The 71,469-nt window shown below is 40.8% G+C and overlaps 4 protein-coding genes, 1 long non-coding RNA gene and 1 pseudogene across 5 annotated transcripts; all 6 read left to right on the plus strand.

Moving 5' to 3' along the window:
- The first annotated feature begins 283 nt into the window (after window positions 1-283).
- On the plus strand, window positions 284-10,989 carry gtf3c5 (general transcription factor IIIC, polypeptide 5). The gene is made up of 11 exons (XM_063480847.1): window positions 284-598; window positions 2,441-2,639; window positions 3,372-3,567; window positions 3,675-3,858; window positions 4,190-4,294; window positions 6,478-6,592; window positions 6,757-6,837; window positions 7,052-7,140; window positions 8,585-8,667; window positions 9,131-9,273; window positions 10,359-10,989. The coding sequence occupies exons 1-11, from the start codon at window positions 395-397 to the stop codon at window positions 10,547-10,549; spliced, it is 1,590 nt and encodes a 529-aa protein (XP_063336917.1). The 5' UTR covers window positions 284-394; the 3' UTR covers window positions 10,550-10,989.
- Window positions 10,990-12,752: 1,763 nt separating this feature from the next.
- Window positions 12,753-15,942, plus strand: LOC134632195 (bile salt-activated lipase-like). Its single transcript, XM_063480848.1, has 11 exons — window positions 12,753-12,818; window positions 13,089-13,236; window positions 13,470-13,589; window positions 13,658-13,855; window positions 13,965-14,095; window positions 14,195-14,302; window positions 14,428-14,542; window positions 14,697-14,883; window positions 15,041-15,244; window positions 15,381-15,590; window positions 15,707-15,942. The coding sequence occupies exons 1-11, from the start codon at window positions 12,753-12,755 to the stop codon at window positions 15,888-15,890; spliced, it is 1,671 nt and encodes a 556-aa protein (XP_063336918.1). The 3' UTR covers window positions 15,891-15,942.
- A 2,695-nt stretch (window positions 15,943-18,637) lies between these two features.
- LOC134632196 (bile salt-activated lipase-like) lies at window positions 18,638-25,508 on the plus strand. The gene is made up of 11 exons (XM_063480849.1): window positions 18,638-18,703; window positions 18,949-19,096; window positions 19,339-19,458; window positions 19,547-19,744; window positions 19,856-19,986; window positions 20,384-20,491; window positions 20,609-20,723; window positions 22,941-23,127; window positions 23,251-23,454; window positions 24,993-25,202; window positions 25,325-25,508. Exons 1-11 carry the CDS (start codon window positions 18,638-18,640, stop codon window positions 25,506-25,508), a joined length of 1,671 nt encoding a protein of 556 aa, XP_063336919.1.
- A 1,955-nt stretch (window positions 25,509-27,463) lies between these two features.
- LOC134632197 (bile salt-activated lipase-like) lies at window positions 27,464-32,915 on the plus strand. Its single transcript, XM_063480850.1, has 11 exons — window positions 27,464-27,529; window positions 27,643-27,790; window positions 28,021-28,140; window positions 30,350-30,547; window positions 30,659-30,789; window positions 31,182-31,289; window positions 31,407-31,521; window positions 31,720-31,906; window positions 32,030-32,233; window positions 32,399-32,608; window positions 32,732-32,915. The coding sequence occupies exons 1-11, from the start codon at window positions 27,464-27,466 to the stop codon at window positions 32,913-32,915; spliced, it is 1,671 nt and encodes a 556-aa protein (XP_063336920.1).
- Window positions 32,916-41,408: 8,493 nt separating this feature from the next.
- LOC134630250 (uncharacterized) lies at window positions 41,409-42,614 on the plus strand. The gene is made up of 2 exons (XR_010094270.1): window positions 41,409-41,461; window positions 42,277-42,614. It is a non-coding gene; the product is annotated as an uncharacterized LOC134630250 (long non-coding RNA).
- A 3,299-nt stretch (window positions 42,615-45,913) lies between these two features.
- LOC134631746 (bile salt-activated lipase-like) overlaps window positions 45,914-71,469 on the plus strand; it is a 40,406-nt pseudogene continuing 14,850 nt past the window's right edge.

Consider the following 71,469-nt stretch of genomic DNA (forward strand, 5'->3'; position numbering starts at 1 on the left):
CAATAGGATTGTTAAGACTACCAGGAGGATAACTTGATGTTATTTATCCATACCCATTGTTGCAATTTATTACTGCCTTTTTACTGCTCTTTTTAAGCTTATTCTTTTTAAACTGTATTGTTTATTGCACTGTAGAGGCTGGTGAGAAACACTATTTCGTTTTTGCCTGGGTTACACCATACGAAATGACAATAAACGTCTTGAGTCCTGATTTTGAAAGGCTACCGGAACGTGATGTGTGCTGAAATGTTTCCGCCCGGAGTTATTTTGGACTTGAACACATGCTCGTACGGCTGTTGGTGCAGGAGTTAGATGTGTTTTCTTTCGTGTTCTTTTTGGCTAAAGTAGTTGGTTCATTACATTACTCTTAATTGTCGCCAGCTAAGGAGTCAGTATGGCGGATATGAGGGACGCGAAGCTGGATTTTACTCTCAAAGAGCTGACGTTTTCCCGTCCCGCCGAACACAAGGATGTCCCGGGCAGCTCGTCCACCGTGGAGCTCCAGGACAACAAGTTGGTGTGTGTGGAGTATCCGGGGGTCTTCAGCAGCGCGGACAGGATGCTGGCCACTCTGGGTGGTGAACAAAAAGTAACAAAAGTAAGCGGAACATAGCTGGGACACAGATCAGTCTCGGGCTTTTATTTTGAAAACCATTGTGTCGTTTATGTCGGCTAATGAACGTATAGAAAATATATTTTCAGTTTTTTAAACATTGTAACTTCAATACATCGCTTTATTGGATGTGTCGCTTTATTTACTTGGTGTTTTAAACTATATCAGTTACAGTCTTTCAGCATTTTGTAATTCAAGTGGTCTGTGAGGAAAACCGGGATCTTTTCAGGCTTTGGATCAGCGCTGTAAAACGCATTTTAGGGCTGGGGCCCCTATACAGTTCCAGTTTAAAGTCAAGCTGGCCACACCTCCCTATAATTTACTCTTTCTATATTAAATGTAAAGACGTAAACGTGTATCCTGAAAACCTCCACATTTTCACATGTAATGAACCATCTACACCTTGATAGTACAGGGTTGGACCCCCTTTTACCTTCATAACTGCCTTAATAGTTTGTGCCATACATTAAACACGCTGCTGGATATAGTCATACATACATTTTGGTCCATATTGGTATGATAGCATCACACTGTTGCAGATTTGTCAGCGTCACATTCATGATGCAAATCTCCTGTTGCACCACATGCAAAGCTGCTCTTTTGGATTGACATCTGCTTACTGTAGAGCCCATTTCAGTGCAGTGAAACCAATTTTAGATGATCTTTGAGCTTTGTGACATGGACCGTCACATCAGAATCTTGCCGGTGACAGTTTTCCAGTCATCTGTTGTTCAATTTCTGTGACACTGTGTGAACCGTAACCTCAATTTCCTGTTCTTAGATGATAGTAGTGGCACCAGGTGTGGTCTTCTGCTCCCATAGCTCATTTGCTTCAGAGTTTGATGCGTTTTGCATTCATTGATGCTCTTCTGCAAAACATTGTTGTAATGAGCGGTTGTTTGAATTACTGTTTGAGTTGCTGCCATGTGATTGGCTAAGTAGATGTTGCAATAATGAGCAGCTGAACACGTATCCAACAGAGTGACCAGTGAGTATATGTGTATGCATATAAAACATGTGCCTAAGTAAAAAAAAAAAGAAGCCTATTTTTCAACTCCACTAAAATTTGCCAGTCATCAGAAGGTATTATTCCCTGTTAAATGAGTTTGATGCCTTAATGACTGAACCATTAACAAAACAGATGAAGGGCAGCCTGAGATATTTTAAGAAGAAAAAAAGATCCATTGCAACAATGTGTCTGAGCTTTTCCTCATTCACTACATCTGCTGTCCTTACATGACCACCAGAACCTACGGATCACAGTGGAAAGGCAATAAACTGTAACACCAGTTGTTTTTTTCCATCTTTATGATTATAACCACAACATTTTAACATTTTTAACCTTCCAGATAAAAAAGCTGTCACCAAGGGAGGAAGGCCAGTCGTAAATCGTTACCCAAACAATTAGCACAAATTATTAGAATTATTTTGCCTTTTACCTTCTTTAGCTCCAATCCATTGAAGACTTTCTCATGAGTGCCCTCTCCTGCAACCTGGCTTAATTACAGCCAGGTGCACTGGCTCCCATAGGTTGAAATAGAGAAATTTGAATGCTGTGCTCCACTGAGATACACAAATAACAAGTTGGTATTTAAATTTCTTTGAAGTTTAAATATTTCATAGAACATATGAAACATACGTTCCTGCACTTGGTTGTAGCTTTGTGGGATTGGAGGGGAGAGCTGTTTTATTTAAAATGTATTGTCTATTTTTTTCTGTCTTTTTGCATGTTAAATTGTCTTTTTTTGTGGGTAATTAACAGATACTCAAATCTTTCTCACTTTTGTGGTTAATACCTGTACCCTTTATTTCCCATTAATCCCACAGACCTATTCCAACCCCAGCAAGCGTCTCGAGCTGCGTTACCGGCCCCAAGACCCTTTCTGTCACTCACTGTACGGAAACCGCGTCCCATCAGGCAACCTCCTCCTCAGAGTGCGACGGCGGGCACGAAAAAATGACCCCAAGGATGCTGAAATCCACATGGACATGCTCGGAGTCATTGGAACCACATACAAATTCACGGGTGTGTCTCTCAGTTATCCACCTGTAGCATAATAAAGTGTTAATTTTGTTAGCCTTTGGTCCTCTTTCAATGTTTGGTTTCACTTTTTTAAGAATCTCTAATATTTATTCGTTCCTCATACAGTTTATACGTAATTTAGTCATGATGATCTTACAGATGTGGCATCTTGATCATTTTAAAAGTGAGAATTTTAACAATCAAAGGAAATCCAGTTTGACTGATGCTGTACATGTTTACTACAGGGCCCTCCAGTGGCCAAATGGCAGACTTATTTATTTATTTATTTACTTTTTGTTTTAGACAACTTAGGAAGATTGCTTCAGACATCAAATCTTGTGCCAGCACATGAAACAAGGAGATGAAATATGAAGATTATCGGTGCATTTTATTGGTCGCAGAATTATTATTTTTTTCTTTCAATGAAATTCAGTAATGGGGGGTCACATCTGTGGGAATTATATTATATATTGTCTTGACACAGGGACCCTCCCATGATCTTACCAAACATCATATTAACTTGTTTTAGGCAGTGGTTTTCATATTTCTGGAATGCCACACTGCTGGAAACGCAAAATGTTCATGCCCTCAATCCCTTTGTCTTTGTCATAAAATCCAGCATGGCAGTACTTTCTGTCACAGGGTGGTTTGATCTCAGACAGAAGATGACAGCGTATCAGAAAAAGTACAAATAATGCCAGTGACAATGTTTGTTCTGATGTTTGCCGTTTGCAGGGCTGGCAGACTTCCAGTGCCTCGCTGTGCATTCAGAAGGTGGAAAACATACGTCTTTGTATGACAAAATCATCCTCCGCAAACCCGAGAGTCAAGAGTTCTTTGAGCAGCCCATGCCTTACTTTCTCCCCCCACCCATCTTCTCTCGCCTCGACAGTCCCGTGGATTATTTCTATCGGCCTGACGTCCATCTAAAGTTAGTAAACCACTGTAAACCCCCAAACAGCAATATTGGGAAGCCTGTATTGATCTTTAGTTTCAGGGTGATACCTATAATATTTCACCTCTTTTTTGTGTTTGTAGCCAAATGCCAGGTGACAGTAAGAACTTCATTGGTTTAAATCGCGCTGGCCGGCCCCACAACGCCATTTTTGTCAGCTTCACTGATCCCGTCGTGCCTGCAGAGTGCCTTGAGGCAGCTAAAGTGACCTGGAAGCGAATCTGCATGAATGAGTGTGACAAGAAGGCTGAGGAGCAGCTGAAAAAGGTGTGTCCAGCACTCAGCCACACTCTGATTGCAAGGGTCACTAGTTGATAAGCGCAGGAACTGAGGGGAGATTGCACAGCTGTATTTACATCTGCTCGGACACTTTGAAAACTCTGTCTTGTTGTGCTTTTTGGCTCACAATCTGCATCTACTGGTATTTTTGTTTGTTTTCCATCAGCTGATTTCAGTAGCGCAGCTGAACCAACAATAATCAGCAGTTTTCTCTCCAAAATAGCAAAATGTTACAAGGCTATCTTTTATATAATGTTATATAAATATTGCTTTCCATCATGTTTGGTTATTATCTAATCTCAAAATACTTTGCACCTAGATGTTTGAGAGCCGGCCCATCTGGTCACGGAACGCAGTCAAAGCCAACATCAACCTCCACCCTGATAAACTGAAGCTGCTGTTGCCTGTCTATGCCTACTACATGGTGAGGTTATCACCGATTTCACTCAGGTGTTTTGAAATATTGAAATTTTAATTAAAAAAATCAGCTGTACTTACTCAGTCTGCCCTAAAATCTTAGAAATGTCTGTGTTTGCTTCCACTTTAATCAAACACCAGTGATATTGTCATGAATAAGAATGCACACTTATACAACTGTGTAGTGAATGAAATACTTAAAAAAAACAAATATAACCTATTGATATTTAATTTACTGCATAGCAGTAAATTAGCAGGATGTGTGGCATCCTAGGTTATCTGTTCAACCTGAGCCTGTCACTGGGGAAAGTACCACAGCTGTGGAAGACCTCCTGTGTGGTACCGGTACCAAAGACCTCCCATCCCAAGGACCTCAGCAGCTACAGGCCGGTAGCCCTGACATCGCATCTGATGAAGACCCTCGAGAGGTTGGTTCTAAACCATCTGCGCCCCCTGGTGAGGTCTTCATTGGATCCGCTGCAGTTTGCTTACCAGCCTGGCATTGGGGTGGAGGACGCCATCATCTACCTCCTGCACCGAGCTCTGACTCACCTGGAGAAGCCTGGAAGCACTGTGAGGATCATGTTCTTTGATTTCTCCAGTGCTTTCAACACCATCCAGCCACGACTTCTGAGGGACAAGCTGGAGCTATCGGGAGTGGACCACCACATGTCCCAGTGGATACTGGACTACCTCACAGAACGTCCACAGTATGTGAGGTCACAGGGCTGTGTCTCTGACACGCTGGTCTGCAGTACGGGGGCCCCACAGGGAACTGTGTTGGCACCGTTCCTCTTCACCCTCTACACTGCAGACTTCTCCATCAACTCCCCACGCTGCCACCTACAGAAGTTCTCTGACGACTCTGCCATAGTCGGCCTCATCACAGGTGAGGACGACTCAGAGTACAGACAGTGGACTCTGGACTTTGTGGACTGGTGTCAGCAGAACCAGCTGCTGATCAACGCCGGGAAAACCAAGGAGTTGGTGGTGGACTTCCGGAGACGCAGACCCACTACACTGACACCGGTGAACATCCAGGGAGTGGACATTGAGATAGTGGACTCTTATAGGTACCTGGGTGTTCACCTGAATAATAAACTGGACTGGAGCCACAACACTGATGCTCTGTACAGGAAGGGTCAGAGCAGACTCTACCTGCTGAGGCGGCTGAGGTCATTTGGAGTCCAGGGAGCGCTTTTAAAGACCTTCTATGACTCTGTGGTGGCATCTGTCATTTTTTACAGTGTGGTATGTTGGAGCACCGGTTTATCGGCAGCTGAAAGGAAGAGGTTGGATAAACTCATCAGGAAGGCCAGCTCTGTTCTGGGATGCACCCTGGACCCAGTGCAGGTGGTGGGAGACAGAAGGACTCTGGCCAAAATAACATCTCTGATGGACAGAGTCTCCCACCCCATGCATGTAAATGTTGCTGAACTGCAGAGCTCCTTCAGTGACAGACTGCTGCATCCTAGATGCATGAAGGAGCGTTTCCGCAGGTCCTTCCTCCCTGCAGCTGTCAGACTGTACAATCAGAACTGCTCCCAACAAACATAGATGTTTACATCAGCACTGTAACTGCAATAAGTTAATTAACCGAGTTGCACTACAACCTGGTTTGCCCCTTATCTGTAGTTATTTTTATTTAATTTAATAACTGTACAATACTCTGTATATAGTAACCATTGTCCTTAATGTAAATATTTAAGAAAAATTGTGTATGTTTCTGTTCTGTGTCCTGTGTACTGTTTGTTTGTATATGTGTCTTTTTGCTGCTGTTACAACCAAATTTCCCCTTGTGGGACAATTAAAGGATTATTCTATTCTATTCTATTCTATTCTAGCAATAAGCAGAATTTATATTTGTAGGGTGAATCCGCTTTTAACCTTAGAGGTAATTTAGCTATAATAGTTTACTTTACATTTCCCTATTTAGCTAAAAGTTTAGCCATTGGTTTAAGGCTATGACTTATTTAATATGATATTGAATAAGTAATATCCATTTACTATACAACATTCAGTCAAGTCAAAGCCTAAAATGCCACAAGTCTTAAAAAATAAATGCTCAAAAGTAATAAAGGTTTACTAGATTACATGCTTTTGTTGATATTATTATGTCCATCTGTTGGACGAGAGACTCTGTCCTTTCCTGTAAAAAGAGATTAACATAGGTAGACTTTTTGTATGTAGGTGACGGGGCCGTGGAGAAGCCTGTGGGTGAAGCTCGGCTACGATCCCCGAAAGACCCCAGAGGCCAAAAAATATCAGATGCTGGATTTCAGGATCCGTTGCAGCTCCAAGCACGGTGAGAGCAGAATTTCTCCGTTTCTGTTGAAACGTTTTCTACATTTAACATCAGCGTTTGTGTTTCAAAAGGGCAAAAAACAAACTTGAGCAATTTAGTCATTTTGCAAAATCAGCTAGTTTGTTATGATGAGCATTTTTGCTTTCATTTGTTCCCATTTTTAGGCTACTTGCTATCCAACATACCAATAAAAGCCAAGAGAAGCTCCCTGAACTACAGTCTGCCAAACACATTAAACAAGTCGGGTAAGTGTTTTAGAGGTATGGAGGATAATGCACACAAGTATTATTTGTGAGCCTATCAGAGCCTCTGATTTGCACATATATTCACACAAAAGGGAGAGCAGTGAGTGCAGTGTATAAGTTGTCAAGACTTAAGTGCTTTAAAAGTAACCTTGTTACTAAGTTAGCAAATGAAGTCATTGCTCTATTCAGTGTTGTGCTGTCCTTTTTTCCCCAGCACCCCAGCCAGCTAGTGTGATGGATCTTCCCACTCAGGAGGGTCCCAGCAGCAGTCGAGATCCAGCTCGAGTCACATACCAGCTGAAGGTCAGTGACCATTATCAGAGCAAACATACTAAATGTTTTAAGCACACACACCTTCTATAGTTATAATATCAGGCTTAAAAAAATATTTTTGATAACACTTATACTTAGGCTTGATGAGTTACGCTGTTGGGGGACTTCCCATGATGTACTCAGTCCTTCTCCTTCATTCCCCTCATTTTACTCCTCGTGTTTTTATAAGCCTCTATTGATAGTCAGTAGGTTTTGTCTGCTCTCTCATAGGTTTTGTTTGGTGCTGCTTGTTGATTGTTTTTTATATACAATACAATACAACTTTATTTGTATAGCACATTTAAAACCAGCGGTACACCAAAGTGCTTTACAGTAATACAATAATTTATAGAAAGGAAACATTAGCAGGGAATAAATACACCAACAGGTTCGAGAGCACTAATTAGCCGCAGTGCAGTGAAAATATGTAAAAGAAAATACAAACACAACTCGACTAAGAGATTATTCAACAATAAAATAAAATAATATTGATTAAAATGACATAAAGAACATTTGCAGGATACAGACACTAACTAGGGAAGAATAGATTGAATAAATGGGTTTTCAACCGCGATTTAAAAGATTGAACTGATTCAGATGCACGAATAGCAGTAGGAAGATTATTCCAGAGTTTGGGTGCAGCTATGGCAAAAGCACAATCACCTCTGGTCTTCAACCGTGCCCTAGGTTGCACTAAGAGCAGTTGGCCTGTTGATCTCAGTGTTCTACTAGGAGTGTACAAGCGGAGAATTTCAACAAGATAACTGGGAGCAATGTTGTTTATAATTTTAAAGGTAAGGAATAGTATTTTAAAATCAATACGGTATTTGATGGGAAGCCAATACAGGTCAGCGAGGATAGGGGTGATAGAATCAAACCTGCCAGTTCCAGTTAAGAGGCGTGCTGCCGCATTTTGAACAAGCTGCAGTCTGCGGAGAAGGGTAGATTGAAGGCCAATATAGAGGGAGTTACAGTAGTCTAATCTAGAGGCGATAAAGGCATGGGAAACTGAAGCATTCATATGTCTGAAATGATCTGTATTCAAGTATTATATGCACATACAAAAAATAAATATATGTTCATATTTTCTTCTATTCTTCTAGAAGCATGCTTAAAAAAGAATGTATGATGGGATGAATTTCATGATTATATGGCCAGAGTTTACAGTATTGTGCAAAAGTCTTGAGTCTTAAGCCATGCCCTATTTCTTTACATTTTGCTTGAAATACATACAGCATTTAAAACTTTAGCCCAGTGCTGTATATTCTGTTTATTTAAGTCTTTTTTTTTTTTCATTTTGAACACATTGACATTTCTATAGCATGATAGTGAAAATGCCTGAAGCTACAAAGGCGTTTAATGACAGTTTAAATGCAAGCTGTCTTGCAAAAAAGTAATGGAGAAGCTGTCTGTGTCCTCTGTTTCATCTCCACAGGAATCATCCTACATTTTCAGAGAGGGCATGCTGCCTCCTCACAGACAAATGTTTTACCAGGTCTGTGATTTGGATGTGGAAAGGTAATACACAGTAATGTTCATAACGGTCATATCTACTCTCATCTGTCATAATTTTTCATCTAAATAAAGTTGATCAAACTGACGTCTGGGTTTTCTACAGGTCCTTTCACCTAACTCCTAAAAATGTTGTTATCTAAAGATTCTCAAAAAGTAGATTTAACTGCTTTTCAAATATATTTTTTGTATACTCCGATGTGCTCGCTGTTTCTGTTTTCGGTGGGATAAGAGAAGATAGCAAGATGTGCTAATGTTAATAGGGAGGAAAACATGAAAGTACGACTCTTGCTTTCTGTGAAATTATTTTTTATGAATACATAACAGGAGCAACAATGAATAAGATTTTATTAAATAATTTATAAATTATTTTAAAGTATCCAGTGTAGCATTTTAATTATCTGGTGGATTTATCAAATATGTCGCGGTTCCATTAGAATGACTAATGTAAGTGTTTGCCATTTTGCAGCATCCAAAAGGAGATCGAGCAGAACAACGGAAACGAGCAGCACTGTGACGAGCGTGACGGCTGGTGTGTCGTCGGCACCACAGACAAGCTGAGGGACATGATCTCAGCCATGATCAAGGCGGTGATCAGAGCACAGAAGCCAGGTAAGGAAAAAGTTGTGACTCTTATTACTGTGTAATAAGACTCTTATTACTGTGTTATAAGAGTACATTAGAGTACGTTAAGTTGACACAGTGTGCATCCAGAACTTGTTTTACTTTTACTCCAAATCATGCCCTACTTTTAGTTTAGTTTCTCACCTGATAGTTTTCTTTGCCCTTCTCTATTCATTAGCTGCAACGCTTTTTGCCCTCTAAGCAACGCTTTTTGCCCCTGATTGGCTGGTTACAGATGTTATACAGAGACTCCTAGTTTCAAGATAAGTCCTAAAGATCGATAGAAATCCTACTAACCTGATGTGTTAATATTTGTGACCTTTACAAAATAGTTAAATGGCTAAGAAAATTAGTCTAAAGGTCTGTACAGCTGTTTTGTGTGTATTTAAGACTGTCAGCTGGGTGCTTGACAGTTAACTTGGGACTAAATATGAATAAAATGTGAAGCTTTCCACCTTGCAAGGCCAGCAGCTACTCCAGTTACATAGTCTAGTTTTAAGTGAAAGAGTTTGAACAACAACTGGATGGACTGAACTTAAAATGTTCAGAGATTCACGTTAGTCAACCGGTAGTCCAACCAGTGGTCCAACTGAGATTTGATTACGCCCAGGCACCTTTGCTGGGCACCATTCTCTTTCTGTCACTACCCAATATCTGCAAAATGGCAACTATAAATCTTTAAAAAAAACATCCATGTCTCGAGAAAAATTGATTTTAGCAGCTCTTGTTATCCATTAACATTTTCTTTGATAGTAGGTCAACTTTTTAAGTTTTTGGTGCCATGATTGAAGTCAGAATTCCTGCAGAACCATTGATGCCCTGCGTTGTTCTAATAGAAAAATGCTAACATGCTACCTTAAAAATAGACCTGTTTGTTTGTGCACTAACATTTTGAAGCACTGATTATGGATTATCATGACAAACCAAAACTCATAGACAAAACTTAACAGTGACTATTTTCAGTATATAAAGTAATCGAGTCCTGAACAAGACCACCTGGCACCCACTTTTTACTTTTTATTTTTGGTTTTGGCTTTTTGTTCTTTTACCTGATTTTTCTGTTTCTCCTTCAGTGTTGCCAGAATTACCCAAAAGACGAAGACGTAAAGGCCAAAGCGTAAAAGATGTTTATGCAGAGGAGGAGGAAGATGAAGTAGGGGAGTATGAGAATAGGGAGGATGAAGAGGAGGATGAGGAAGATGAATTTCAGCCATCTGAAGGAAGTGAAAATGAGATGGAGACCGAAATTTTAGATTACATGTAACACAATAAAACCACGTGTTGACATAAATTTGACTGTTAATATGTTGCATCATCAGTTTCTTTAAAAATGTGACCGTGTAAATAAAGAAATTATGTTCTTTCGAAAGGTTTGTGTAACAGTTGTGTTCCCTTTGCTGTTAATGTAGAGAAACCGTTTGTGTTTGCGTTTAAATCGACATTTTTGTTAGTTACAGTATAACTGGAGTTCACCATGGACACAAATAAAGTTTCAGTTTTTCTGACCAAATAACATTCATAACCAACATTAAAAATCGCCAGATGCCATGTCCTGCTGTTGTGGTCTTCCTTCTTTAGGCGTATTAAATTTAAAAAAAAAAAATGATAGCAAAGTAACTAATAAACAGGTAATTACTTAAAATTTGCAACAAACGACTACAAATTGACATGATAGCATCATGCAGTTGCTGGTGAATTTTTGACTGTAAGGCCCGAAATTAAGAAATTGAGATTCAAACCAAACAACATTGTTCCAGTCTCCTGTTTTAAGTTTTGTTTTTTTTGTTTTTTTACTGAATAAGGCACTCAGAATGTACATGAATAAAATATTTAGAGTGTTCAATTTGAACTATGAACTGCAAAACACTGAACAACAACATGAACTTTGGTCCTGTACTTGTACTGTTTTTGTGGGTCTCTTTTTTTTTCTAAATATGTTCAGGCATTTTGGGTAAATGGAGGAGCTCCAAAAAGCAGTTTCTCTTAAGCTGTAGTCAAAGACACTGCTGACACTTCTGCTGGCAATTCAGATAAATGTGAGAAGGCTGACACTCCTATTTGTTACAGATCAGCAGAGAGAAGCAGCTCGCTGGGTGCGCAGTGCCAAGAAAAGAAGCTCAATTCAGTTCATTTTTGTCCCAGTGAAACTCCCAGTGTTTCTGACGAAGAGTAAGTGGGGCTCGTGTCTGGACACTCAGCCTGAGGAATGAGTGAAGAGTTTTAGGATAGGGCGAACATTTTGGAACCGCGCTCGCGGCTTTGAGCCATCCAAGCAAAGTGCCGTTTAGGACCTGGTCCTGATGACTTCATCTCCCGCTCCTAGAAATAAACTCTTTTAGCAGCAAATATCACAATCACGCTAATTCTTGTCCTGAAAGTGAAACTCTTACAAATACATATGCATGAGACCAGCCACCAAAATATCTCTGTTCACAACTTTCAGTCACAAAACTGACACTGTGCCTTTCTAGTAAATCCAGCAGCTTTCCAATGTCAAAAGCTGGTTTTGTGGTGCTGCTGCTGTCAGTTCATGTGGCCCTGAATGTTCCTTCTTTTTTAAAATTTTAACCTTTGAAATTAAGGAATATTTGGCTGTTCTTGTTTATACGACCAACACTGAAAAAAAAAGGGGGGGGGGGGGGAGGGGCTGAACACGTTATGGTGAAGTCACATGCATGTTTTGTAGTCTATCTTCTGTATAGTTTTCACCCTGTTAAGGAGATACTAGTATAAGGCTGTTCTGATTCTCAGCACACGCCTTGTCTTTTCCTTTGCAATTCTCCTGCCCACTTTTCCTTTCCAAGCCAAGTGGTTAGGGGTTAAAGGTTAAGGCAAGACACAGTCTGAGTATCAGATGATAAGTAAGGAAAAACATATATATTGTGTCATGGTATTCCTTTTTTTTCTAAAGTATTTAAACTAAATACAAGCCAGACACAATATTGGTGGTATCTGCACCTCCAGATATTCTTTAGATGTAGAGAAAACCTGCAAGTTAAATAGAAGAAGTGCAGAACATAAAATAAAAAGAGACTATTTTTCTTTTTTTTTTCCAAGAAAGATTTTAATAACACCAGTTAACTCCAGCTAATTTTCATGAGTATGTATCGGAATTAGTTTGTCTGCTGACTGAGAATAAAAGTATTTGTGCTCCTTGTTTATCATTTGTAATCTTATTGTATATTTATAAATAATTATAAATAGCTTACCTACTTACTAGAGCAGACATTAAAAGAGATGTCTCATGATAACTACCATTAACCATGTCAATTTTTTTTAGTCGGTTTTGGTTTTCTAGTTAAATGGGGGGAAGATGTAGTGTATACAAGGTGGTTAAATATTGGTTAAATATTATTCAACAGTGAGAACACCAGGGGCCACGGACTGCACGTTGGTCAGATGTTGTGCAATGTTGGTTCCTTTATAAAAGTCTGGCTGACAATCAGGGAAATTCTGACAGCTTGATCATGATGCTGAAGCTGGGGATTTTGTTTGCCGTTGCTGTTTTTCTGGAGACGGCCTCTGCGGCCTCTGTAAGTATCACATAAAATGTATTTTTCATGTTTACAGACTTTCTTTTGGATATCTCTACAGGTTTCACTGTGCAGAATATGTTTCAAGTTCAGTTGTGCACTGATAATTCAGCTGTGACTGCGTGATTACAAAATGTGTAATGTTTGTTACACTAAGTGTTCAAATTGAAATATATTGTGCTCAATTTAATCAGTGTGGTAAAAAACCCAAACATCCATCTTTTTTTATGGCTCACATATTTAGTCCATTTATTGCCTTAATCTCTGTAGCTTGGTGTGGTGCAAACTGAGGGAGGGATGGTTGAGGGTGAAACAATTAGTCTTGGATTATCCCGTTCCATGGACATCTTCAAGGGAATTCCCTTTGCTGACATTCCTGGAAGGTTTGAGAAACCAAAGCGTCACCCTGGTTGGGGAGGTGGGTGGACAGCATTTTTCACTAGATTTTACCTCTTTAGCAATTATGTTTGAAACTTGAAGCTTTTTCTGCTCATTTCCTTTTAAATATGTTTCATCTTTTGCTTGCAAAGTGAAATAAGCATTCGCTAAGGCCAGCTCTGTGTGAAAAAATATGTAATAATAACATACCTGATGCTTCATGCTAATATTAAATGATAACACACTGCTCTTTTAATGTGTGTTTATGGTCAGGTGTTCTAAAGGCCACACAGTACAGAGACGAGTGCCTTCAGCTGAACTTTTTCCAGAATAGCTACGTAGGCAGTGAGGACTGTCTGTACCTTAACATTTGGGTTCCTCATGGCAGCTCAGGTAAAGACAGAAGCCAAAAATATTTATATATTAAATTAGACCAGTGCTAACTGTGTTCATCGCTCTAGTATCTGCCGGTCTCCCTGTCATGGTTTGGATCTACGGAGGAGGCTTCATGATTGGAGGCTCAATGGGGCCTTACTACCTGGATAACTACATGTACTATGGGAAGGAGATAGCAGACAGAGGGAATGTTATTGTAGTGACACTTGGGTACCGTGTGGGACCTATGGGCTTCATGAGCACGGGAGATTCTGATTTACCTGGTAGGTACACACATCTTATAGAGCCTGGTACATGCTGGACTGCCAATACAGAAATACTTCCATTTAAATAGTGATTCTTTCCACAAACTTGATTATATTTAATCCTCAGGAAACTACGGTTTGTGGGATCAGCAGGCCGCCATCGCCTGGGTGCACAGAAACATCCGCTCATTTGGAGGTGACCCTGACAATATCACCGTCTTTGGAGAATCTGCAGGTGGAGTTAGTGTTAGCTTCCAGGTGAGAGTATTTGCTCTTCTTCTGACCATCTATCCATAGATGGAACTCATTTCAAAGCAGATAGTGAAATATATATTTCTCCTGACATTCCACCCACAGACTCTCACTCCCCACAATAAAGGGATCATCAGGAGAGCCATCTCCCAGAGTGGGGTGGCGCTTTGCCCCTGGGCACTCAACAGAAACCCTCGTAGGTTTGCTGAGGAGGTACATAGCAGCTTCTTTACATATAACCACTTTTTTTTTGATCAAATAAGGAAATAATAATACAAACATATGCATAGAACATGAACAATGGGGGTAATTACAGATAATTTGCACCCACTCTGCAGGTTGCTCGGAAGGTCAACTGCCCAACTGATAACAGAATGGCTTCCTGTCTGAAGATGACTGATCCTGGGACCCTAACAAAGGCAGGAACTGTGAATTTGCTCAGTTCACCTGATCGTAAGGACTACGTTCCACAAAACCTAATTTACATTCTCATTTTAGACATGATGAAAACAGTTTTGCTTAAATTACCCACCAAATTATATTCATACTAATTATGGCACAATTTCTGGCATATATATAATGATTTCTGATTGTGTGCATATCTTAGAGCCCCTTGTGTTGAACCTGGAGATAGCCCCTGTGATCGATGGTGACTTCTTGCCGGACGATCCTTCCAACTTGTTCCACAATGCAGCTGAAATTGACTACATTGCTGGAGTCAACAACATGGACGGGCATATGTTCACCAATTTTGATGTTCCATCAGTCAACCTTGATCTGGTTGTCACCCCTACGTGAGTTTGAGTGCTTTGATCAGCTTTGGCGTGATTTGGAATTGCATCATGAAACAATTTCAAACAACTTACACATCGCAAAACGGTAAACCATGATTTGGTGGCAGTAAGGAATTTTATCAGTTCTCAGTGGAAAATACTCTCTTTCTGATTGCAGTAACGATGTGAGGAGGCTTTTGGCTGCCTTAACAAAGGAGAAGGGTGAGTCTGGCCTGAACAATGCCTACTCCACGTATACCTCAAATTGGGGAAGTTTTCCCACCTGGGATACCATCAAGAAAACCATTGTTGATATTGAAACAGACTACATTTTCCTGGTTCCTACACAGGCTGCCCTTTATCTTCATGCTGACCATGCCACGTGAGAATGTCACCTTGAAATACAGATGTCACAGTTTATCTAATTAATTATTTAACAGATAAAAATACATATTTTTTTTTAGCAGTGGTGGAGTTATCATCACATTGCTATTGCTGTTCTTTTTGTCTCATCAAAGAACTGGGCGCACCTACTCCTACCTCTTCTCTGAGCACAACCTTCTGGGCGGTCCTTTATTGCCCTACCCAAGCTGGATGGGAGCTGACCACGCTGACGACCTGCAGTACGTGTTTGGAAAGCCCTTCAGCTCACCACTTGTATACTGGCCAAGCCATCGCCTTGTCTCTGACTACTTGATCTCCTACTGGACCAACTTTGCCAAAACTGGGTATAATTCTGCAAACACAACAGATTTTTGTGTCAAAGAAATCAAACAACTGAATCACTTATTGTCATACAAATGAAAAACACATCAGTGATGTTTTCAATTTCTCTGATCAACAGAGATCCTAACAAGGGAGATTCAGCCGTGCCTGCTACCTGGCCAACATTCACCAGAAGTGGTGAAAAGTTCCTGGAGATCAATTCTGACATGAACCAGAACTACATAAGGCAGGAAATGAGGCTGCGTTATGTGCATTTCTGGACCAGCACCCTGCCCAGCCTTCCCACAGTCACCTCTGAATAAGGGGCATTTACTATTCGCTGTGGACATGTGCAGACATGTAGATCTAAATAAAGTATCAGTATCAGTGCTAGTTCATGAAAAATAAACATATTAGAGAAAAATATGGTTGTCTTAGTTTTATTTGATCAACTCCCAGGGGTTTCTATAATGTTTTCATCTTATCTATTTTAATTCTTTCTTTTTGATTATATTATCCCTCTGTTCAGCACTTTGGCAGACACTTAATGTTCTTTAAATGTGCTATATAAATAAAGATGACTTGACATTTGAATTTGCACCTGAAGCTCTAAATATGTGGAGACAAAAGGGCTAGCAAGCTAATGATAGCTTCATACCTTGCAAAGTTAGTTTAAGCGCCCTTAGCTCAAAGGCCAGCTCAATTCAATTCATGTTGTTAATACAACAATATACACAGTATACAGCGAATCAAAATGCCATTTCACCCAAAGCCACCCACGGTGCATTTATAAGAATATCAAAATATATCTACAATGGATACAAAACTAGAAATTACAAATAAATAACTCACAAAATTTTAATAAAATGAAAAAGATAAAAAAGGCCCTAATACTAACTATATCTATGTAAGATAAACAAGGACAGGACAAGAGACAATACAGCTCAGTGCTTTAACACTCTGGGTTAAATTTTCTATGGTTCCTCATATTTTTCTCTTCTTAAAAAGTGAAATGATTTTGCAAAAATATTGTACAAAGAAGTAAAGTTCCTTTTTTTCTGTGTTTAGTGATTTTGTGGTCCCAGATACCGATCATGTCACCTCCTAATGCCCACATTCATAATGGGTATCTCACTCAGCAAATTTGGCCACCTCATCCAAAAAGATAATTCACCTGTTATTATGACATGAAAGGAGACAGTGATTTGACTTGTGTAAGAAATGTGTCAGCTAGTAGGATTTTATTTTTCTCCTTCAGCGTCGGCAATATTACCCAAGACAGCAAAGACATAAAGGTCAAAGTTTCTCCAGTGAAAGATGAGTGTGCAGAAAAGAGAGAGATGAAGACGAGTATGAAAATGAAGAAGATGAAGAGGAGAATGAGGGAAATAATTTCCTGCCATTTGAAAGAAATGAAAATGAGATGGAGGCTGAAATCATAGATTCCATGCAACACCTTAAAACCATTTTGTTGACATTATGTTAATAGTTTCCATCATTTATTTAAAATGTGACCAATTTATTTAAATGTAAGTAAAGACATTTTTAAAAGCTTTTTTTTTTTCTGGTATTGTGTAGCTATACACTCATTGGCCACTTTATTAAGTACGCTACACCTTCCTTGTATTGGGTTTGGTGCCATTTTACCTTCAGAGCAGCCTGAATCCTTTGCTACATAGATTCAACAAGATGTTGGAAACATTCCTCAGAGAATTCGATCCATATTGGCATGATAGCTTCACACAGTTGCTGTAGATTTGTTAGCATTGAATGCATGATGCACATCTCTTATTCTACCACATCCCAAAGGTGCTCAACTGGATTTAGGTTTGGTTTTTGTGGAGGCCATTTAAGCACATTGGACTGGTTGTCATGTTCAAGAAACCAATTTGAGATGATCTGAGTTCTGTGACATGATGCATTATCCTGCTTGAAGCATCTTGCCAAAGGTGGGAAAACAGTTGTCATGAAGGGATTGGCACGGTTAGTTTCAATATTCAGATAACCTGTGGCATTTAAACAATGCTCAATTGGTATTAATGGGTCCAAAGTGTGCCAAAAAACATCGTCCACATCATTATGTCACTGCCAGTAGTTTGAACTGTTGCTTCCAGACAGAATGACTTCAAGTGGTTGCTTCAGTTACTTTTGCCTTCCTTTTAGCTTGAAGAAGTTTAGCCACCTCCTTTGACATTTGACATCAGCAAGGCATTTTGTGGCCAGAGAACTGCTGCTCACTTGTCATTTTCTCATTTTCAGACCATTCTAGGGCTGGAGGCAACAATAAAGATATTTACAATTCAATTTTGAAGCATTCAAAACATAATGGCTAACTTTTCAGATTGGCTAGAGCAGTGTGACTGTGGGCACAGTCTGACAGCTGTATAAACTTAATAGAGGATGGTTTCCTGATAAATAGTGGAAAAAACAGGAGAAAACTCAAGATCACACGTGAAAGATTAATCACTTGCACCTCTTACGAAGGATTATACAGGACTGTTTTCTTTGTTTTCTTTGTTTGTGTGTTTTTTTAAACATTCTCTCTTTTTGAAGTAAACTCATTAAATTAAAAAAATTAAAAGCCAAGTACAATACTAGTAGCCCTCTTTGCTCGTCCAGAACTTGTGTGCAGAGTTTTGTACAGCGAAAACCTGCAAAAGAGACAAATAGAAAAAAAAAGTATCGAAATTAAAATAAACACTGGCCATTTTTCACTTAACCTTAGTTAGGATGTCATTACTTGTCTCCATGAAATATTTTAAAAAGAGCTATAGTCATTCTTACTCAAGTTCACTCCATTAGCCAATGTTCATGAACATTTGGCTAAATTTGTCTCTCTGGTCACTGAGTCTAAAACCACTTAATTTCCTTCTAGAAAATATGGAAATTAATGATATACTGAGATCCATGAGAAATATTCGGGAAGGTGTAGTGTACACAAGGTGATTAAATATTATATAACTGTGAGAAAAGCAGGTCCACAAACGTAACGCTGGTCAGATGTTGTCCAGGGGAGGAGTCCGCTTTATAAAAGTCAGGGTGACAATTAGTGTGATTTTGCCAGTTACTCATGATGCTGAAGCTGGGGATTTTGATTGCTGTTGCTTTGTTTCTAGAGACGGCCTCTGCGGCCTCTGTAAGTGTTACACAAAATATGTATTTTTCAGGTTTACATAATCTTTGTCATTTTGCTGTGCAAAGACTATTTAGCTACAAATGTGTGAACATTTATTCCCAAATTTGTGATTACAAAAGAGTCAAATTCTGCAAATCTAAATGTTTTGTGCTAAATTTAATCAATGTGGTAAAGAAAATCACTAAAGCTTAATGTTTTCAATAGTTAACATTTTTTCCCTTAATCTCATTGTGCTTTATCTCTAGCTTGGTGTGGTGCAGACCGAGGGAGGGAAGGTTGAGGGAAAATCGATTAGTCTGGGATCAGGCCGATCCATGGATATCTTCTTAGGGGTTCCCTTTGCTGATGCTCCTGGAACATTTGAGAAACCAAGGCCTCACCGTGGTTGGGATGGTAGGTAGACCGATTGAGTTTCTCATCACTCTTTAGCTGTTATCTCTGAAACTCAAGCAGCCTTTTCTGTATGTCTCCTGTTAACTTTAATCAGTCAATAGAAAATTACACCTACTACTCACAAACACAGGCAAGCTAAGAACTGCACTGTGTGAACTAATGTGTTATACTAATATACATAACGTATCCTGATGTTTTTTCAAATGTAATATTCAACTCTTTTAATGTGTGTTTCTGGTCAGGTATTCTACAGGCCAAAGACTACAAGCCCAGATGCCTTCAGTTGACTGTTTTGATGAATGACTACATCGGCAGTACAGACTGTCTGTACCTTAACATCTGGGTTCCTCATGGCAGCTCAGGTAAAAACAAAAATGCACAAAAGTTGATTTATGTATTTTCTAATGTAAATTAGACAAAGATCTAAATTTCACTAACTTTGTCCTCTAGTATCTGCCGGTCTCCCTGTCATGGTTTGGATCTATGGAGGAGCTTTCCTGGTTGGAGGCTCCATGGGTGCGAACTTCCTGGATAATTACCTGTACAGCGGACAGGAGATTGCAGACAGAGGGAATGTTATTGTAGTGACGGTGGGGTACCGTGTGGGAACACTGGGCTTCCTGAGCAGTGGAGACTCTGGCTTGCCTGGTAAGTTACACACACTTTACAGAGCCTGGTACATGCTAGGTTGCCATTTATAAAAATACTTCCATTAAAGCCGTGATTCTTCTCATGAGCTGAAATATATTTGATCCTCAGGAAACTACGGTTTGTGGGATCAGCAGGCTGCCATCGCTTGGGTGCACAGAAACATCCGCTCATTTGGAGGCGACCCTGGCAACATCACCGTCTTTGGGGAATCTGCAGGTGGAGCTAGTGTTAGCTTCCAGGTGAAAATACATTTCCACAGATATCCATATGTATATATACACAGATATATCAAACTCTTTGGTTGTTAGAACCAGTGACCATATTTGGACAAGACTATAGAGTTTTGAGCTATAAACTCACACTGGCAACTTAGTTTGCAAGAAACTGAAGAAGAGAATTCTTGCACAAACTGTTTGCTAAAATAAAAACACTGAACACAATACAGCAACATCACAGTCAACAGATCAAATTTAGTAATTTATGTTGAGGTGACACTTACAGCAGACCTAGACCTGGTTCTCACCCATCTGCTACAGTGGTTACAACTGTTTGCTTGCTATTTGCTACTGGAAACCATAAAGTTGTTGCACCAGACATGCTTTAAACTAAGTATTCTTTCTAACCTTCCACCCACAGACTCTCACTCCCCACAATAAAGGGATCATCAGGAGAGCCATCTCCCAGAGTGGAGTGGCACTTTGCCCCTGGGGAATCAACAGGAACCCTCGCAAGTTCGCTGAGGAGGTACATAGCAGCTTCTCTGGATAGAATCACTCTTTTGGAACAAATAAAAGGAATACAAAATCTGTGCAAACAGCTTTAACAGTGGCACATAATTATTAATTTACACCCACTCTGCAGGTTGCTCAGAAGGTCAACTGCCCAACTGATAACAGAATGGCTGCCTGTTTGAAGATGGCTGATCCTGGAGCCCTAACACTGGCAGGCCCTCTCAGTTTGTCCGCTTCACCCGATAGTAAGGATTACATTCCACACAGCCTACTTTACATTCTAATTTTAGACACGATGAAAGCTTTTCTGACAAGATTGCTCACAAAGTTTAATGGAATTGTATAAGAATTTATTTTATTTAGTACAAACCGGATTCCAAAAAAGTTGGGACACTAAACAAATTGTGCATAAAAAGTGAATGCAATGATGTGGAGATGGCAAATGTCAATATTTTATTCAGAATAGAACATAAATCACGGAACAAAAGTTGAAACTGAGAAAATCTATCATCTTAAGGGAAAAATATGGTGATTCAAAATGTCATGGTGTCAACAAATCCCAAAAAAGTTGGGACAAGGCCATTTTCACCACTGTGTGGCATCTCCCCTTCTTCTTACAACACTCAACAGACGTCTGGGGACCGAGGAGACCAGTTTCTCAAGTTTAGCAATAGGAATGCTCTCCCATTCGTGTCTAATACAGGCCTCTAACTGTTCAATCGTCTTGGACCTTCCTTGTTGCACCTTCCTCTTTATGATGCGCCAAATGTTCTCTATAGGTGAAAGATCTGGACTGCAGACTGGCCATTTCAGTACCCGGATCCTTCTCCTACGCAGCCATGATGTTGTGATTGATGCAGAATGTGGTCTGGCATTATCTTGTTGGAAAATGCAGGGTCTTCCCTGAAAGAGATGACGTCTGGATGGGAGCATATGTTGTTCTAGAACCTGAATATATTTTTCTGCATTGATGGTGCCTTTCCAGACATGCAAGCTGCCCATGCCACACGCACTCATGCAACCCCATACCATCAGAGACGCAGGCTTCTGAACTGAGCGTTGATAACAACTTGGGTTGTCCTTGTCCTCTTTGGTCCGGATGACATGGCGTCCCATATTTCCAAAAAGAACTTCGAATCGTGAGTCGTCTGACCACAGAACAGTCTTCCATTTTGTCACACTCCATTTTACATGATCCCTGGCCCAGTGAAAATGCCTGAGCTTGTGGATCTTGCTTAGAAATGGTTTCTTCTTTGCACTGTAGAGTTTCAGCTGGCAATGGCGGATGGCACGGTGGATTGTGTTCACTGACAATGGTTTCTGGAAGTATTCCTGAGCCCATTCTGTGATTTCCTTTACAGTAGCATTCCTGTTTGTGGTGCAGTGTCGTTTAAGGGCCCGGAGATCACGGGCATCCAGTATGGGTTTACGCCCTTGACCCTTACGCACAGAGATTGTTCCAGATTCTCTGAATCTTTGGATGATGTTATGCACAGTTGATGATGATAACTGCAAAATCTTTGCAATTTTTCGCTGGGTAACACCTTTCTGATATTGCTCCACTATCTTTCTGCGCAACATTGTGGGAATTGGTGATCCTCTACCCATCTTGGCTTCTGAGAGACACTGCCACTCTGAGAAGCTCTTTTTATACCCAATCATGTTGCCAATTAACCTAATTAGTGTTAATTGGTCTTCCAGCTCTTCGTTATGCTCAAATTTACTTTTTCCAGCCTCTTATTGCTACTTATCCCAACTTTTTTGGGATTTGTTGACACCGTGAAATTTTGAATCAACATGTTTTCCCTTTAAAATGATACATTTTCTCGGATTGAACTTTTGATCTGTCATCTACGTTCTATTCTGAATAAAATATTGACATTTGCCATCTCCACATCATTGCATTCAGTTTTTATGCACAATTTGTTTAGTGTCCCAACTTTTTTGGAATCCGGTTTGTATTATTCACATTATTTTATTTTATAATGCCTTAGTGCAACTGGAGTTTAGCATGTCTCACACTCATGCAGTTAGACAGATGGTGGGGGTCTGGTAAGGAAGTTGGGGGGAAGTAGACAACTCCCTAGGACGAGTCTTTTGTCTCTTTGAGGACTCTAGGAGGTAGCAAGGGAGTGTGAACCTTAAGGTGTGAAACAGCTGTGTACTGCCTTTTGTTCCTGGAGAAGGTATTTAACTGAGAGCCATGCTAGGCTCAGAGAGAGACTCTGCTGACCGTCTGCCCCGCGATCATGCATGCTCTCCACCAAGCTTGGTTTTCTGTTCTTTGTCTTTATTAAAGAATGTTAGCTACGGCTCACCACTTGTCTGCAGGCTTTATTTAAATGGAAAGCTTCCACGACAGGATATAAGCAAATCCAACAGTTTATACTATATGCTGGCTAACATATAAAACAAAGTTTGTTCTGCATATAATACATGTTCTAATTGTCTGCATTTCTCAGACCCCATTGTCTTCAACCTGGTCCTGTCTCCTGTGATTGATGGGGACTTCTTGCCGGACGATCCTTCCCACTTGTTCCACAATGCAGCTGAAATTGATTACATTGCTGGAGTCAATGACATGGACGGGCATATTTTCACTGCCTTAGATGTTCCATCAGTCAACTCAGATCTGGTTGACACCCCTATGTGAGTTTGAGCCATTTGATCAGTTGAAACAATAACAATGCCAACATGGATGTAACACTATATCAAACCTTAGTTGACAGTAAGGTGTTTTATCAGACCTTAATCCTCACTTTCTAATTTCAGTGATGATGTGAGGAGGCTCTTGGGAGCGTACACAAAGGAGAAGGGCGCAGTTGGTCTGAACAATGCCTACTCCACCTATACTTCAAACTGGGGAAGCAATCCCAGCCAGGAGACCATCAAGAAAACCATTGTGGGTGTAGGAACGGACTACATCTTCCTGGTTCCTACACAGGCTGCCCTTTATCTACATGCTGACCATGCCATGTGAGAATTAGAGATGGACCGATCCGATATTACGAATGACCTAAATTACTGGATCGGATATCGGAGAGAAATAAAAAATGTAATCTGATCCATTAAATATCACAAAACCACTTCACAAAACTTGTGACATAGCATAAGCCAGCTCATGACCTTATAGCACGTCGGAGCGGTATGCGTCACGTGATAGAGCGGCTGTAGCGTGCGAGACCTGTCGGCGGTCTGGTTGAGCATTTGGAGCCTGGATACGTGCTTCCAAACCGGCATTTAATCTCAGAGAAAGGTATCCCAGAGAAGTAAAGCAAGCGTGTAAGTTCACCTCTGAATGTTTGTAAAGCATTCCGATGTTAAGCTTAACAACCGATATATGGAGCGACTGCCTCCCATCCTCTCCCTCTCCTGTTGCTATTTCAATCATGAAACTGATCAATGATCATCTGATCGGCTTTTCTGCTGCGAATCCGTCTCTCTTGTTTATCGCCCACTTTGCGCCAGAAAGAGGAAATAATAAGCAACAGCAGCATGTTTAAGCTTGATAAGCTGTTGTTAAGATTCATTTAATATTATTTTCTACACCAGGATCCTTTTCAACGTAGCTGACGGCTGGTAACTGTGCAGGGACGGGTCTAGCAAAGTTTTGCTAGGGGGCCAGGTAGGGCATTAACAGAGAAAGGGGGGCGCAAAGAAGTACTTTTCTTTCTTATTCTCGTGTCTAGTTTTAAAAAAATAATTATCTGAATCTTACAACCAAAGTTTTCATCTGATGTAAAATGTATAGAAATCCATTATTGTATATAGTAACTATTAAGTCTAATATATACCCTAGTAATAGTAGTACCTACAGTACTTTTTCCTTTGGGAAGATACCATCTGTGCGGTCTGCAATTCTGTTGAAGAAAAATGTTGAATCTGTCTAATTATTGTAGAAATATAATTGATTTCTGTGCATTTGTTTTACACGTGCATTAAATTAAAGTTGATTACGTCGATTAAGCATCACAAGGTGGAGGATGGGGGGTGGTTCCCTATTTTTTTTTTTTTTTTTGCTGGGAATTGGCAACCTTATTAGTTAGGTTGTTTACTCTTTAAAATACCAGAGTAGGGAGGATGGTGTAGGTTCAAGTTTATTAGATTGATCAGTTTTGCTGAACTATGAAATATTTTGGGTGCAGTGTATTTTTTGCATACAGGTATAACAGAATAGCTTTAGTGTTTTGTTTTTTAAAACCTGAGTATGAACTTATACAAAATGCAGCAAGATATAAAAAAACAATTTTATTGATTATAAAATACATTATATCGGATTAATATTGGTATCGGCAGATATCCAAATTTATATCGGTATCTGACATAAAAAAGTGGTATCGTGCCATCTCTAGTGAGAATATTATCTTGCGATACAGATGTCACAGTTTGATGAGATAATAGTGGTCTCAGTAAAATTTCATTCATATAAATAATTACAGAAACGAAACTCCAGTTGTTTTTGTCAGTGGAGTAGTTATTGTCACATCACTGTTTTATTCCCCCTCTCATTAAAGAACTGGGCGCACCTACTCCTACCTCTTCTCTGAGCCCAACCGTCTGGGCGGTCCTTTATTGCCCTACCCAAGCTGGATGGGAGCTGACCATGCTGACGACCTGCAGTACGTGTTTGGAAAGCCCTTCACCACACCACTTGGATACTGGGACAACCATCGCCGTGTTTCCGGCGCCATGATCTCCTACTGGACCAACTTTGCCAAAACTGGGTATAATTCTATAAACACAAACGATTGTCAGAGTATCACAGAAACCAAGCAACTAAATCAAGAACTGAAATATAAATTAAGCTGCTGTATTTATGTTTTACCTTTTCTGTTTATGTCCACAGAGATCCCAACAACGGAGGCTCAAGCGTGCCTGTTAACTGGCCAACGTTCACCAGAAGTGCACCACAGTTCCTGGAGATCAATTCTGACATGAACAACAACTACGTGCAACAGAAAATGAGGATGCCTTATGTAAATTTCTGGACCAGGATCCTGCCCAGCCTTCCCACAGTTGTTTCAGAATAAGCAGCATGTGCTGTCACCTGTGGATATGTGTAGACAAGTATTGCATCACTAGCTCATGAAAAATAAATGGATAGCAGACAAAAATACTAATCTGTTGGGTTTATTTGATCATGTGTTTGGATTTACAATATGACCATATGAAGCTCTAAATATAGGATCTCAGCTTATATACTGATCAGCACTTCTGCATAAAATTTTCGAGCTAACCATGCTGACAACCTGCAGTACGTGTTCGGAAAGCCTTTCAGCTCACCACTTTTATACTGGCGAAGCCATTCCCATTTCTCTGACTACTTGATCTCCTACTGGACTGATTTCGCCAAAACTGGGTATAACTGCAGACACAATAGATAGGAGTGTCACAGAAATCCATCAACTGAATCAGTTATTGTAATATAAATTAAAAACACACCAGTAACGTTTTCATTTTTTGGTTATGTTAACAGAGATACCAACAAGTGGTGACAAGTTCCTGGAGATCAATTCTGACATGAACCAGAACTACATAAGGCAGGAAATGAGGCTGTGTTATGTGCATTTCTGGACCAGCATCCTGCACAGCCTTCCCACAGTGGGTTCTGAAGACGGAGCATGTGCTCCCCGCATGTTGATCTAAAGTATCAGTATCAGTGCTAGTTCATTAAAAAATTAGCATAGCAGAGACAAATATGGTTGTCTTAGTTTTATTTGATCTATTTGAATTTACACCTGAAGCTCTAAATATATATATGTGGAGATGTCAGGGCTAGCAAGCTAATGATAGCTTCATACCTAACAAACCTAAAAGCCAACTCCTCTGATGTTTGACATCAACAAGGCATTTTTCACCCAGAGAACTGCTGTTCACTGCTCATTTTCTCATTTTCAGACCATGACCTTTGAACACTAGAGATGATTGTGAGGGAAACTCCCAGTAGATCAGCAGTTTCTGAAATACACAGACTAGCACCAACAACCAAGTCACATTCAAAGTCACTTAAATTGCTTTTCTTTGCCATTTGGGGGCTCAGCAGGTCATCTGGACCATGTTTACATCCCTAAATGCAGTAGTTGCTGTCATGTGATTGGCTGACTAGATATGTGGCAGGTGAGTGTCATGCACATGCAGACACTGTTGCTGTATATGCATGGACCCATGTCTGTATAGGTGTATAGATTATGTCACAGATAAAATCGGTAGCCGTAGAAAAGCACATAAGAGATAACGCTGACTCGGCAAATTTGCACTTTATAGTAGAAATAGTTATTAATTGTAGGCGACAATAAAGGTATTTACAGTTCAGTTTTGAAGCATTCAAAACATAATGGTTAACTTTTCAGATTGGCTAGAGGAGTGTGACTCTGTGCACAGTCTGACAGCTGTGTAAACTCAATAGAGGATGGTTTCCTGATAAATAGTGGGGAAAAAAGGGGGAAAACTCAAAATCACACGTGAAAGATTAATCACTTGCACGTCTTACGAAGGCTCTGGTCAGGACTGTAACACAATCTCTGTCTGTTTTGTTTGTTTGTGTGTTTTTTTGAACCAGCTCTCTATTTTTGAAGTAATTCACTAAATTAGAAAATTAGATGTCAAACACAATACTAGTAGCCTTCTTTGCATGTCCAGAATCAGACTGTCATTATTTGTCTGCGTGAAATATTTCAAAATACATCCTGACCTGTGGTCATTCTTACACATTAGGCAACTTACATGAACATTTGGCTAAATTTGTCTCTCTGCTCACTGAGTCTAAAACAACTTATTTTCCTTCTCAAAAATATGGAAATTAATGATATAATGATATGATACACGGGAAGTATTTGGGAAGGTGTAATGTACACAAGGTGGTTAAATATTATGTAACTGTGAGAAAAGCAGGCCCACAAACTTCACACCGGTCAGATGTTGTCCAGGGGAGGAGTCCTCTTTATAAAAGTCAGGGTGACAATCAGTGCCATGCTGCCAGTTACTCATGATGCTGAAGCTGGGGATTTTGTTTGCTGTTGCTTTGTTTCTAGAGACGGCCTCTGCGGCCTCTGTAAGTGTCACACAAAATATGTATTTTTCATGTTTACAGAATTTTTTGTCATCTTGTTGTGCAAAGACTATTTAGCTACAAACGTATGAACATTTACAGCTTTATCTCTTTAGCTTGGTGTGGTCCAGACCGAGGGAGGAAAGGTTGAGGGAAAATCGATTAGTCTGGGATCAGGCCGATCCATGGATATCTTCTTGGGGGTTCCCTTTGCTGATGCTCCTGGAACATTTGAGAAACCAAGGCCTCACCGTGGTTGGGATGGTAGGTAGACCGATTGAGTTTCTCATCGCTCTTTAGCTGTTATCGCTGAAACTCTCAGCAGCCTTTTCTGTATGTCTCCTGTTAACTTTAATTAGTCAATAGAAAATTACTTCTACTACTTGCAAAGGTAGGCAAGCTAAGACCTGCACTGTGTGAAGTAACATACATAAAGTATCCTGATAATTTTTCAAATGTAATAGTCAACTCTTTTAATGTGTGTTTCTGGTCAGGTATTCTACAGGCCAAAGACTACAAGCCCAGATGCCTTCAGGTGAACCTTTTGATGACTGACTACATCGGCAGTACAGACTGTCTCTACCTTAACATCTGGGTTCCTCATGGCAGCTCAGGTAAAAACAGAAATGCACAAAAGTTTATTTTAGTGCTGGGCAACGATTACATTTTTTAAATTGTGATCGCATGAATTGCATGATTCTCTGCGAGGACACGCAGGAAAAGGCTGCAGGTCGGACTCAAACCCAGGTCTACTGCTTTCCAGCCATACACCTGCTCACCCACTGAGCTAAACCGGCACCCATAGCACTGCTATATGAGAAGTGCACATCTCATATAGCAGATGTGCTATATGAGTTAGCAACGTTGCTATCAGTTAGCAACGTCTTTAAAGAAATAAGGTGCTTTTTAACAGCACTATTTCCTTAACACAGTAGCAGTTAAAACACTTCTTGTCGATCTCAACATAAACATAAATCTAATCAGATCCAACATAGAATCACGAGCATAACTTTATAACAGGCACCTTTTGATCAACAGCAAGTTAACATTTATAAATATGTTGATTTTTTTCAGGTACCACCAGAAACATTTTTCTGTTGTCAGGGAGATGTTCAAGATCATTTACTGTCAAAGGACTTTTATTCTGTGAAGTCTGTTTGTTCTTGATTTCCGGTGGAGAATCTCAGTCAAAAAAAAACCCCAAAACACACCTTCAGTAATCTAGATTGAGTTGACAAAATTAACTGCATTTATCTATTCCCCTAACTTAAAATTTTCTTACTCTTTGGCACTCTCTTCTGTTTTCGCTGCAGTCAGAGCATGCAAACGCAGCTCCCACTGTTCATCAATATAATGTACTGCAACTCTCAGGTAATTATGGTTACCTAGTGACATCCACTAGATTCCAGAGGGAGCAACAGCTAGTGCACATAATAATACAGTTGCTTTCATAGTGCTCTCCTTTTTATACAGCTTGTGAATTCTGGTGTGTCTTGAGGGAGGCTCATACATGCCATTTGTTGGAGTTCTAAGAACGTTCCTCAGACCGACATCTTCCACGATAATAATCAACTTGCAGTTTGTAGCTAGCCACTTTGTTATGGCGATTGTTAGCTTCTCCTGCTTTTGTTTAACTATACTTCTCCTACAAGCTGCATCCAACGTAGTCTGCCGACCCTCCTGCCACTGTTTGTTTGAGTGGGTGTTTTGCTGGCATCAATAGCGTGTAATGCATTTAAGTGATACTTCAGACTTGAAGTACAGTGGTCCCTCGTTTATCGTGCAAGTTACGTTCTAAAAATAACCAGCGATAGGTGAAATCCATGAAGTAGTCAGCTTTATTTTTTACAGTTATTATAGATGTTTTAAGGCTGTAAAACCCCTCACTACACACTTTATACACTTTTCTCAGACAGACATGAACATTTTCACACTTTTCTCTCTTGTTTAAACACTCTCAAAGTTCAAACCTTTGTAGAAACATAAGTCCAGTATTATAGAATGAAACCAAAGATCAAACCCTGTTTAATGCGCCTTATAATCCGGTGTGCCTTATGGTCCGAAAAATACAGTAACGTCTACCTTCCTTTAGCATGTCCAGAAGTCTAACTTTTTGTGCGGTGGTTAGCATCTTCCTCTGCCTTTTGGGTGCTACCACAGGTGCCTTTGACGGTGCAAAAGGTTTCGTCGACACTGTTGTGTTTGTTGGGGAGATAACTTACAAACATACAGTACAGCACTTAAGAGTCACACTGCTAGCGATCGAAGATTTATGTTAATTTGACAAGCTGAACACATTCTGTACTGTACAGGAGACACGGCATGAGATTGATTGACAATGGTCTACAGTCAATGAGAACGCAGAATACAATGCGCTGGGGGAAAAAAGCACGCAAAATTGCACACACAAAAAAAAAAATCCGCGAAACAGCGAGGCTGCAAAAGGTGAACCGTGTTATAGAGAGAGACCACTGTACTCCGATGATAAGAAAACTCAACTTTGCAGCTCTTACAAATAACTTTAGTTCTATCAACTCTGCCCTGCAGTACTATCAAGCCCACCATAAATGATCTCATTGGTTGAGATGCATAATGTCACCCATTTCAAGCCTGCACAGATCAACATCCCATCCCTCCTGTGACCCGTGGCTTTTTATGTTCCGAGGCAGTTAGCATGGACCTTCAAAATAAAATAATTGTCGTTATTAATCAATAAATGCGTTGATGTGATAATAACGCATTAACTTGCCCAGCCCTAGGTTATTTGTTTATTTTTTAATGTAAATTAGACAAAGACTAAATTTCACTAACTTTGTCCTCTAGTATCTGCCGGTCTCCCTGTCATGGTTTGGATCTATGGAGGAGGCTTCCTGGTTGGAGGCTCCATGGGTGCGAACTTCCTGGATAATTACCTGTACAGCGGACAGGAGATTGCAGACAGAGGGAATGTTATTGTAGTGACGGTGGGGTACCGTGTGGGAACACTGGGCTTCCTGAGCAGTGGAGACTCTGGCTTGCCTGGTAAGTTACACACACTTTACAGAGCCTGGTACATGCTAGGTTGCCATTTATAAAAATACTTCCATTAAAGCCGTGATTCTTCTCATGAGCTGAAATATATTTGATCCTCAGGAAACTACGGTTTGTGGGATCAGCAGGCTGCCATCGCTTGGGTGCACAGAAACATCCGCTCATTTGGAGGCGACCCTGGCAACATCACCGTCTTTGGGGAATCTGCAGGTGGAGCTAGTGTTAGCTTCCAGGTGAAAATACATTTCCACAGATATCCATATGTATATATACACAGATATATCAAACTCTTTGGTTGTTAGAACCAGTGACCATATTTGGACAAAACTATAGTTTTGAGCTATAAACTCACACTGGCAACTTAGTTTGCAAGAAACTGAAGAACAGAATTCTTGCACAAATTGTTTGCTGAAATAAAAACACTGAACGCAATACAGCAACATCACAGTCAACAGATCAAATTTAGTAATTTATATTATTTGAAGTGACACACACAGCAGACCTAGACCCAGTTCTCACCCATCTGCTACAGTGGTTACAACTGTTTGCTTGCTATTTGCACTCGAAACCATAAACTTGTTGCACAAGATCAAACTATGTATTCTTCCTAACCTTCCACCCACAGACTCTCACTCCCCATAATAAAGGGATCATCAGGAGAGCCATCTCCCAGAGTGGAGTGGCACTTTGCCCCTGGGGAATTAACAAGAACCCTCGCAAGTTCGCTGAGGAGGTATAAAGCAGCTTCTCTGGATAGAATCACTCTTTTGGAACAAATAAAAGGAATACAAAATCTGTGCACACAGCTTTAACAATAGCACATAATTATTAATTTTTACCCACTCTGCAGGTTGCTCAGAAGGTCAACTGCCCAACTGATAACAGAATGGCTGCCTGTTTGAAGATGGCTGATCCTGGAGCCCTAACACTGGCAGGCACTATCAGTTTGTCTGGTTCACCCGATAGTAAGGATTACATTCCACACAGCCTACTTTACATTCTCATTTTAGACACGATGAAAGCTTTTCTGACAAGATTGCTCACAAAGTTCAATGGGATACAAGCAAATCCAACAGTTTAAACTATATGCTGGCTAACACAGTATATATAAAACAAAGTTTGTTCTGCATATAGTACATGTTCTAATTGTCTGCATTTCTCAGACCCCATTGTCTTCAACCTGGTCCTGTCTCCTGTGATTGATGGGGACTTCTTGCCAGAAGATCCTTCCAACTTGTTCCACAATGCAGCTGAAATTGATTACATTGCTGGAGTCAATGACATGGACGGGCATATTTTCACTGCTTTAGATGTTCCATCAATCAACTCGGATCTAATTAGCACCCCTATGTGAGTTTGAGCCATTTGATCAGTTGAAACAACAACAATGCCAACATGGATGTAACACTATATCAAACCTTAGGTGACAGTAAGGTGTTTTATCAGACCTTAATCCTCACTTTCTGATTTCAGTGACGATGTGAGGAGGCTCTTGGGAGCGTACACAAAAGAGAAGGGCGCAGTTGGTCTGAACAATGCCTACTCCACCTATACTTCAAACTGGGGAAGCAATCCCAGCCAGGAGACCATCAAGAAAACCATTGTGGGAATAGGAACGGACTACATCTTCCTGGTTCCTACACAGGCTGCCCTTTATCTACATACTGACCATGCCACGTGAGAATATTATCTTGCAATACAGATGTCACAGTTTAATGAGATAATAGTGGTCTCAGTAAAATTTCATTCATATAAATAATTACAGAAATAATAATCAAATTGTTTTTGTCAGTGGTGTAGTTATTGTCACGTCAATGTTTTTTTTTCCCCCTCTCACTAAAGAACTGGGCGCACCTACTCCTACCTCTTCTCTGAGCCCAACCGTATGGGTGGTCTTATCATGCCCTACCCAAGCTGGATGGGAGCTGACCACGCTGACGACCTGCAGTATGTGTTCGGAAAGCCCTTCACCACACCACTTGGATACTGGCCAAGCCATCGCCGTGTCTCCGGCGCCATGATCTCCTACTGGACCAACTTTGCCAAAACTGGGTATAATTCTGTAGACACAAACGATTGTCAGAGTATCACAGACCTCAAACAACTAAATCAAGTATTGAAATATAAATTAAGCTGCTGTATTTATGTTTTACTTTTTTCTGTTTATGTCCACAGAGATCCCAACAACGGAGGCTCAAGCGTGCCTGTTAACTGGCCAACGTTCACCAGAAGTGCACCACAGTTCCTGGAGATCCATTCTGATATGAACAACAACTACGTGCAACAGAAAATGAGGATGCCTTACGTGAATTTCTGGACCAGGATCCTGCCCAGCCTTCCCACAGTTGTTTCAGAATAAGCAGCATGTGCTGTCACCTGTGGATATGTGTAGACAAGTATTGCATCACTAGCTCATGAAAAATAAATGGATAGCAGACAAAAATACTAATCTGTTGGGTTTATTTGATCATGTGTTTGGATTTACAATATGACCAGGGGTGCACATAAGTGGTCCGCAGGTGCGCATTTGCTGTCAAAATAAAAGACGCGCACCAGATAAGAAGTTGCAACGCGTGTTTGCGTACATAAGATTTTCTGGAGGAGGACAGACATTTGTTTAGAACTCTTAAAGATGTCGAAGAAGCAAGCTCCTTTACGCAATTACTTTGGTGTTCCTCCACCTCCAAAGAAATGTCAGAAGGAGTCCGAACCGCAAAAGAAGCGCGTACTCTCGGAAAAGTGGTTGCAGGAGGTGAGCTGGCTTCAAACAAATGATGAACGCACAGAGATTTGGTGCAGAATATGCCATGAAAATCCCACTCTAGCAGACAAAAACAGTGCCTTTTATATGTACGCAAACGCGCATTGCAACTTCTTATCTGGTGCGCGTCTTTTATTTTGACAGCGAATGTGCACCTGCGGACCACTTATGTGCACCCCTGAATATGACCATCTGAAGCTGTAAAGATAGGATCTCAGTTGATACACTGATCAGCACTTCTATGTAACATGTTGTTCATTAAATTTCCAAAACATGCTAACTTTGTAATGCAAACCAGAATCAGATGATGCTAACTTATCCAGCTTTATCAGCTATCCATTAAAAGTATCCTGCATTTTGCTACCATCTAGGCCAGGGGTAGGCAACCTTTCTGATGATGAGTGCCATCTAAAATGTCCTCAGAAGTCAATGTGCCATATGATTGCATTAGCAATAAATTTAATAACGCTCTATATTAACAGTTACACACTATATAGAACAACTTTCGCAGATGTTGGCAGCTATCAGCGAATAGTTATCAGCTATTTGGAAACAAAAAAAGACACTTTTTGTCCATAACAAGAACAGGAAATGATCTGTACAACAGAAAATGCAAATGCTATTTATGGTCTCCTCACAACAATCATAAGAAAAATAAACTGGGCCAATATGGCATGTTTGTTAATACAGAGATACACATGTTAATGTGATCTCTGGTCTCCCACTCAGAGATACAGGTCTCCGAGTGTCCAGCATTCAGACGGCTACCTGAGGACACTCTTCATGTGAGAGAAAATCTGCTCACACAGATATGTAGATAAGATACCTTTATTAGTCCCACAAGGGGAAATTTCATGTTAAGGCTGCCGACCTATTGCACGCAATGGCGGCGCCATCTTACCCTCCGACCATACATACATTACACAAAAACATCACATGGGGAAGACAGGTCAGAGAGGTATAACAATGGAAAATGCACCACATGAGGAAAGATAAGGAGAAAAAAAATAACTCCCCCCAGACTGAGCTCCAACAGGGAGATCAGTTTGAGAACAGAAAAAAACACCTCTGCACAAAGCACATGAAAAAAAACTCTTAATACACCAAAGAAACACATGACAAGCAACAGGGATGGGTAAAGGGTGAGAGATAGCCAATGTAGACAGTACATCCGGGCCTGCAGCATAAGCGCTGGTCTCCTTGATCCACCGTCAGCATCGGAGGGGAATAAGTGTCGAAGGCATTTGGAGGGGGAGGGGGGATGAGTGTATATCTGCATGTGTATATATATGTCTGTGTGCGTGTGTGTGTGTATGTGTCCAGAGTTCAGCTGAGACAGTGTCCTTCGCCCTGCCAGGCTAAGTAAACAGTCTTCCAGCCAACCCAGGTGGCCTTGCATAGAATGGGAAGAACAGTCTAAACACAGTCATTATCAGGGTGTTTTTGTTCAGCTCGAGCCTTGAGACCGCAGCTGGCGCCAAAGGGTATCCACATGAAATGATGGTAGTTTTTACTTTAGTGCGAACAACTCATATGAATTTCAAAGCTGTTCTAACAGTCCGACACTGGTTTCTCAATCTCCCGTTGGAGAGCCGTGAGCTTCTCCATGATGTTATCAAACTTACGCTCCGTGATGTTGTCATTCTTGTGCTCAAAGCGCCGATACTGAGAACTCACGACCGCAGTGAGCTTCTCCAAGATGTGATCCAATTTGCGCTCAGAAGTGTTATTCCGAGCGAGCCCCTCCAAGATGTAATCCAGTTTGCGCTCAGAGGTCTTATTCTGAGTATTCACGGCAGCTGTAAACTTCTCCAAGATCTTATCCATGCTGCACTCAATGAGCCCATTTTGAGAACTCACGCCTCGTCCCATCGTTTCAATCCCAGCGGGCAGCCTTGTGGGGGTTTGAACAGCCGGTTCCGCTTTCTTAATTCTTCGATAAGCCAGGGCCAAGCCAGCTCCGATCAGCAAGAACCCTGTTATCATGGTTCCGAATAGGTAGATCTTCAGCACTCAGGCTCACCCGAGCCCAGACTTCTCGTTGAGAAAAGGGTGTCAATTGCATTCAGGGACCAGATTGATCAAATCCATAATTCCTCTTTTAGGTTTTAGAGAACAGACTGTGAGAGAGTGTTCCAGGGAAAGTAATACAAAAAACACGAGACTAGACAAGACACAAGAGGCTAAGCAGGGAAGCTAAGGGAGAGGAGGAGGAGAGGAGAAAAGTGCGACCGCCTTCGTCAAGAGCAAGTGAAAAGATGTAGAGCCAAATACTGTCAATAAGGCCTCTGCAATGTTCTGAAGACAGTTAAACTTGTCAGGTAGTGATGTCCAGCAGGTGAAAATGCAAGCTCCATGAACACGCACAGCTGTGGATTCCAGCTGGGTTCGTAGTTCTGCAAACTTTCACCCCCACAAAGTCGAGGTTTTCAGTTCAATCAGCTGCATTTCGATGTCACATTAACTGGCATTAACTCAGCCAGTTAATGCGAGACAAATCCAGCTGCTCATTAAAGCTTTCTGGTTTGATCAGTCTCGAGTCTACGGATGTATACATGTATTTCCGTGGTGCTGATGCTGCGCTGAACGGACAGCTCCTGAAGCATTTGAAGTGTTGGAATGTGGAAATTTCAACATTGCTTGAAAAAACTGACAGCTAGCAACGTCCCTCTCACCGGTAGGCTAAGTTATTTTTAGCCAATTACAAGTTGAATCTGGTAGTTGGGGTTGTTAGCTAAGATACCATCATTAAGAAGCGGCACAAGTAATGTGTCTATGTGAGCTAATTTGCAATGTGCATCGCTGGCCCGGCCATTTATTTTTTAATGCAACTTCTCAGATTAATTCACTGCGTGTCGTGCCCAGGGGTGGACTGGGACAAAAAATCGGCCTGGGCTTTTTGACTAGAGACCGGCCCACCAGGAAAAGCCATAAAGCCTTTGAATGAAAACAAACGCTGTTGTGACAGTGATGTACGCTGTCTTGTTGGTATGTATAATTTCTATACATTTTATGCCAGATAAAAACTTTGGTTGTAAGATTCAGATAATTATTTATGAAAAGCGAGACAATTTAAATGAGAATAAGAAAGAAAAGTATTTCTTTGTGCCCCCCTTTCCCTGTTAATGCCCCACCTGGCCCCCTGGCAAAACGTTGCTAGACCCGCCCCTGCACAGTTACCAGCTGTCAGCTTACGTAGAAAAGGATCCTGGTGTTATTTGTCAATCAGAAACAGTTCATAACTTCCCTTCAACTCATTCATGTCATCTAAAAGGTAAACCAGTTTCTCCATCACCTGTTCAGCTCTGATGATTCGGTAAGGACATCTCCTGGTTTCATCTTCATGTTTCCCTCTCACCACATATCCAAACCGATATCAGGACCAGCAGCTTTTACAGCTGTGGCTCCAGCAAACCTCAGCTGATACTAGAAAGTAATATTAAATTCTAACAACAGCTTATCAAGCTTAAATGTGCTGCTGTTGTTTAGCGCGACCGCCGCTGGTTTCCTCTTTCTGGCGCAAAGTGGGCGATAAACAAACAAGAGAGAAAAGCCGATCAGCTGATCATTGATCAGTTTCATGATTGAAGTAGCAACAGGAGAGAGAGGGGAGAGAATGAGAGAAGAAGAGACAGCTGTGCAGCGTAAAGACGCAGAATAACTCCAGCTTTGTGTCTTTTTCCATTCTAGCTGAAGTACGGGACAAACTGTGTTCCTTTACAGCTCAATACGAAACGCGTAATATTTTCTCTGAATACGGGACGATTTCGTTTTTTACGGGACGGTTGGCAACTCTACTAACTAACCTTATGAATAAAATAAAGTTCACTATCAGTAACATCATAGCACCCACCCAGCAGTATATAAACTCCGTCATGCTAGCTAGTACGCAGTACGAGTTATTGTAACTGATTGTAAAAAGTCAGCACAACGAAAATAAACTACACCTACACTTGGTTTATATCTGACCCAGATAGACTGCAGGTCATAACTTCTTACCTGAAGTTTAGTTCACCTGACACTCGGACCGGCCTCGGGTCTCTCCTCCTCCTGCCTCCCCTTTCAAACAACTGAGTTATTTTTTACACATCCATCGTCCCATGACCAGTCCAGCTATGGTCGTGCCATCAGTTAACCCTTCGCGTGCCACAGGGTTGCCGACCCCTGATCTGGGCTATAGTTAGCCTTATTTAGCTAAGTTTAAGTACAGTGTCAGTTGATACTGTTTACAAGCAGAGGTGTGCCAACTGTATGATAGGGCCTGGGGCAGAGATTTTTTGGTTATCATTACCTTGGTTATTGGTACCAAGTTGTACCCGAGAATACACACTATCTCACTCTCTCGCTCTGTCTCTCTCTCACACAGACACACACTGTGTAAATGCAAAATTGTATAGTACAGCTATAATTAACAGTATTAACTGTATCATTCCGGTGCCATGAACAGCAATCTCAGACGGAAGTCGGGTGAAGTCCATTAACTACAGATCTTCACTGTGGTCACTGTACCAAACCATCACACTAATGAATAGAATTCCTCATTCAATAATTATTTCTAATGAACCAGCTTCTCGATATATCCTACATACATCAGTCTTTCCAAAAAACACAAACTATTGTTGAATCTGAATGTCATCTTTCTGGCTTTGCACTCAGCAAAGTAATTGACAACATTACTCAAGTCCAGATTTCTAGTGGTATACTTATCTTGCACTCTTTTGTCCTGTATGTAAATGTAATTTATAACTGCGCCAACAAACTACTTCATGATCCATTCACCAAAAAACGAATTGTTTCATAGTTGATGTCAAGAGGTTCATTGGGATTTTCCACAAATGACAGTGTTAGACAGACAGTTAGGAAATACATGTAATATACTTCCCAGTATGCCCCAAACCATTAAAACTAGGGGTGGGACTCGATTAAAAAAATTAATTAACTTATTAATTAGAGGCTTTGTAATTAATTAATCGCGATTAATCGCATTTAAACACACAAGAAAATCTTCCCCAAAACACAAATGTTTTTTTTTTAATTTAGAAGGGTTTTAGTGGGCGACAGAATCAAATAATAGACATAGACAACTCAACCTCTTTTAATTTCTGGAAGAAAGCATTTTAAAAAAGCATTTAAACTGCATTTTAATTCAGAACAGAGAAACAAAAATAATGTCCCTGGCCACAATTGGGCAGACTTAAAAATAAAGTGCTATTTTAAGTACATTAAGTACATTTTCAAAATGGTATTGTCTTTAAATAATAATAATAAAAATTTCAACATAAAGTGCAGTTTTTCTTCTTAAAAAATAAGGCAGAAACATAAAAGGTTATTTGACCAGCTTCACCTTTAAACTCTGAGTAACCTTAGCCAAAATTATTTTGTACATTAGGCTAAAACAGTGTGATCATCGAACATTTTAGTGCAAGAAAATAACAAATGCATTGGACTCACAATACCTCCATGCTTATTTACCGTCATTCTATTTCAGCCAGTTACTTAGACAAACTAGCCTGTTCACATTTTCAGAGCTCAAGGCAGCTCTTTTTTGTTACTATGTGACCTGCAAGTGAGAACAGTCTCCCACATGGGATAGAAGTGGCAGGACTAATCAAATACTTGCGGGCCAGGACAGACAGGTGTCCGTGGGTGGGTCCCTGCTCCAGTGGACTACCACTGCAGCGGGCAGTCTGTCTCGCTGATGGTGGATTCTGTTCTGTACAAACTCAGGGCCCTGTTACACAAGGCTTCCTCATCTGAATCAGAGTCTGAAGACAATGAAAAGAGGAGGAGGCTCTTTCTCTTTGCTGGCTCCTTTGTGGTGGCATCTTTACACTGTTCCTGCAGCAGGGCCTCAAGGCTGGTCCAAACCTCTTCTCGCTCTCCCCTTGCAAGACAATTTAAATCCTTAAAGCGGGGTCCTTTGTGAAGGCAGTCTTAAATTTCACCATGTAGTTTGAGTCATCAAGGCGACCTCCATGGTGTGATGCAGGTGGCAGAAAGCAGATAAAATCACTGAACATGAGACATGTTTCACTTCCAAGAGGCTCAGTCACAAACCTGTAGTAGACAGTTCAAGAAAGTAGTTATTAATCCACACAATAACTGTGAACTATAGAGCATTTTGAAGAAACAGTAACAATAACTTAAAAAATAGCTTTATTTACCTGCATGGCTCAAGGACAGTTGCCAGCTTTTGGAGTTTTATCAGCTCTGATGGAGTTAAAATGACTAGCTTGTGCTTTTGTTTGTCTAAAGCAGCAAAAACAGCCTCTTGATTCTTTAGTAGACGAGAAAACATATCCAGCGTTGAATTCCACTGTGTGAAAACATCCTGTATGAGTGGCTCTTTCTGTTGCCCCAGTCTGTTTGCTCCTGGTGTCATTCCTCCATATTAGCAGTGTTGTCTGTAATGCATCTAATTTTGCTTGCTTTTCAGTGTCATAAAGCTGTTGAATTTTTACTTGAAATAGTCCTTTGGCACGGCAGCTGGAAAGTTGGATCACCTGACGCTAACTGTAGCATATTTTCTAACACCCAGTCTTCTACCACTGATAGTGATCTACAGTCCAGACCAGTGGTTCTCAAACTTTTCACATTAATTACCACCACATAAAATATATGGCTCTTAAAGTACCACCCTTATGACCGACATTAAAGTATAAACACCATATACAGTTTATTTACCATAACCATAACATGGTATTTCATGTTTAGGTGGAAACTAGCGAGCTAACTTCCTGCTAACTTCTAACTCCGTTAAATTTAATACATTCTGTTTTCATGGATGCCTGGCCTGTTAAACTTAATTGTTACACCTGGTAAAGCAGCAATGCTGATCATTTTATTAAAGGTGAAAGAATTTAGATGGTTTTTAACTCTCAGTGATGCTGCAGTGTTCGTTTGACTTTGGGACCTGAAGGAGACAGAGTTTTGGACCCAGATTACTCCGTGAGGCTCCTGACTATGATAGCCGTAATGCTTCGTAGTGGTGTGCGATACTGCATATTTTGGTATCGAGCCGATACCAAGTAAATACAGGCCTGTATCGCCGATACCAATACCGATGCTTTTCAATAGATAAGGTGGATGCGTCATTGAATTGCTAAGTCTCAATTAATTTTCATGACCTTTAGTGTTTCCTTTTTTATTATTAAATAGTTAAAACCCAGGACATAATTAGGACAAAGTTTATAATTAAATAGAAAATGCTTTATTATTGTGCAAGGCGTGGCCTGCGATGCCACTGCAGGTGAGATATACTCACCTGCACGGCATCTACAATCACGCCTCGCCAGCTTAAAACCTGTTTAAACTCCACTGAGAGCTAAAACTCAGCAGAGGTTTCAAAGCTGTCTGCCGGAGATTGGATATCAGCTATGGAGGACCACAAGAGCCACGCGCATCGAAATAAAAAATTCTGTGCTTAATTTTAATAAACTGATTTTTAAAATGCTTTTCAGTCTTCATTTCAAAAAACATTTTCGAATTGCACTTTAATAAACTGCATTTCAAAAACCTTTTTCGAATTGCACTTTAATAAACTGCATTTCAAAAACCTTTTTCGAATTGCACTTTAATAAACTGCATTTCAAAAACCTTTTTCGAATTCCACTTTAATAAACTGCATTTCAAAAAACATTTTCGAATTGCACTTTAATAAACTGCATTTCAAAAACCTTTTTCGAATTGCACTTTAATAAACTGCATTTCAAAAAACATTTTCGAATTCCACTTTAATAAACTGCATTTCAAAAACCTTTTTCGAATTGCACTTTAATAAACTGCATTTCAAAATCCATTTCCCTTTCCTGTTCGCTCAGGGATTAACATGTGGATTAGCAGTTGGATTAGCAGTTGGATTAACAACTTCATTTTAAAAATCCTGCTGCTATTCAAATTAGCCACACCGTGGGATGTAAGGAGCTCTCTGATTGGTTGGACAGATACAGGCTGTCTGCCTGGATTTTTCTAGCTCATAGCTTCGCCCTGCTACAAAGCGTGTGTGCTTGTACAAAGGCCGTTCAGCCTCGGGATTTACACTCGGCTCGACACGGATATGTGAAGAATGAAGGGAGCCTGCAGCGAAACGGAGAGCCCAACCTCTGACTGAGTGCCCGTTTACTCAGTCTGACCACCTGTTGAAGGTAACGTGCTAACGTGGCTAACGCTAGCATCACCTCACGTAGCCCCGTTATTTTAAGGTTATTTTAGCGTATGAAAGTTTTACGTCGCAGCTATATGAGCTAGCTACGTGTTTTGTAAGCTGCTGTGCTCTTCAAAAATAAAGCTGGAAGCAGCTCAGACTGTTAGAACCAGCACTGAGCCCTGTTACATTTATACAGTGTTAGAGCAATGGCTGCAACCTACAGCCTTTAAATTAGCGATTAAAATGCTGACAGTAAACTCGTCAGTCCAGATGTTACCACATTACTTTATGATACTTAGAGTTAAAACAACTGAGACAGGCTGATTAAAATAACAGCTGTCAGTTCTCTCATTCCTTATATCAAGACTGGAGATCACACTACTGATTTCAGTTCATTTAATATGTGAGTGCACAGGTTCATTCTCAACTGGACATAAATGATGATCAAAGGTTGTATATATGATGAATTCATCAAATCCCAGCCTCTAACACAGTGCGCTGAATCTTAGCTTTGAATGTCCAGTATATTCTAATCAGTGCAATTTCAGCATTCACTGAACCTACAGTATCTACACCTGTGTGGCACATGTTGTAAAGATACAGATAATGAAATTTAATTATTAATACAATATACATCATGAGAAACAAAAGCTGAAATTGATTCAGTTTAGTACTTTTCTCTGTGTGCTCTGTGATTATAAAGGCCTTAAATTCTGTGATAAATACTGTAAATGATTTTCACAGAGGTCTTAAAGTACTTAAATCACTGCTGATAGTCTGGTTGTTTATATTTTCACGTTTTTGTGTCTGTAGGGCTGTTTGATGACGATTTGGACTCCTCTGGGAGATGAGGACACACCCACATCTGTTCCATACTGCAGCCATTGATGGTGTTACGGCTCTGAGTCAGCTTTAGGCCATCAGATGCACACACTGGAAAACCAGCACCTGGACTTCATGCAGGAGAGATGGCCTCAGTGATGATGGACTCTGCATCCTCTACTTTACCTCCTAATCTCTTTCTCCTTTAACACACAATTAAAATCACTCCAAAAGAGTGTAAACTTACTGAGGAAGTCTCTAACTTGTGCACATTTGTACTTTTACTTGTTTTCTGATATATTAAAGAAGAGTACAGTTATTCACATAAAGTTTTTAGTCTTCTGTATTTATTCTTTTGTATGATGTACCACAGTCATACTGAACTTTACAGACCTGGTGAATTGGAGAAAAAAAAAGTCATACATATATATATATATATATATATATATATATATATATATATATATATATATACACATACATATATATGAATCATTCAGCTTCAGCAGTATTTCTATTCGTCCTATGAATTCCAGTCTAATGTTAATTCACTGTTTGAGTTCAGTTTTGGTCTTAAACTCCAGAGAATACCACCTAGTTCAACAATCTTTTTATCTGATTATTTGCAAAACGGTTTTCTTCTGAGAGATGCTGCTAGAGCTGAAATTGAGCCCCAAGAAACAACAACAAAGTTTAGTTCCTCTGGATTTTCCATGGAAAATTGTTTTATCACTCACTCAGGTGACTTCTCCAGTGTCACGGATGAGTGATGAATGTATCTCCCACTGGAAACCATTGTGTCCAGTTAAAGTCAATCGACTTTTTTAAGGAGAGTTGTTAGATGCTGTGCTCATGAGGACAATGAGTTTTAACTTGCAGCACAACACAAAGCTGCCATATTGGATCAATGATCAAAACACTTAATTGAGCAGAATTAAGTCAAAATGTAATATCCTCATGCATATTGCATATTTGAAATGCAGTTTATTAAAGTGCAATTCGAAAAAGGTTTTTGAAATGCAGTTTATTAAAGTGCAATTCGAAAATGTTTTTTGAAATGCAGTTTATTAAAGTGCAATTCGAAAATGTTTTTATTAAAGTGGAATTCGAAAAAGGATTTTGAAATGCAGTTTATTAAAGTGGAATTCGAAAATGTTTTTATTAAAGTGGAATTCGAAAAAGGTTTTTGAAATGAAGACTGAAAAGCATTTTAAAAATCAGTTTATTAAAATTAAGCACAGAATTTTTTATTTCGATGCGCGTGGCTCTTGTGGTCCTCCATAATCAGCCGCTGATAAAGTGGGTTTGCCTATAAAGTGCTCTGTAGGGAAACAAGCTCCAGCAGCTCTGCACTCAGGAAACAAACCATGTTTACTTATCTGGTGCAGAATAATGCGCCGACATTCCGTTATATTGAGCACCGGCTGCCCAGTTAAACTGTGACTATCACCAGGTAACGTGGGCGTGTAACTTGAATTAACAGCAGGTGTTAAACAGCTGACAGGTGAGCAGGTATGCAGGTAAACTGAGGGCCCGTTGAGCTGATCACTGGTGTCCTGAGAAAAAGCTCCTAAGCTCGTTATTTATGTTACAGAGACACAAGACCAGGCGGAAAGAGACGATCGTTCGGTGAAAATGAGAATCTTTTTGTGGAACACGGAGAGTGGAATATGTAAACAAACCGGTTAACGTATATTTTAAAAAACAGTTCAGATGGAACACCGGGGCTGTGAGCTCGGCACACTTTGTCAGCAGAGCTAGTGACATCTCCGAAAACATCGGAGCACTTATGCAAATATGTTCTATGTTGACAAACTGACCACACGTGAAGATTACGCCACTACGTTCGTGGCTAAAACAATATTAAAAGTGTAGTTGGTGACAGAAAAACGGGGTATTTTAAAACTTTAGGCCACCACTATTGTTGCCTGTGATTTGAAATGCATTCTGGGATACCTGGCTGCCCCAAGTCCACACAAGCAATCGATTATCTCGACCTGTCTTGACTTACTTTACAAGGCAACCAATCAGATGTTAGAGAAGCTGCAGTGACAGCGTTAACCCCGCCCCGAGTTTGATGGGTGAGGCTGACAGATAAAATTACTTCAGGGTGAGAGCTGAATGGGACAATAGTGCCAAAATGAATTAAATAAATACATCATTAAATAATTAATTAAATGTGCCAATAATTAATTAATTTAATGTGTCATAAATATTTATTTAATTAATTATTTCCAATTTTAATTAATTATTGCAACATGTAATTAATTATTTAGTGGTGTATTTAATTAATTCATTATGTTTGTCCTGGCATTCCATATGGATTATAAGACGCACTGTCGATTTTTGAGAAAATGAACGGACTTTAAGTGCGCCTTATAGTGCGGAAAATATGGTATATGCCATTTTTTGCTCAACAAATTCAGGATGAAAACATTGCTGTAAACTTTTAAGTTATTGATACATTCAGTATGGTAACACACAAGCTTACCCAGAGCTTAAGCTCATGATCACGGGAGATTTATAACCTCGTGTTTGACTGAATAAAATAAAAAAGGCTGATCCTTAAAATAAGTTAGCTAGGGCCCACCAAACATTTTTGCCCAGAGGACTATAACTTGATGATCCAGGCAGTATTATTAGTCAGTGGATTTTAAAATTATTGAGTAAACGTTTGCAATTACAATTCATTTCACAAGGAAGATATATAAACAAAGTTAGCTTTTTAAGTTAGCCAAGGTAGAACTATATATTTGAACTCTTAATTTCATGAATTTTAATGAAACACAACAAATATATGCATGCTCTGTACTGTGGAGTGCCCCCTGTTGCCTATAGTGGTGTGGGATATTGCACAATGATAGGCAGGTATACCAGCTACTGGCAGACAGAACAGTTGCCTGAGACTGCAAGACCAGGCTCACCAACCTGTGCACCACCTGAATTGACTATAAGAAAGCCTATGACTCAATGCCCCACACATGGATCCTAGAATGTCTAGAACTGTACAAGATCAACAGGACCCTAAGAGCCTTCATCAGGAATTTGATGGGGATGTAGCAAATAACACTACAGGCCAACTTCAAGCCAATTGCACCATCTAGCGCAGGATTTACCAAGGAGATGCTCTGTCCCCACCCCCACTGCTGTTCTGAATAGGACTCATTGATCATTGACTGGCTATGGCTATTGACTACAGAATGGAGCAACTGTCAGAACCCCAACCACCAAATACCTGCAGAAGTTAATTACAAGTCCTGAGAAATCAGCTGAATGGTAAGAACAAGATCCTGGCAATCAACACCTACACCCTGCCAGTGATGAGATACCCTGCTCAGATAATAAGCTGGCCAAAGGAAGAGATAGAAGCTGCTGACATCAACACAAGGAAGCATGGTGGGTTTCACCCCAAATCCAGCACCCTGAGAATATATGCTAACGGGAAGGAAGGAGGCTGAGAACTAGTGAGTGTCAGTACCACTATCCAGGATGAGACAACCAATATCCATAAGTACATCAGGAAGATGGCCACTACTGACCAAGTGCTTAGTGAATACCTCAGCAGAAACCCAAAAAAGAAAAGGAACAAGGAAAGGAAATATCGTGGAAGGACAGGCCCCTGCACGGTATGTACCACCGGCAGATAGAAGAAGTGGCTGACATCCAGAAATCCTACCAGTGGCTAGACAAAGCTGGACTGAAAGACAGCACAGAGGCAATAATCACTGCAGCACAGGAGCAAGCTCTAAGCACAAGATCCATAGAGGCTGGGGTCTACCACACCAGACAAAACCCCAGGTGCAGGCTGTGTAAAGATGCCCCTGAGACAATCCAGGACATAACAGCAGGGTACAAGATGCTAGTAGGGAGGGCATACATGGAATCCCATAACCAAGTGGCCGGCATAGTATACAGAAACATCTGTGCTGTGTATGGCCTGCAAGTCCCAAGGTCAAAATAGGAGACGCCCCCTGGGGTTGTCGAGAATGACCGAGCTGAGCTCCTGTGAGACTTCCAGATACAGAGGAATAAACTGGGGATGGCTAACCAAGCGGGCATAGTAGTGGTGGACAAGCAGAGTGACTGCAACATAAGGAAGAAGGAACATGAGAAGCTGGAGAAGTACCAAGGGCTCAGAGAAGAGCTCGAGAAGATGTGGAGGGTGAAGGTAACAGTGGTCCCAGTGGTAGTCAGAGCACTTGGTGCTGTGACCCCCAAGCTAGGTGAGTGGCTCAAGCAGGTCCTAGGAACAACATCCGAGGAACAGCAAAGATACTGCGCAGGACCCTCAAGCTCCCAGGCATCTGGTAGAAGACCTGAGCTTCAAGGATCAAGGACCTGCAGGGGCAAGAGGGGATACACAGGTGCACTCTATTTAGTCATTAGCACTCATCAGGCAATGTCTATTGGCAACTGACTGCACTCAGACCAAAGGGGGCTGAATAATAATAATAATTATTAATTATAATTATGCACACCCTGTTAAAAGAAAACCATAAGAAGTCCCGTTTGCAGTTTGCCACAAGCCATGTGGGGGACACAGCAAACATGTGGAAGAAGGTGCTCTGGTCAGATGAGACCAAAATGGAACTTTTTGGCCAAAATGCAAAACGCTATGTGTGGCGGAAAACTAACACTGCACATCACTCTGAACACACCATCCCCACTGTCAAATATGGTGGTGGCAGCATCATGCTCTGGGGGTGCTTCTCTTCAGCAGGGACAGGGAAGCTGGTCAGAGTTGATGGGAAGATGGATGGAGCCAAATACAGGGCAATCTTGGAAGAAAACCTCTTGGAGTCTGCAAAAGACTTGAGACTGGGGTGGAGGTTCACCTTCCAGCAGGACAACGACCCTAAACATAAAGCCAGGGCAACAATGGAATGGTTTCCCAAATAGCAAGGAAACATTGAAACAATTTTGAGTCAATATCAGGCGACGTCATTGAAGCAACGTTGAAGTGTGACGTTGACCCAACATCACTCTTGCACCCATTTTTAACGTTGAAACAACGTCAGGTTTTGATGTTGAATCAATGTTGAAACCTGACATTGATTCGACGTTATATTTTCTAACACTGTTGACATTGAAACAATGATAGTCTGCCCCCCAGTGGGCTGGGGGGCAGACTGCGGAGTGATGAGGGCTGTTTAGAAAAAGATAATTTTTTAAGTATTTAAGAATACAGACAACTTGTCAAAAAAGTTTCCTCGTGTCAGACACAGATATGTACACAGACACTAGACAGTATTTTATTACCTGGTATTTTCACTCGAGGGGCCTGGGGAAACCGTTTTTTTGTAGGCTGCTCATCCTCTGAGTCCGTATATGTGTACAGGGGATTTGGTCTAAAGAAAATAAATTAAAAACGGTCTTAAGTAATTGTAAATATGCTTTTGGCATATTGTTTCCTAAAGTTAGTTTGATTTCTAACAACACACACAGGAAACAGAGACGTGCAAGAAGGTACAGTATACAATGAATTTTTGAAGTGCACAAGTGTACACGGCTTTGCATTTTTAAAAAGTTTACAAACTTCCACTTTTTGGACTATATTATGTGGTGATATTGCAGTATGCAAGCACCACAGATATGTATAAAAGACAAGATCATAAATTCTTAACAATCAAAGATATGTTTGTGAATATAAAGGTTTTACTTGTGCTTTCTTTTAAGACTGGTCTGGGTTTCTTCTTCGGACTGAAGGTCAGACGTATCACAGCGTTTACGTGGATATCTCTGAAGACGGCGTTCTGCTTCGTGAAATGTGCCTGGAAATACAAACACAATGTATGGCCAGACATACATTACGTGTGGACAAAAGATGCAAACGCATAGAAAAATCAGCGGTTTCAAAAATACGCTGGTACGTGTGGACGTAGCCTTATTCATTATTCAAGGCACAAACGGAAAGTCATGTACGCGTGCAATGTAAAGTTAGGTGAGCGTGCAACGTACAGTCACGTGGGCATGCTGCGTGAGCTTTCAAACTGAGTCTAAAGTTTTCGTGTGCGAATTGAAGCGAGTGCTCTCCAATCATCAAAAGTAACGAAGTCATTGAACACGTTTATACAGTTAACTTTACGTTTATCAATCATATATCACAGATTTAGAATTTTTTGTAGTACTAAGCAACTACAGAGCGAAAGTCTGGGTCAAGCGCCGAGGCGACGGCAAGAACAAAGGAAACCTCGAAGCATTAAAGCTAGCTTTGTAAGGGAATATAACGAAGAAATTATGAAACAAAAATGTTTTCTTTGTTGATATACTTTGTTCGCAGTGCAATTTATTTGTTGCCGGATTGTAAGAAGTAGACACAATTTAAATAACAGTAAAAAAAAAAAGTCGTTAATGTACAACATTAACAAGTTTTTTTTTACTGTTATTCAAATGCAAACATGGAAAAAAAATCATTCATTCTTACCTTATACTAATCGTGGTGCGGGCCAGTGCAGTGCAAGAACTGATGCCTTCTCCGGTCAATTCCACTGAGAGTAAATCAAATGTCCCGCTCTACTGTAGAAGACAATGAATACCGGGGGAGGGGGGGGGGGGATGTACCAATGTGAGAGGGGTGCTGCGGAATAGTCCAAGTGATCGCTGCTTTAATTTCCCGGTCAACTATACATAAATTGCACGTAGACACGATTTTTTAAAGCTGGTGAACTAGACCAAGTCATTGATAACAAATGAACAATAAATCTACTTTCTCTGGTACTTTATACCCGATCAGTTGCAATGCAATTTAATGCTCAACTACAAATCGATGGTTTTTGATGGTGACCGGAGCCGAATGATGGTCAACTATAAATAGACGTTTTCTCGACGTTGTTGTTGTCACCTGGTCGACTATAAATAGATCAAATATCAATGACAAAAAAACAACGGTGAATCAACATCGTTACAACGTCTCTATAGTAAGACCATCGGTTTACCACAGTATTTCAATGTTGTTACAACACTGGCATTTCAACCCCGACCATATACGACGGTTCGGATAAAAAATCAACATAGATTCAATGTCGTCTTGCTATCTGGGTTAAAACAAAACATATCATAACGCTGTCCATCTAATCTAATCTGACTGAGCTGGAGCTGTTTTGCAAAGAAGAATGGGCAAGGATTTCAGTCTCTAGATGTAAAAGCTGGTAGAGACATACCCTAAAAGACTGGCAGCTGTAATTGCAGCAAAAAGTAGGTTCTACAAAGTATTGACTCAGGGGGCTGAATAATTACGCACACCCCACTTTTCAGTTATTTATTTGTAAAAAATGTTTGGAATCATGTATGATTTTCGTTCCACTTCTCACGTGTACACCACTTTGTATTGGTCTTTCACGTGGAATTCCAATAAAATTGATTCATGTTTGTGGCTGTAATGTGACAAAATGTGGAAAAGAAGTGTGGAAAAGAATACTTTTGCAAGCCACTGTGAGTGTGTGTGTGTGTATATATGTATATATATATGTATATGTGTATATGTATATGTGTGTGTCAAGAGATGTATTCTAAGACACTTCTTCAGCTTCGAATCAGAGAGGAGAAACACACAGTTTTCTTTTACTTGCAGCAAGGGGAGCTCTCAGAGCACTCGCACGGAAGTGAGGGCTCTGAGAGTCCGCTTTCCCATTGCCCTAGTCTTTATTATATACATCGGTGGGCGTGTTTGTTCATTACATTGGAATGTGGATGCGTATATATATGTGTGTGTGTGTGGGTGCGGGGGGTCAGAGTGTGACCCCATACAGACTTCCCTAAACCTGCTGGTCTGGAAGCCCAACAGTTCATCTAAACAAAAGGCACTTAGCTTAAAACAGACATAGATACGTTTATCCTATCATAAAACAATAAAAGAAGGTATGTGTTAGGTCTAATTGTTGAATGTTGCCATTGTGTTTCTTAAATTTGTACAGTCTTAGTTCAAGCAGTAGGATCAAAGCCATTCCTTTGATCCTAACCACCTCTAACCACTTTGTGCTGGGGGAGGTTTTATTGCAGATACATCCTATCTGGAAGATCTGCTTCTTTTGATGTAAACTTCCTGCGTTTACGACCCTTTGGTCAGCAGGAGGTAACACACACACACACACATTCTTACCTACATACAGAAGTTCACACATATACATATAATGCCTTAGAACCATGTGGGCGTTGCTTTGCTGTGTTTTGTGTGAACTGTCCCTCAATAAAAGGCAGCGAGAGGAGGCCGGATTTGGGGTCATTTTCGTGCTGGACACAGATGAGGCCTCCCTTGCGCAAGTAATCGATCGAACGCTGTTGCCTTGTTTTTCTTTCATGATGAATAAGTCTCTAGAACTAGCGGGGTTTGTGGGAACAGACCCAACAGTATGCCCTTTTCCCATGCTCCCATGATGTGGGTGTGAATGCCAGAACACTCTGGAATGCACACAAAGCCTTTGCTGCCTACTAAAGATCACACATCCTATCACTACACAATCGATTATACACCTCTAAGCATATATGGAAACTTATATCATTAAAAGATTATACTGACTACTAAGTACAATTTTCCATTGACATTCCCTCCTGTTGTCAGTATAACTTTGAAGTGAGATATCAGTATGTAACATCTTGTTGTACATTTTCTGTCACATCGTCATTAATCACACAAAGTCTTCATGTTCCAACAGGTCGGAGTCATCATCATCATTTTTCACGGCTATGTATGCAGCAACAGTGGAAAATATTATGCGGTTAATCATGAGTTTTAGACATGGCAGTATACATGTTACAAAAACACAAAATAAAAGTAAAAATACTCCAACTCCGTTGAGTAGTCTTTTTAGCACCTGTAGCCAGGAGCCAGTGTAAAGCCAAGAAAACCAGTCACTTATATCATTTACATAGTCCTGATTTTGGGCCTGCTGGATCTCTCTCAAGGCATTCAGGGCGTCAGTCATGTTTGATGAGTGTACATTGTCTGGTATGTAAGTGCAGCAAGTGTTGTTGAAGAGGACACAAAGTCCCCCTTTCTCTGCTAGTATCATGTCCAGAGTTACTCGATGTTGCATCACTGCAATCCGTAATGCATCAATTTCCTGGTTCTGCTGTTCGTTGATCTTGCACGAAGCGTTCAGGAAGAGTCCAAAGCGGTAGTCCAGAGTTTCAATCCTCAGCATGTTTTTTCCAGTTCCCACCCAGGAGAACAATGAATGGAGTACTTTCTGTCCGGTAGTCCACAATTTGAATTCCTCGGGTACGTCGCTTCCCCATATCGGGTCATGTGGTTGAAGTTTAGGAAACGTTGATCTTCTTTTCCGGCGCGCTGTAGAAGCGGTGTTTACTGCGGTCATCCTGAAAGTGTGGTCTGACAGGAATATAGGAGCACATGTTCCTGTCCAGCTTGGGGGCAGTATGAGATATGCCCGTTGTACACATAGCCAGGCCATTCCTTGCACCCAGTACGTGCGGTTAGAAGGTCCACTCATATTCACAGGTGCGCCCTCTCCGTCCCCTGCAGTTTGGACACAGTTTGTGGTGTTTCCAAGGGGTCTGTTACCTTTCTCTTGTTGATAACACATGGAGTGGTTCTTCCCTGGGAGTTGGTCCAGGAACACTGGGAAGTGGATGGATGTATTCCGGTTTGTCACATTGAAATCGATCCAGAAGAGTTGATCACATGTTCCATTACTAAGTCCAACAGCATGTGAGATTGTGTCGTTGGTGGTGATTTGGCTGTGTTGGAATCCAATGCCAGCGAAGCTAGCTGCACACTTTGCTTGAGTGTTATTCATATATTCACCATATAGTGTGGGGTGTGTCGACGTGCTGGGCATATGAGAACAGACATAGCAGTCTGTATTTGCCGATTCTGCCTTGGTCCTGTCGTGGCTATAACGGTACCAGGCATTGTTCATCCACGGATGGATGTGGTCTTGTGTCATGTCTCTTAGGTGGGAGTTGTCGTGCGTCCATCTTTTCTGTCTGCCTTGTGGCTCAGCTGTTTCTGGCATCAGCTGGGGTCCTGTAAGGGTGAGCGTCGTAGTCAAGATAACCAGGAGGGTCCACCTTCCCATGGTTGCACACAGGTTCGTCACACCCCACTGCTTGGTTACTCTAGAGTTGGCCAATGGCTGGAGGTTGAAGTGCGAGCAATGCTCAATCAGCACTTCCCCCTCACCATTGTATTTTGCAGGCAGTTGGAGTAGTCAGAAGCACTTGGTATGGACCCTCCCACCGTGGCGAGCTCCAATTTTTCCTTTGGAGTACTCGGACAAGGATCCAATCACCTGGCTTCAACCTGCAAGAAATAGGCGAAGAAGAGTCTTGCGGCAGTTTATTGTTTAAAACAACTTCTCTGTTTGTCAACAATTGAGTCATCCAATCTGCCAGAGTGGTTTCACGGATTGATTTATCTAGTGGCTCACTAGTAACTGGCAATGGAAAAGGTCGCCCATGTATGATTTCAAATGGGGACAGTTTGTTATTTCCTTGTGTTATTCTCATCCACATTTTGACTAGGCCTACACACTCTGGCCATGGTTTGCCAGTTTCTTCCATTGTTTTCCTGAGCCTTTGTTTTATAGTGCCATTTGTTCTCTCCACTAATCCTGCACTCTGTGGATGGTAGGCACAATGGTGTTTTAAACTGAAACCTAGTGCTTCAGATACTTTGCTGATCACGTCATTTACAAAATGGGTTCCATTATCTGATCTTATCAGAGTAGGAATTCCATATGTTGGAATGAAATGGTTGCATAGACACTTTGTGACTGAGATTGCGTCTGCTTTTTTCACTGGATAGATTTCTGGCCATTTTGAGAAAACATCTATAATTACTAGAGTGTATTTTGAGCCCTGACACTCATTCAATTCAATGAAGTCCATATGAATTGTATGAAATGGGTGAGGTGGTGTAGGAAAATGTCCTCTTTTTGGTCTTAAGTTACCTTGGGTATTGTGTTTTTGGCAGGTCATACATGTTCTCACATATTCTTTTGCTGAAGTTTCAAAATTTATAGTATAAAATTGTTGATTTATTATAGAGATCATCCCTCCGGTTGAGACATGGCTTAAACCATGGCTCACTAGAGCGGCTGTTTTGTGTAATGATTTGGGAATAATGGGTTTTCCTACTATTTTCATTATGTCATCAGTGTCTAGTGCTGCTCCGTGTTTCAGCCATTGTTTTTGTTCTTTTAAAGGTGCTTCTTTTTGTTCGTCCTGCAGTACAGACAGTGGAATGGTATGATTTTCATGAGTTGTTAACAAGACTGTGGTTGCTATGGCTGCTGCTTTTGCAGCTTTATCAGCAAAATTGTTTCCCTTTGTAACTTCAGAGTCATCCTTCTGATGTGCTGCACATTTGCAAATTGCTAAATGTCGCGGCAGTTGTACTGTTTGTAACAGTTGCTTCAGCAAATCTGCATGTTGAACTGGGTTTCCAGAGGAGGTCACCATTCCTCTGTTATCCCATATTTTTGCAAAGTGGTGAACTGCCGCAAATACATACTGGCTGTCTGTGTGGATGTTAATGTCCTGTCCTTCATGTATTTCACATGCTCTGATTACAGCAGTTAGTTCTGCACTCTGAGCTGAATGTGTGTGTGGCAAGGCTCTTGCTTCCACTATAGTGTCTGTTGTGGTTACTGCATATCCTACACAGTTACGCCCTAGTGCATTTTTTGATGCTGAACCGTCAACAAAGATGTCAGTGAAACCTTCTTGTGGGGTACTGTAAATGTCAGCACGTGGTTTAGTTTCCTCTTCTAATTTTTCCACGCAGCAATGTGCTTTTCCCTCCGTGGGTGTTGGCAACAATGTGCTAGGATTTAAAGGTCCACATCTCACTATGTTGATGTGGGATTGTGAAAGCAGTATGCCAACATAGGAGAGTTGTCTAGCGTGTGTTAAGAAAGGCAAATGTGCTTGTAGCAGTATAGAAGTTACTGCATGTTGTACTCTAACAGTCAGAGTGTGTCCTAAAACTATGTCAGCAGATTTTTGCACTGCCTCTTCAGCTGCTGCACATGTCACAGGTGGGCATTCCTGAGGCCACTGAATTGAGTTTACTCGAATAGAATGCTAGTGGCCTTTGTTTTTCTCCAAATGATTGTGTCAATACTGCTTTCATGTGTCCCTGTGTTCCATCTACGTTTAAGTAACCTTTTCCATAGATTAGGTTTTGCAGTGGTTGCACGTATACTGTATATTCTGGAATCCACGCCCTGCAGAAGTTGCATAACCCGAGAAAACTCATCATCTGTTGCTTAGTTTGTGGCTGTGGTGCATTTTGTATGGCTTCTTTTCTTTTGTTTAATAGTTTTCTTCCTGCACCTGAGAGGGTGTGCCCCAAGTATGTTACTTCAGGTCTCCATAATTGGAGTTTATTCAGAGACACTTTATGGCCTTGCTCAGCCAAGTGACGTAACACAGCCATAGTATTTTGTTTACACCCTTCCTCTGTGTGGCCAGTCACTAAAATGTCATCTACGTAAAGTAGAAACCGTCCTCCTGCTGGCAGGAGGCAGGACATCATTGATTTCTTTAAAGCTTCAGCATAGAGAGTGGGGCTGTTTTGAAATTCCTGAGGTAACCTAGTATAGGTGTATCTCTGTCCCTCAAATGTGAAGCCGAACAGATATTGTGAGTTAGGATGTAAAGGCACTGAGAAAAAGGCGTTTGATAAATCTATCACTGAGAACCATTGTTCTTTTGGGGTGACTTGATTCAATATAGTGTGAGGATTTGCTTCTACTGGTGGTATCATTTCAGTAATTTCATTTATTGCTTGCAGATCATGTACCAAACGATACTTTCCAGTATTAGCTTTCTTTACTGGGAAGATTGGAGTATTGCAGGTAGCAGAATTAGTTTTTATTAGAATTCCTGCTTTCTCCATATCTTTTATCACTGGCTTAATCCCTTCTGTTGCTTCCTTAGATAAGGGGTATTGTGGTTTAATGGGCCTGTGGGATGAAACAGTCTGTACTGTTACTGAGTCTGTGTTTTTTATTAATCCCACATCAGTTGGTCCATTCGACCACAGTGTAGAAGGTAAACTTTTAAGTGCTGGCTCTTCTTCCAGCGAGAGAATTTCTCATTCTTGTGTGCTGTCATGCAGACGAGCGTTGGGTGTAGTCCTTATCACCCAGCCCAATGTATATCTCATGCACCCTGTTCTTTCACCCTGTGCCCAACCCTCTTCCTCTGTAGGTGTATATTTATCATTTTCTACATTTGCAGGATGTTGCCTAATTGATACCATTGTGTACCTGCTGTTTTTGCAACTGACACATGGGGTTTTGTGATCCTGTGTAGTTTTTTTACTGGGTCTGGTTGGATCACTGAGCATACTGCATTTCTGCTTTTTGTGACATATAAGTGTTGCAGAGTCAGATATGGGCTTTTTAGGCTGTATACCTGTTTATCATACAGAGGGTCTGGGCCTGGGGTTTGTTTATAGCGCAGGGTGTTGTGATACTCAGTTGGCTTCATTTTTTCGGCACTTAAAGGGAGGTGTTTTTCAGCTGCTTCTTTGAGCTGTGTAAGCGGTGGCAAATCTAATGACCAGTAGTAGTTTGGCTCTCCTTTTCCTTCCCTCTGATAGGGGTCTTCCTCTGCTAACATTATTTCTGCTGTCATGCCTGCGTCTGTGGGGATGACTCCTATCCCTAGTTTTGTCATTGCATCTCTTCCTAATAAGTTTACTGGGCAGGTTGGGTCTACTATACATAGCATGTAACAGGAGCGTTGGCTGGGTTTATGCAAAAATGTCAGTGGCATTGTTAGTAGCTGGGTTTTTACGTGCCCTGACGCTGTTTTCACCATTATTACTTCTCTAGAAAAGGTTGTGCGTGGGGGCTCTGCCTTAAGTACTGTTTTACAAGCTCCTGTGTCACACAACACTTGCAGCTTTTTGCCATTTACATAGACCGTAAGTGTTGGCTTTCCGTCCAGTAAACTTACTAGCTGATGAACGTTGTATATTTCAGCTTCATCCTGTTCTAAATTGTTTTCTTTGTTTGTTAATGCTTTTGCTTCTTTTTCATCTATCTGGCTCTCCCTGTCACCTGTCTGAGTGGTTGCAGCCACAGTGGTTGCAGCTAGTCATTCTGTGTCGGGCATTCAAAGTGACCTTCTTTCCCACACCTCCAGCATGCAGTACTAGAGTCACCAGCTGCGGTGTATGTGTGTCTATATCTCCCTCTGCCTCTTGCTCCTCCTCTATGCATTCCTCTCCCTCTCCTTTGACCTCTGAAACCTCCCCTGTAGCCTCCACTCCCACTAAAAGCTGTAAAAGCAGTGTCAGTGTCTAGGGCAAAGACTGAGGCCTTCTCTTTGTTTTTCACTACTGTCTGTGCATGATTAGCATATTGAAGCGCCTCATCTACTGTGCCTGTATCTTGTGTTACCCAATATTTTTCTACATGAGACCTAATGCTTGGCAGTAATCCTTTAATAAAAGCACGTTTAAATTGTTGCTGATATGGTGATTGTGGGTCATCAGCATAATTTAGACCTGAGTTCTGTCTGAAAACTGGTCTCAGCCTGTCCATATATTCATGTGGGTTTTCTGTGTCACTCTGTTTAACTTGCCCTATTTTACCATAATTGGCTCTTGGCGCTAGTTGTTGACGGGCCCTATCAAACACAGGTATTAATGCTGCTTGGAGGTCAGCATGACCTGGGGGAAACGCTCTACCATCTGGTAGGGAGCTGGTAAAGTCTCCCCTAATCCTTCCCCAGGAGAGCCCTAGGCAGTCCTGGAATAACTGCATTACCTCGTGACCGTTTAGATGCCACTGGGTAATTACTTCACGCACGGCAGCTTGCCATGGTTCGTATCCTTCCTGTATTAGTGGAATGCCTTTTATTACATTTCTGTCTTTATGTGTCCATGGGCGGTAAACGAAGATTGTGGGTCTGTCATGCGTGCCTCCTCCCTGATCATCACCTAGGAGTGTGCCATATCTGGGGTTTGCTACTTCAACTAATGGACATGCTAGTGTAGATGGCGGTGGTGGTGGGTCTGGGCGTGAACCACAACCATTACACTCTTCTTCAGAGCCATAATCAGATCTTCCTGGATGAAAATCTGTTTCATGCTCGGCTAACATTGTTTGTGCACCCTCATATGCATTGTCGAATTTAATTTTCATTGCTCTTGTCACTATGGGAGATCGTTTGAGACTAGATTTTTTCGGTTTAATGCTGGTTGTTTTTTCTGCAGCTAATGTGGAAGCTTTAACGGAGGGGTTTAAAAGAGAGTTATGTGGGTCTGTCAGTGGAGGTCTTTGTTCAGCACGTGCCTGCTTTATAGTTTCATCATCAGGGGTTATTAAAGCTGCTGCTAATTGTTTTTTCTTTTCCTCTTTCCTTTTTTTGTTTTCAGTTCTCTTTTCAGTTTCGTTTTCCCATGCTTGGAAAAGTCTATACTCTTCCTTACGTTTTAATTTTTTCTTTGGGTCTTTTGTTAATGTAATTTCTTGATTCAGGGCAGCTCTCAGCTGGGTAACAGCTGAGGGATTGCATTTCCCTTCCCAGCTGCGGTTTTTAGCTTTTCGTAGATTTCTCCACCTATTTGCACTTATTTTACCTGCTCCGGTTTGCTGTTTTTCTAACCATTCCTCATCAGGTGTTAATTTTGCTTGTTTACTCCCCATTTTCAAAGATTTTGCTGGGCCGTCACTGGCACGCTTGACTTCAGAGTGGTTGCTGATACGGCCTTCGACTTCACCCTAGCGATGAAGCGGTATCAGTTTTATGAGATAAAACTCAACCGTTCTCCTTTGTCACCAGTACGTGAGCCTCAAGCAAAGGAAAAATAAAAATGGAAGTAGTTCAGCAGCGTATTGTGCTTTAAAATCAACTTACTTCCAGACACATACACACATAGACATTTGCGCGCTTTTACAATTTGTTACGAAGTAATTACGGCTACCTCTAAAACCTAAGTCTAATTCGGTTCATTTTGGCGAATCCTAACCTATTTGAATTTGTTACGAAGTAATTGCGGCTACCTCTAAAACCTAAGTCTAATTCGGTTCATTTTGGCGAATCCTAACCTATTTTATTTTTCTATTTTGTTTGTTATTCGGTTCATTACGGCGATTCCTAACCAAAATAGTGTTTCTCACCCTCGGACGTCTCACTGGTGGTTCGGATCGTCAGACTGAATCCCACCGCCGTGGACCAGACCGGCCCAGACTCGAATTCACGTCCCAGGTCTTTCGGCCTCGTCTAAGAGGGCTGTGCACAGACTTCGGTGCTGGCTTCCCAAGGCGTCAGGAATCAGTCGTGCCAGATCCTGGAACAGAGTCACAGATAACAGTTCTGATGTTTCTGATCCGGCTCTACGAAGGACCAAAATAAATGTCAAGAGATGTATTCTAAGACACTTCTTCAGCTTCGAATCAGAGAGGAGAAACACACAGTTTTCTTTTACTTGCAGCAAGGGGAGCTCTCAGAGCACTCGCACGGAAGTGAGGGCTCCAAGAGTCCGCTCTCCCATTGCCCTAGTCTTTATTATATACATCGGTGGGCGTGTTTGTTCATTACATTGGAATGTGGATGCGTATATATGTGTGTGTGTGTGGGTGCGGGGGGTCAGAGTGTGACCCCATACAGACTTCCCTAAACCTGCTGGTCTGGAAGTCCAACGGTTCATCTAAACAAGAGGCACTTAGCTTAAAACAGACATAGATACGTTTATCCTATCATAAAACAATAAAAGAAGGTATGCCCTTTTCCCATGTTCCCAGGATGTGGGTGTGAATGCCAGAACACTCTGGAATGCACACAAAGCCTTTGCAGCCTACTAAAGATCACACATCCTATCACTACACAATCGATTATACACCTCTAAGCATATATGGAAACTTATATCATTAAAAGATTATACTGACTACTAAGTACAATTTTTCATTGACAGTGTGTATATATATATATATATATATGTGTGTGTGTGTGTGTGTGTGTGTGTGTGTGTATATAGAATAGAATAGAATAGAATAGAATAATCCTTTAATTGTCCCACAAGGGGAAATTTGGTTGTATCAGCAGCAAAAACACACATATACAAACAGAGCAGGACACAGAACAGAAGCACAATTTTTACATATTTACATCATGGACAATAGTTACCAGAGCAGCACATATATATATATATGTGTGTGTGTGTATATATATATATATGTATGTGTGTGTATATATGTATATGTATGTGTGTGTATATATAATATATATTATATATGTGTTGGGGAGTAACGGAATACATGTACCGCCGTTACGTATTTAAAATACAAAATATGAGTAACTGTATTCTGTTACAGTTACCGTTTAAAAAGGTGGTATTTAGAATACAGTTACTTTGTTGAAATAAATGGATTACAAGGCGGTATTTTCCTGTTTCATATTGTCGCGGGTCAGGACCATTGACTGTAGAAAAGATGGACGACGCGACACCGCCTCCTACTATTGTGCAAAAATGAAGCCAAAATATCCCGCTTGTGGAGGCTGCCATTTTGCAAATTTGGAGCCAGAGTCTGCGCAGTAGTGACTTGAGGTGGAGCGACTGTGTAACGCTCCCGCCCACACATCCGCTGGACTTGACCGCAAACACGCCCCTCTACACTTTTTACGTAGCCCAGCAACTCGAATTTTTTGCTGGTTTACTGACGACTCGTTTAATTAAGGTAAATACAACCATGTCACTGTTATAAAAAAAGACACACAGCTTATCATCTTATAGTTCTAAAATCACTCTGTTGTTAATTCGTTAGCTAGATTAGCCGCTAGCATACGCACTGTGTTGGAGGCTTGTTGCTAGCTAGTTAGCGATGCTACACACCTGTTACTCTAATAGTCTGTGTTATTGAAGGATTCAGCACTTCTTAGGGGGTTTTTTTATCCATTTTTAGACAGCGATGAGATCATCTGCACACTCTAAAGAGGCCCAGAGTTACTGTTAATATCAAAAATATAATGCTGATTTTAACATAAGACTGTGAGTGTAATGGATCTAAAACTTTAAATCTTCGGAGCCCTCTACAGCCTGGTAACATGGAAACTTTAAAAACATCAGCAGGACGTTTCAGTAGTGTAGTGTAATTTGTTTTTTTCATTTAATAATAGAGTCCATATTATATCAACAGCTACATTCACCCTGGAGAGAAACTAGTGAGGGAGACCATGAGGACCAAGCTGGGTTTCCTGGGTCCAGAGGTTTGGAGAAACCTCTACCCTTTCTTTCATCACAGCTGTCCTGTGCCAGATGTTCTGTTGACCCACTGAAAGAGGCTTCATTTAAGAAACACCAGGAACACTGAAGCTCATCGCATTGATCAAGCAGGACTCATGATCTTCACCAGCAGCTCCCTCACAGGGAACTCTTCAGCACTCCTCTGTAGGCCCGCCCCAGAAGATGGATAAACCCAGCATTTCATGAACACTGTGATGGAGACCTTTGGTTTGTGTAATGCTATAAATACTCGGATACTCCCCAGAGGCTCCAGACTTTTACATAAAGATATTATATTCCGTCCTGTAGAAAGTTATATATTTAAAAACATATGATCCTCTCTGGTTACTCTGGTATGAATAACTCTGAATCACTTTATGGTAGATAACAGACTATCTGCAAAAAACTGTGAAAGAATTCCAGATGACAAGTTTGTAGTTCAACATACAAGTGACGACCTTTGACCTTCATCAGGTTTTATTTAATTGTGTCAGAGAAACTCAAACGAGCTCTTCATGCAGCTGAGTACATCAAGTGTTTAAAACGGAAGCTGTGCAGGTCTGAGATCAGCAGCTTTGTGAAACACCAAACAGGTCCTGTTAATGCTGATATATAGTGACACAGTTACATGGGTGATTAATCCTTTTGTTTTTTTGTCTTTAACTTTATCAATAAAACAGCTGCAGCTTTCACTGCAGCACATGTGGTAGTTTAACCTTTGTACTGTTTTCATCAGTTCATTTTGCAGTTAACATGTGAACATGTTGGATGATCTGTCTGCTGTCACTGGGTGGTGCTGAGGTCTGAATCTGAGGGCAGCCCCTGTAATCACAAAGACAACAGAATCATCACAAACTCAAATGTAAATTTTATCCCTCAAAATTTAAATAAAGCTGATTCTTCTGTCCTCACACACTCAGGATCTGAAGTTCTTCTCTTACATTTTTTTCAGTATTACAGTACACTACAGTACTTTAATCCATACTTCCTGATTAATGAGGAGTTACTGAAGTACAAGCTTTTTAAAAAAAAATGTTACTGTCTTTACAGACGTGGCAAGAGACTGAAAACATGCTGTTGTTTGCACATATTTAATATTCAGCTCTGCACAGGAGCTGAAGCAGGGTGCAGCCTGTTGCTTTTACAGTATAATACTTGTAATAAATGTACAGTACCAGTAATTAGTGACTGAGTAGCCCGGGGCGTTTCTCTTGATTTCTTTAGTCAGGGTAAATTCATTCACCTGCACAGATTAGCTATACGAACCCTGACAGCCGAGTGCTCATTTTAGCTAGCTAGGTCTCAGAACCTAGCTAAGGACGGTAGTTACGGATTAGCTTACAAACACGTTTAACTTACCGAAAAAGTGCAGCGGGGCCTCAGGGCCTTCTGTCGGGTAGTCCAGTTTACTGAAGAACACCTCAGGCTGTCAGGTTAAAACACTCCGTCGTGTTTTCATAGCGTAAACGCTGGCCCTCCTCTCAGAGCCTACGCTCTATCTGCTATTCCCGAACAGAGATACGCAAGTTTCTCCGTGACTGCAGCTGCCAGTCAAAGCTGCTATGATGACGTTTCACCCCAATTTAACATCACCGCGGTAGGAATTAGAATCAAACTTATGGGAGAGGAGACCCCTTGGACATCAATCAGCATGATGAGAACTATTGATAACAAAAGAAAGAATCTTTGGAAAAAAATTATCTAAGGAGAATAAATTTATTTTAGCCTGACCCCAGGAGGCGGGGATTATGACCTATACTGCAGCCAGAGCTGTGGCGTCGTCCATGTTTTCTACAGTCAATGGTCGCAACATGGCGCTCCTGCAGCCAGGTGCATTGGGGCTAACATGGAGGAGGCGGGGTTTATGACCTATACTGCAGCCAGACACCAGGGGGCGATAGAGACGTTTTGGCTTCATTTTTGGGGTGCTGTCGCGTCGTCTCGTTTGGGTTTTGTTTGTTCTGTTGTTCCAGGCTGCAGCGTTACGGTTGCCATGGTTACAGGGTGACACGCTCTCTCTGCAACTGTGTGTTTCCTGGGTGAGAGAGCGCCTTTTTGTTGTTGTTGTTGTTGTGCTAAGCTAATAGGCAGAATGCTACAGGCATAGCCCTAAAGAATGTAGCCTCATGGGCAGTGTAGTCCGTGCTGCAGGGAGAATGGACTGCCATACCCGTTATCTGTCTGTGAGCGTGAGGAGGGAGAAAGGAGAGTAGAAAACTACCGGTTGTCATCGAGCAGAAACGGGAGCTGGAAGCATGTAAATATAATAATAACCACTGCAGCCAAGAAGAGTGCCTGACGAGCCCAGTTGTAAGTAAGCTATTAAGACTCGACTGTACACCGTGTTTGTGTTTTCCTCCGAAACAATAAGTTCCGTTGGAGCAGCCTTTCAACGCCTCTCTCTGTCTCTCGCTAGCAAACTTGACCCAGACAACAAAGTAAAGCTATTTTTTGGCTACAAGCCCGACACGAACCGACGTATTAGCCCCTTTACTATGGTTCGGAGCCGCGGACCTTCAGTAATAGTAATAAATCACATTCATGTAGTTGTAAACAAGTATTAGTATAGTTGTAAAAGTATTCAGAATACGTTACTCAAGTAACGTAACGGAATACGTTACAAAATACATTTTGGGGCATGTATTCTGTAATCTGTAGTGGAATACATTTTAAAAGTAACCTTCCCAACACTGTGTATATATATATATGACCTGAAGGTACCAAGAAAATAAATAGGAATAGCTAAACCCAGAAAACAGACAGCCAAACTAAGACCTTGTATTAAAAACAACATGGGTTTATTAATTACTTGCATTAATAGACATTCCTTCTGCCAGTTTCTTATGCTTAATTTAACAGTCATTGCAGAACACTTACTAAATTCTGACAACAAGAGTGTCATATCTGGATTCAGTAAAAAAAAAAACACCTATCATTTTTCTGTCTCAGATGTTGGGCTATTTTAGAGGTTTTTTTTTTTAATCTTATGCTGTGTGTACTTTACTAAGTTGGGAATCAGTACACCTGTTTTTGTGAGTTGCCACACTGCCCTTATCTCTAAATGTACATGCAATAGCTTACATTTGCATGTACATTTAGCGCCAGTGAAAAATTTTAACTAACATTTAATACGATAAAAAAAGGTTTTTTAAATTATTTTAGTCTTGTAAAATCTCATATAAGGAAGCTGGAGGTTGAAAGCAAAATTAAAAGAATAACTGTCAGTTATAACCTTCATTTGCATTAATTTATAATATTAAACATTTGGCACAGTCACATCAGGCTGGTTCTCATCCGAGGTTAACGAATAACCAGCTCAATGTCACTAATGCAGCAAAGGGTCTAAATGTTGTATAACAAGAGTACAATTCTGAAGGAGGCCTCCTGTATATAAATACCTGGAAAGGCATTGGCAGATTCTGGACAACCATGGAGAAACTAAAGATTTTGTTATTTTTTTGTTGCTTTGATTGTCTGTTGTTTGGGGATAGCCTCAGCAGCCTCCATATATCTGTAAGATTTCAAATGTATTAATATGGAAAATCAAGTAAATTTATAGAGTAATGAATCTGCTCTGAATCTGAGCTGTGACCATTGCGTCTGCAATTTATCAGCTAGAAATGTAACCTCTGTTTCATGCTGTCTCTAAAAAAATATCCTCAGATTGTGTTCTTAACTTTTTATTGACACATTCAATTCAACAGCTGTATTACAAAAAGCAGGAGAAAAAAGAAGCACTAGGCAGTCATTAGACATTAACTTTAATGGTTTGATCTTAAACTAAAGCAAATAATGTCCAGATCAGAATCAACATGAAACCTAAACTGTGTTCAAAGGTTGTTGTTGTTTTTATTTTATTGCTTTCAGAATTATTTGTTATTTAAGAGCTTAAGAGCTAGGGGAACAGATGTAAGTAGATGTAGTTCTATTCTTGGACATAAATAATAGAACAATGCTGACATACAGTTTGGATTATTTTCTTTTTAAAATTTTTTTTCAGTTAGTAGTACTTTATTGATATTACTGCTTCCTTTTTTATGTCCATAGTGTAGATGGAGTGTAGCAAATTCCCAGATATTATATATTTACACATATATATGTATATATATATATATATATATATATGTATATGTATATATATATATATATATATATATATATATATATTAGGGGTGCAACGATACTCGTATCGATATTGAACCGTTCGATACAGTGCTTTCGGTTCGGTACGCATGTGTATCGAACAATACAAAATTTTTAATTTATTTTATCAACTTTTCTTCTGACGATGCTGTCTGTGTTGAGAGCTCAGTGGATCTGTGTTCGACTACTCCGCCTAGGCTGCACTGTCGAGCGCAGATCCACTGAGCGCAGCGCAAGCTAGCAAGACAGAAGCTTAGCTCGTTGCAACATGGCAAATTGAACCTCCCCCACCCTCATTCAGATCTGGCCTTTGGAACTGTTTTGGTCTTCATGTGAAGTATGACCCTGAAGGTAAGCGCATCATGGACAAAAGTAAAACAGTATGTCGGATGTGCCACGCAATGCTCAATTACATGGGTGGGAACTAGTGCTTAGCGCAGTTTGCTCGTTAACGTGTTGACGCTGTCCAGCCCCACGCACGGGGCGATCCGCGGTAGCTCGTTAACGGAGATTTGCCGTGTTGTGGCATTAATGTCATTTCAGATTAACGCTGGCAGCACTAGTGGGAACACAACGAATATGACTGCACATTTACTCCGACATCATCCTAGTGCAAAGACAAGTGGAAGCAGACAAAAACAACAAGCACGCATGCTACAAACTTTACCCGAGTCATTTAGACAGCCGTTAGCACATGATTCTCCTTATGGGGACCTGATATGTTTAATATGCTGCTGAGAATATACCCCAGAAGAAGCGTATAGTATAGCTTTTATTTTGGAAAGAGCCATTTCTCTGTAATAAACTCTCTTTTCCAAAGATGAGGGATTTCTCCATGAGATATTTATGTTTTTATTACTTTGTCGTTTCAGCAACATTAAATTTAAAAACTGTACTTTTGAGTTAAAATATATATTTATAATTTTAATAAATGACAAATTAAAAAAGCATGAACATTTTTTGTATCGAAAAAATATCGAACCGTGACACCAAAGTATCGAACCGAACCGAACCGTGAATTTTGTGTATCATTGCACCCCTAATATATATATATATATATATATATATATATATATATATATATATATATATATATATGTATACACACACACACAAAATAATGGTTGGTAAAGGTTCAGGGGCAAAATATCCCTGTTGGCCCTTCCCACTCTGTAAGGAATTCCCTTTGCTGCCAAACCTGGACCTTTCGAAAAACCCAAACCTCACCCTGGCTGGGATGGTGCGTTCAAAGAAATCTGACCAAACAAAGATAAATATATTATTTAATATCATAATTAACAGTTTGAAAATCTCCCTTCATCTTTGCAAGGAATTTATGTTTTTCCCTGGTTTTCATCTTCAGGCATACTGAAGGCAACTAAGTTTGCTAGGAGATGCCTCCAAATCAACATGATCGACCCGGCATCAAGTCTTGGTAGTGAAGACTGCCTCTACCTCAACATCTGGGTTCCTCACAGCGAAAATGGTGACTTTTATTCTCTTTTTATAAAGTAATGTTGGATGATGGCAATATTGAAACACTAAACACTACTTTTGTCCTTTGTGAGATAAGAATGCATCTTTTTTTCTCCCAAAGTCTCATCAAACCTCCCATTCATGATTTGATTTTATGGAGGGGGCTTCATGTCCGGTGGTTCCGTGGGGCTAAACTTTCTCAGGAAATTGCAGACAGGGGCGATGCCATCATAGTGTCTGTGGGATACCGTGTGGGAACCTTGGGATTCCTCAGTACAGGAGACTCTAGCTTACCTGGTAAGTGATACTATTGTATTGGTAGTGTAGTTTCCTGCTCTGCACTGCTGTGGAGTGTTTTTTCAGTGAAAATCTATCACTATAACAGGAAACTATGGTCTGTGGGACCAGCATGCTGCCATCGCCTGGGTACGCAGGAATATCCAGTCATTTGGAGGTGACCCTGACAACATCACCCTCTTTGGGGAGTCTGCAGGTGGAGCTAGTGTTCGCTTCCAGGTGAGAGGCTTTAGGAAAAACATGGGATCACTGTCTATAAATGTAGATGGGTTTATCCATGCATTATTCATTTATTTAGAAGCAAGTAATAATAATAATAATAATAATGGATTGCATTTATATAGCGCTTTTCGAGACCCTCAAAGTGCTTTACAATTCCACTATTCATTCACTCTCACATTCACACACTGGTAATACATCAGTAAGAAAAACTTAAGCACTGCCAAGCTAGTGCTTATGAGCCTTATGCATGACAGTTGATGCAGCAACACACTCCTGTCAGAGTTTTACCCCTGATACTGCTGGATAAACAGAAACTCACTCAGGAACGAGGTCACACAGAGCTCAAGTTTTCACTCGCGAGAGGGAAGCAGTTGTCTCCAACCCACTTCAACTTGCTTTCCCCCTGCAGGTTGTTTTTATTGGTTACACACATGAATATTCATAAAGCTTGTTGCTGTATTAACTAAGATAAATTACTATATATGGTTACAAAGTGTATTGTGCAAGCATGGTTATACAATGTGTGTGGTTCAAGGTTATTATCGTTAACGAAAACTAACGAAATAACGAAAACTAGAAGTGAAAAAACATTTTCGTTAACGGAAATAAAAATAAAAACAAAAGAAGGAAAACTAACTAAAACTGTAATGAGTGTTCACAAAACTAACTAAAATTAACTGAATTTATAGCAAAAATGTGTTTAGTTTTCGTTGATGTATGCGTATCATACAATAGTCAAGGGTGAAAATGAAGTTTAGTTTCCAGATTTTTTTCTTGCTGTGTCTAATTACGCCAGCAGGTGGCAGTACGTTAGTCGAGTCGTCTGTGTTGGTGCTCCGTCCACGCTCAGAATCATGTCAGGAAAAGTCGGGAGAAAGCGCCAGAGTCCAATTTGGGATTACTTTGAATATGACTGTGTTTTGGATAAAGCAAGTGTCTTGTAGTGGAAAGAGACAAATTATGAGGGACATTTCTAAAGGGAAAAAAATCCCACAAACCTTAAAGTGCACTTGAAAAGCTCACACAAGAAGGCTAAGCTAGCTTACCTTGAGAAGGTAAGGGAGCACACTCAACCCTCATCCCCAGAAAACAGAAGCTAACTCCAGGCAAGGCAGCATGATGCATCCCGAGACAACAGGACTGGGATATCTACATAACTGTGTGAGTCAATTGCCTTCAAAAAGTTTATCAATTCACTTGAACCAAAATTACGAACACCCGGTGCTGCAAGAGTTAATAGTCTCATTGCGGCCAAGATATACATTTTATAGTTGCCTGGTATCAATGGTTGTTCATCTGCCTTTATTTATTTATTTATTTATTTATTTAAATAACCCATAGGTGGGAATGTGAGTTGTCTGTCTCTGCATGTTAACCCTGCGACAGACAGGCGACCTGTCCAGGGTGCAGGGTATGGTAGTTGGAATAGCAACATACCCAAGGATAAGCAGAAGAGAATGACTGATATGATGAAACTGGGATTTTGTTACACTTAATTATTGCAAACACAACTAAAACTATAACTGAAACTAATCAAAACTAAACTGAAACTAAGGATTTTCAAAAAAATAAAAACTAAACTAAACTAGCAAACAATTGGTAAAAACTAATTAAAACTGATATAAAATTGAAAATCTGAAGTCAAAACTAAATAAAAATAAAAACTAATGAAAACTGCAAAACTATTAAAACCCTGGTGTGGTTATATGATGGGAGTGCAGCCCTCCCAGGATGCTGTCGGTATCTTGTCCCAGCCAGGTGGCTTCCTTCATTGAGTAGAATCTGTTCTTCTCAAGGCTGCTTGTTCCCCTTATCAAGGTCGTGCACGTACTCGTATGCGTGGGTTACATAGAGAGCAAACAGAAGGGTCCAGAAGTCAGCCATGTGAGCCAATCCTGTGTTGAGGCTCCTGGCTTGGTCACATACTTCTGGAGTGCTGTTAGATTCTGCAGGGCCTCATAGATGTCGCCGCCTGTGGAATATCCGTCTGGGATAAATGTGCAACACGTCTCACCAATTAGCTTATACACCCCACCTTGGGATGCTGTTATCAGGTCCAGCGTCAGTCTGTTTTGCAACACCATCGTACATATCGTCTTCTGTTCCTCTGCCAAGGCCGTTCCCAGGACCTTGGTAAGACTTGTATGCCTCAGGAGTGCATTTCTGTTGATTTCCATGTGATCACTCAGTTTTACCAAGGCACACAATCCTCCCCAACTTTCTGGGAGTGACAGGTATGCTTTGTTGTCCACACAGGAAATACCAATCCACCAGTACTCTCATTCCTTCCATACCTGGCACAGTTTTGACACAGAATAATTAAAAGGAAATTGGATCCAGCTGTTTCTGTTTTACTGCTGCTATACTGCTCCCTCCTGTTGAGTCATGACCACGCCCATGGCTCAAAATTTCAGCAGCAGTCTTGTAGAAGTGTTCATGATGCAAATGACAACAGCAATGACACAAAGGGAGACTCTCGGTAGAGTGTCAACCTCAGCATGGCCCAGTGAAAAAGCATTAGGTGATAATCCTTGGGAAATTGCCGTCAGTCATTTCCCGTCACCGCCATAGCTTCTGGTTTCTGTGTTGTTTACGGAATCATGATGCCATCCCTGAACTTCCTCTGCACTGTCGATTGGAGCTTGGCACGCTCCCCTCATCCTTCAGCCTATTCTGTTGTCCACCATCTCCTGTCGATGCTCTCTAGGAAGCCCAGTGACACAGCTCTCTGCGGGTTGTCAGCTGGAGGCGTTCTCCACTCCTCACTGATCCTCTTGTCGCCTCTGTCATAGCCTCAGTCTGCATCTGCATCTCAGTCTCTTTTTCCATCACTTCACCTCATTCCACCTGTAATTTAAACAATGACACCTCCCCAGAAAACCCTCTTTTGCCTCATGGCCCTTGCCATGTATCAGCTTCACACAATTAGACATAAGAAACTAATTTCAACCCTCTGCTACATGTTATTCACTTATTTTATAATCCAGTCATCTTTCCAAATCTAGTAACAATGAACTAATTTGCATATCAGCTCATAACGCGCTAAGTTGACAGGACAACAGAAATGCATGTTCAAAATATTATCACAAAAGAGAATTTCCTTCATACAGTAAATTACTTGTGCTGCACCAATCAAGCAGAAAGCATCTCACAATTTACTGTATTACCAACTAAATTTATTGTCTGATCACTGCTTGGTCATACCAGAATCTTTCTCTTTTTTTTTTTTTTCTGTTTTCACAAACGTTTCACCTGTTCTCCTGCAAGCTGGAGAGTTAATTGTCAGCAGTGGATAAATTCAGCATTTGATAACAAAAACTCTGTTAAGTTTCCCCTGCTTTAACACCAATGAGAGATATAGGCGCATGTATAGTGTGAGCTATAGTGTAAGCTGTTCTTCATTGCATGTATGTGTGTTAGTACGCTTGCATGCAGGGCCTATGGGCCTGTCTCACCCAAAAAGGAATTTTCTTAAAAGCTGCCTTTCTCTCGCGTCTCTCTGCTTGTGTGTGAGTATATATGTCTTTACCTTTTGCTGTGATGTTCCCTTTCTCAACGTCCACGAGTCAGTCGGCCCGAATTTTGAATTCAATTTTCATGTGCAGCCAAAACATGGGCTGGGTGTGGTTCCAATTATGTTAACAACATTTTGCTTTGGCCGCTGTGCTCGTGGAGGGGGTTGATCCAGGTCCGTAGCCACCTGCAGCGGACACACTAAGACACTTATTTAATATTATTTTCATCACCACTTAAACAACACATCTCCTCTCTTTGTTTGTTTTATTTATTTTTTAAATTCTCCTTTCTCAAAAATAGAAAATGAGATTGTAGTTGTTCTTGGCTGAGAAACACCTTTTTTTTTTTTCAAGACAAGAAACTAAATTTCAACTTTTCTGCCTTATCACCTAAAACAATGCAGACAACCCAGCTCTCAGCTGGCTCTGAACTTCTCATCATCAAGGTCGCATGATGAGAGCCACTTCAGAAGTAACAGTACTCCTCACTCAAGCAACATGTCAAAAAAAAAAAAAACAACTCAGCACACTACACAGAGAACAACAGCCAAGACACAACTGAAGATGCTGTTCTTCTTTGTTCTCCTTGAACTTTAGAATAAACTTCATCTGCATTAGTAAATCATATGCCTAATCATTATGTGCCACTGTGATCCACAGGTATGATCACAAATTTATTTATTTTTCAACCCAACAAAACAAACAAACAAGTTGCTGATGGCATGAACTCTTTACACACATGAGTCAGGGTGCAAAAAGGGCTTTTATTTTGTATCCAACAAGGGCTGCGGGTGATCTGCAGTTTCACCCTTTCCCAAGCTGGAGACATTTTCCTTTTCACACACCTTCCTTGGCTGAACGATGACACAACCTTAATATACCTTATGCATCTCTCTATTTCATTTAATATGTGTTTGTGGGTCACATCTCTTGGGTCTGGGTGCCGTTTCCCCCTCTGGGGGTGAGGGTACCTGGACCCGGGGTATAGAGTATGTTTGGGGAGTGTGATTGTGTGTACATGTCCATGTATGTCTATTACTACGTTGGGTGAGTGCTGAGTGTTTGTATATGTGTGCATGAGGGTGGGAATGCATGTTTGTGTCTGTGTGTGCCTGTTTGTCTGTGTCTATATGTCAGGTCGGGTCTTAGACTCCACCTCTCTGGGAACACCCAGGCCCTCCAAAGTGTGGAGGTCTATCTCCCCTCACCACACTCCCTGCCAGTGACTGATGCCCTCAGGGGTTGGTGCATTGGTGGTTCTTGGTGTCCAGGGCTGGGCGCTCAGGTATGCACCAGCTCACTCCCGGTGGCTACTTGGCGGGGCCTGGT

Source organism: Pelmatolapia mariae, linkage group LG7 (genome assembly GCF_036321145.2).
Source record: "Pelmatolapia mariae isolate MD_Pm_ZW linkage group LG7, Pm_UMD_F_2, whole genome shotgun sequence".
NCBI classification, from domain to species: Eukaryota; Metazoa; Chordata; class Actinopteri; order Cichliformes; family Cichlidae; genus Pelmatolapia; species Pelmatolapia mariae.

Bases quoted from the DNA above. Each gene is read 5' to 3' on its own strand.
- gtf3c5 (XM_063480847.1), top strand. From the start codon at position 395: ATGGCGGATATGAGGGACGCGAAGCTGGATTTTACTCTCAAAGAGCTG. The intron at 4,295-6,477 runs GTGAGGTTATCA...TTTTGTATGTAG, and splicing joins CTGTCTATGCCTACTACATG to GTGACGGGGCCGTGGAGAAG. The intron at 9,274-10,358 runs GTAAGGAAAAAG...TTTCTCCTTCAG, and splicing joins GATCAGAGCACAGAAGCCAG to TGTTGCCAGAATTACCCAAA.
- LOC134632195 (XM_063480848.1), top strand. From the start codon at position 12,753: ATGATGCTGAAGCTGGGGATTTTGTTTGCCGTTGCTGTTTTTCTGGAG. The intron at 12,819-13,088 runs GTAAGTATCACA...TAATCTCTGTAG, and splicing joins AGACGGCCTCTGCGGCCTCT to CTTGGTGTGGTGCAAACTGA. The intron at 13,237-13,469 runs GTGGGTGGACAG...GTTTATGGTCAG, and splicing joins GCGTCACCCTGGTTGGGGAG to GTGTTCTAAAGGCCACACAG.
- LOC134632196 (XM_063480849.1), top strand. From the start codon at position 18,638: ATGATGCTGAAGCTGGGGATTTTGATTGCTGTTGCTTTGTTTCTAGAG. The intron at 19,459-19,546 runs GTAAAAACAAAA...TTTGTCCTCTAG, and splicing joins GGTTCCTCATGGCAGCTCAG to TATCTGCCGGTCTCCCTGTC. The intron at 20,724-22,940 runs GTAAGGATTACA...TGCATTTCTCAG, and splicing joins TTTGTCCGCTTCACCCGATA to ACCCCATTGTCTTCAACCTG.
- LOC134632197 (XM_063480850.1), top strand. From the start codon at position 27,464: ATGATGCTGAAGCTGGGGATTTTGTTTGCTGTTGCTTTGTTTCTAGAG. The intron at 30,548-30,658 runs GTAAGTTACACA...TTTGATCCTCAG, and splicing joins TGGAGACTCTGGCTTGCCTG to GAAACTACGGTTTGTGGGAT. The intron at 31,290-31,406 runs GTATAAAGCAGC...CCCACTCTGCAG, and splicing joins CTCGCAAGTTCGCTGAGGAG to GTTGCTCAGAAGGTCAACTG.